This window comes from Ranitomeya variabilis, chromosome 3 (genome assembly GCF_051348905.1).
Source record: "Ranitomeya variabilis isolate aRanVar5 chromosome 3, aRanVar5.hap1, whole genome shotgun sequence".
In the NCBI taxonomy this organism is placed as follows: Eukaryota; Metazoa; Chordata; class Amphibia; order Anura; family Dendrobatidae; genus Ranitomeya; species Ranitomeya variabilis.
Genome location: NC_135234.1, coordinates 776,757,294 through 776,829,382, shown reverse-complemented (window position 1 = coordinate 776,829,382; position 72,089 = coordinate 776,757,294). Strand labels below are relative to the sequence as shown.

General features: G+C 47.4%; 1 protein-coding gene across 3 annotated transcripts; it reads right to left on the bottom strand.

Moving 5' to 3' along the window:
• Positions 1 to 19,848: 19,848 nt before the first annotated feature.
• On the bottom strand, positions 19,849 to 49,487 carry LOC143817470 (ecto-ADP-ribosyltransferase 5-like). Of its 3 annotated transcripts, none has more exons than XM_077298905.1 (6): positions 48,879 to 49,487; positions 48,392 to 48,608; positions 48,079 to 48,152; positions 36,253 to 36,958; positions 21,359 to 21,391; positions 19,849 to 20,807 (listed from the first exon to the last, which is right to left on the bottom strand). In XM_077298905.1, exons 3-6 carry the CDS (start codon positions 48,136 to 48,138, stop codon positions 20,710 to 20,712), a joined length of 897 nt encoding a protein of 298 aa, XP_077155020.1. In that variant the 5' UTR covers positions 48,139 to 48,152; positions 48,392 to 48,608; positions 48,879 to 49,487; the 3' UTR covers positions 19,849 to 20,709. The 3 variants fall into 3 exon arrangements, with proteins under 3 accessions (XP_077155020.1, XP_077155021.1, XP_077155019.1); XM_077298906.1 differs by having other exon boundaries at positions 48,392 to 48,591; XM_077298904.1 differs by lacking the exon at positions 48,879 to 49,487 and having other exon boundaries at positions 48,392 to 48,830.
• Positions 49,488 to 72,089: the final 22,602 nt, after the last annotated feature.

The following is a 72,089-nucleotide window of genomic DNA, read 5'->3' as shown; positions in this document are numbered from 1 at the left end:
GTTAAATGTTCATTTTTATTTAAACATTCCAAAAATTCATGTGAAACACCTGAAGGGTTAATAAACTTCTTGAATGTGGTTTTGAGCACCTTGAGGGGTGCAGTTTTTAGAATGGTGTCACACTTGGGTATTTTCTATCATATAGACCCCTCAAAATGACTTCAAATGAGATGTGGTCCCTAAAAAAAAATGGTGTTGTAAAAATGAGAAATTTCTGGTCAAATTTTAACCCTTATAACTCCCTAACAAGAAAAAATTTTGGTTCCAAAATTGTGCTGATGTAAAGTAGACATGTGGGAAATGTTACTTATTAAGTATTTTGCGTGACATATGTCTGTGATTTAAAGGCATAAAAATTCAAAGTTGGAAAATTGCAAAATTTTCAAAATTTTCGCCAAATTTCCATTTTTTTCACAAATAAACGCAAGTTATATAGAATAAATTTTACCACTATCATGAAGTACAATATGTCACGAGAAAACAATGTCAGAATCGCCAAGATCCGTCAAAGCGTTCCAGAGTTATAGCCTCATAAAGGGACAGTGGTCAGAATTGTAAAAATTGGCCCGGTCATTAACGTGCAAACCACCCTCGGGGCTTAAGGGGTTAATATGAACAAGATTATATGCCCCCCGAAGGTCAATTTTAGTAAACCAACTAGCCCCCTTAATCCTGGCAAACAAATCGGAAAGCAAAGGTAAAGGGTATTGAAACTTGACCGTGATCTTATTCAAGAGGCGATAATCAATACGGGGTCTCAAGGAACCATCCTTCTTAGCAACAAAAAAAAAATCCCGCTGCCAACGGTGAAGAAGATGGCCGAATATGCCCTTTCTCCAAAGACTCCTTAACATAACTCCACATGGCGGAGCAAAAAACAGTTTACAGTTGTTTTTAAAACTCAAAAATTTGGACCTGTCCCCAAAAAACAAATCAGGAGTAGGAATCCTAGGCTCTAAAAGCGGAGTCTGAACAATATAATCAGAAATACCCTGTACCCTAGCAGCAAGCTGGTCTACACGAGAAACTAATCCCTGAACATCCATGCTAGCACAAGACTCCTCAGTCACCCAGAGGAAAAGAGGGAAGAAAAGACAAAGCAGGCTACAGAAAAAAATGGCTCTTTCTTCCCTTCTTCTGAGATGCATTTAACTCATTGCTGGCCAGTTGTACTGTTATGATCCGGTGACCTTGGAGCCGCATGAGAGACTTTCTCAGGAGTAGGTGGTACCTATACTGACCGCAAACCCTAAACTAACACCGCAACTAGAAGTAGCCGTGGGATGTACCTAACACGTCCTAGACACCTCGACACAGCCGGAGGACTAAATACCCCTATAGATGGAAGTGGGAATTCTATCTTGCCTCAGAGCAGAACCCCAAAGGATAGGCAGCCCCCCACAAATATTGACTGTGAGTATAAGAGGAAAGACACACGCAGGCAGAAAAACAGGATTTAGCAAAAGAGGCACTTCTAGCTAAATAGAAAAGGATAGGACAGAATTCTAAGCGGTCAGTATTAAAATCCTAAAAATATCCACAGCAGATAATACAAATATTCTACATCTAACTAAAGACATAGAAAGGATATCTGCATCTCCTGAGAATCCAGCATGACTGAAAAATCCAAACAAAGTCTAAGCTGGACAAAAACACAATGAATTGCACTGAATTGCAAAGCACACTGCATGTGTGCACAGAGACAAAAAAACAGACACTTATCTTAGCTGAATTGGCTGCAGGGCATGAGGAGCCAGAGAGAGATGCAATCCCTCCAAGAACAATGGACAACTGGCAAGGACTCATGGATCCTGCAAACCTAAATACCTAGTAGAGCTGCAATCAGCAGAAACACCTGCCCTGGATTACAACCCCAAGACAACTGCACTACCACCAACAACCACCGGAGGGAGCCCAAGAGCAGAATTCACAACACATAAGCTCAGATTGGTCTCCTCCACACCCTCTGAGCTTAGAAGTTTTCCGCCGTTGCATTTTTCTTAGACAGCAGAGGACAGATGTTAACAAAATGACCAGTTTTACCACAGTAAAAACAGGCTCCCTGCTTCCTGAGCTCAGGGGCTCGACGCTTCACATGTGACACCCCTGCGATTTGCATAGGCTCCGTGGGATCACCTGCAGCAACCACACGTAAACCTAAACCCTCTCCCATAGGCGGTGTCTCATGCTCCCCCTGACGCAAATGGCGATCAATGCGGACAACCAGACTCATAGCGGAATCTAGAGAAGTAGGAGTCTCGTATATCAGAAGGGCTTTTTTAACCCTTCCAGAAATCCCATGTATAAACTGACTCCACAATGCTGGATCATTCCATTGTGTATCGATCGCCCAGCGACGAAATTCAGAACAGTAATCATCTGCAACTCGCTCCCCCTGGCGAATAGTGCGTATCTTAGATTCTGCTAGAGCCATTCTGTCAGGTTCATCGTAGATTTTCCCAAGAGAGGAAAAAAAACTCTCCACAGAGTCAAATGCAGCAGAATCAGATGGCAAAGAAAAAGCCCATGCTTGGGGATCCCCACTTAACAATGACAACACCAGGCCCACACGCTGAGCCTCATTTCCCGAGGAGATCGGGCGCATATGAAAATATAGTTTGCAAGCTTCATGAAAAGAAACAAATTTACTGCGTTCCCCAGCAAATTTTTCAGGCAAAGGAAATTTAGGCTCAGCAACTCTTCCTGTCGCTCCAGCTTGCACATTAGATACTGCTAGTCCCTGTTGCTGTACTGCCCCCCTCAACTCAGTGACCTGTAGGGACAGCACCTCCAACTGGCGGGTTATGGAAGTCATGGGATCCATGACAAACACAAAAAAAAGAAACCCCTTTTTTTTTTTTGTTGTTGGGCCGATTATAATCTCACGGGGAGACTAGGTGGGCGAGAGCTAATAACCCGGGCCCCTGCAATTTCCCTCAGACTAGGGAAATCCTGACTGACCCTCTACCTGGAGTTTACACTGATGGTGTGCATGTCCAGGCCTCGACCCTCGCCCTGTCTCCTGTTTCAACCCTAGGCTGAAAACCTCCGCCCACCACCCAGTGAAGATGTAATTCACCAATACCCACAGTTATCACAGACAAGGATAAAGGAAAATATACACCATGCTGCAGACACTCAGGAATCTATATATATAATTGTCTAAGGGTTTTTCTGTCTGTCTGTCTGTCTGTCTGTCCCGTTTATTCATTCGCTGATTGGTCGAGGCCGCCTGGGCCTCGACCAATCAGCGACGGGCATAGCATGGCGACGATGATGTCATAATGGAAATCCCGTGTCTCTGATTGGTCGAGGCTGCCAGGCCTCGACCAATCAGCGACGGGCACAGTATCGACGTAGATGTCATAATGGTTGCCATGGCGACGATGATGTCAAAAAGGTTGCCTCGACCAATCAGCGACGGGCACAGTCGGAATCATCATTGTCCATATACTACGGGGACATGCATATTCTAGAATACCCGATGCGTTAGAATCGGGCCACAATCTAGTACACTATAAATGTGCAGGGCAAAATAAATACAAATATAGGAAGGTGTAAATAAAACAAAGGGAAATACACCACCAGCAATGATTCTCCAACAACCAGCTCTCCACTCCAGACCGAGATAACAACGCACAAGACAGAAGCTATGATCGGCGACGCCCAATGATCAGGAGAGCTATTTAAAGGCCATGGGCATGGCCCAGCCTCCAATCCGAGGATCAGGTAAATTAACCCCTGAACAGCTAGATAAAATCTAGCCGACGCCAATGAGCAAATAGTGGTCAAAAGCGGAATTACCGCTGTCTGTCGAACGACCTAGTCTGAACAGCGTCCGACCTGACACATGGATCATCTACGTGCGGTTCTCCAGAGGTTACGGAAGAACTCGCTCTTTGCGAAACCTGAAAAATGCACATTTTTTGGTCCAATAATTGTCCTTTCTGGGGTTCATTCTGTCTGACAAGAGGTTTCATATGGACCCTGGGAAGGTATGAGCCATTGTGGATTGGGTGCAACTCAGAGACTTATAGGGTCTTCAATGTTTTCTGGCGTTTGCAAATTATTATAGAAATTTATTAACGGGTTTTCACAGATGGTCAAGCCCCTCACTGATCTGACTCGTAAAGGGGCTGATCTCAAAAACTGGTCAGCTCCGGCTGTGGAGGCGTTTGCTTTATTAAAGAAATGCTTTTATGTCTGCCCCTGTTTTGGTCCAGCCTGATCCGTCTGAACCGTTCATCGTTGAGCAGGAAGTGTCGAAGGTGAGGGTGGGGGCAGTGTTATCCCAAGGACCTGCCACTTTGACTAACCTGAGGCCCTGTGCCTTCTTCTTGAAAAAATTCTTTCCTGCTGAGAGAAATTACGATGTTGAGAATCGGGAGCTTTTAGCTATCCAGTTGGCCTTTGAAGAATGGAGGCACTTTTTGGAGGGGGCTGTTCATCAGATCACCGTGATTACTGACCATAAGAATCTGTTTTATATTGAGTCGGCCAAATGTTTAACTCCCAGACAGGCGAGGTGGTCGTTTTTTTTTTACGCTTTAATTTTTATATCACCTTTCGGCCTGGTTCCAAGAATGTCAAGGCGTATGCCTTATCGCGCAGCTTGGATCAGATATCATCTCCCGAACCTCCTTCCTCCATTCTTCAGTATGGGGTGGTCATGGCAGCAGTGTCCTCAGAATTGGAGCGGGAGATTTGTGAGGTTCAGTCTTTTGCTCCTCCATCTTTGCCTGATAACAAGCTCTTTGTCCCAGTTCAGTACCGGTTAAGAGTGCTCCAGGAGCTCCACAATTCTGCTCTTAGTGGGCATCCTGGAATCTCGGCTACTAGTAGAGCTATTGCTAGGCTGTTTTGGTGGTCATCTATGGCTTCTGATGTCGCCGTGTTCATGTCTTCCTGGATACTTGTGCCCGTGGTAAAAGCTCTCATAACCGGCTGGGGAATTGGTGCCATTGCCAATTCCGGATAGACCTTGGACTCATTTTCCCATGGACTTTATCACTGATCTCCCTCCTTTCAATGGCAAAATTGTGGTCTGGGTGGTGGTGGATAGATTCAGTAAACAGGCGCATTTTGTACCTTTGGCGGGGCTGCCTAATGCTGAAGCACTTTCTATATTCTGACTCATGGATATGTAGAACGCAGTGGTGCCTGGATAGACCTATTCTTTTGGGCGCTTCCGTATTGACCTGTACTCACGTTCATACCGATTTATCAGATAGCTTAACTCAGCCACGTTCTCATGTAAGAAGACTCCAGGAAAAGAGGATTGCTTTAACCGAAATTCTTGTATTATGATGAAAGTAGCAGGTAAAAAGGAATATTCAACAGAGGACATGTAATAGGATGCATACAGATATGGGGATGATGACAAAATGGAGAATAAGGGCGTGAACAAACATACATCACAGGACTACAGTGAGAGAGTTGGGACAAAATACAGGGAAAAGCAAACTTCTGCCTAGAAAGAAGGATAGAACACAAGCAATGCAAACAGTGAATGATTTCCCAAGTCGTGGGACATGACACTCCCCGTCTGAAATCCTTGGATTTCACGATGTCCGTAATTTTTCGAAGTCGTTCAAACCTGAAAAAACAAGAGGAAGAAAACATGCATGCAATAATAAACATAAAAGATTTTTAAGTCCAACTCGTTGTTGTTGACCCGTAGATCACACCGAAAGATAAGTTCAAGTATATAAAACCCATCTTCAGATTGAGGAAGCCGCAAACATGCAAACTCTTCCACCAACCCAGAATCCAATGGGAATGTTAAGGGTTCAATCCAATGGAAAATGTCAACATTCAATAAACTGGGGAATGAGGAGGAATGCTCCCCGCCGTGAACAACGTCCAGGAGCATGTTCAGTTCATGTGATGTCCTCCTTTCGTAGAAGCAGCACGAGTTCAGTGACCGGGCGGAAGAAGGTTCGGGTAGAGCCCCCTTTTGTCACCTTAACTTCTACCTTACGAGTCTTTCCGTCCTCACCGGGTAGGACCTTGGTGATAAGTCCCATTGGCCAGTCATTACGATGAGCCTCTTTGTCCTTTAAGAGAACAAGGTCTCCTTCTTGGAGATTGGGACTGGGCGTCTGCCATTTGTGACGGTTTTGAAGCAAGTGCAAATATTCGGTCTTCCAGCGATGCCAAAACACATTAGCCAGGTGTTGAACTTGTCTCCACTGACGTTTGTAAATGTCCTTGTTATCGAAATTCCCAGGTGGGACTGTAGCGGCTCCAATCTTCTGTGTAAGGAGTGTAGCTGGAGTAAGTATCGTTGGAGCATCGGGGTCGGATGATACTGGAACCAAAGGTCTAGCATTTATTATGGCTGACACTTCTGCGAGGAAGGTAACCAGAACTTCATGAGTAAGGGGAAGTTTATGGTCCAGCAACATGGAGTCGAGGATCCTTCGTGCAACACCAATCATGCGTTCCCAAGATCCACCCATGTGTGAAGAGTGTGGAGGGTTGAATACCCAAGTGCATCCATTGTCGGACAAGAAGTTGTCAAACTGCAGTTCCTTGCAGGCTCCTACAAAGTTTGTGCCGCAGTCGGACCGGAGTTGTTTGGCAGGTCCCCGGATGGAAAAGAATCTTCTTAGGGCATTGATGAAGCTGGAGGTATCCATGGATTCAATAACCTCGATGTGAACTGCACGGATACTGAGACAGGTGAATAGGACAGCCCATCGCTTACTGTTCGCGGCTCCTCCACGGGTTTTCCTGGTAACAACTGACCATGGCCCGAAGACGTCTACACCAACATATGAAAACGGTTGGTCCATGCTCAGTCGATCTGCTGGGAGGTTCGCCATTTGTTGTTGTTGGTGTTTTCCTCGTAACCTTCGGCACTTGACACATCTATGGAGAACTGAAGAGACGCACCTCTTCATTCCCATGATCCACAGACCAGCAGACCTGATGGCACCTTCAGTAAGATGTCTGCCTTGGTGCTGTACTCGTTCGTGATAGTGTCGAATCAACAGAGTAGTGACGTGATGTCGACCTGGAATGATGAAAGGGTTCTGCTCCTTATCGTATAGGTCTGATTTACTTAAACGTCCTCCCACTCTTAGAAACTTGAGATGATCGACTACTGGATTCAAGTCGAGTAGAGTGCTGTTTTTGGACACGCTGACTCCCTTGGTAATACTGCCAATCTCATGTGAATATTCTTCTTGTTGCACACACCTGATGATAACTTGTTCGGCATGGTCTATGTCGTCGGCAGTAAGACGACTCTTACACACGTGCCAACCATGGCACCCTGAGGGCTTGTCCTTTGTAAAACAGCGAGCAATGTGAATGAGACGAGCTACAGTTCGTACAACGGAGGACCAGCTTGAAAAGCGTTCAAAACGATGAGACTTCAAACCTTGCCTAGATGTCATTGAAGTATAGTGAGCAGAGATAGTTTGTCTTATCTCCTTGTCAGATTCTGGTTCCACCAGCTCATAAGCATTTTTGGTGTTGTTCGCACAGAAATCTTCGTACAGGAGACTGGGAGGCGTTAACCACATGTTGTCATCAAGCTTAGAAGCAGCTGCGAGTCTTGTACCTCGGTCGGCTGGGTTTAAATCGGTGGAGATGTGATGCCACTGCTCAGGGGTAGAAAAACTTCTGATGCGCTCTACTCTGTTGCTCACATATGTATAGAACTGCTTTGTTTGGTTGTGAATGTACCCGAGTACCACCCTGCTGTCGGTGTAGAAGGTAAAGGAATCAATTGTAATGTCCATTTCGTCTTGTACAACTTCAGCAATTTCTACTGCCAATACCGCAGCGCAAAGCTCGAGTCTGGGTACAGAGTGTGCAGGCTTTGGAGTTAATTTGGCTTTACCCAGGATGAAACCACAATGTGCCTTGTTAGCTCCTAAGGTCATCAGATAAGCTACTGCGGCTATGGCTTCTGTAGATGCGTCAGAGAAAATATGGACTTCTCTTCTGATTGCAGTCAAAGGTGATCTTGGAGAATAACAACGTGGGACTTGGAGTTGCTCTAAGAACTTCAGAGACTTCTTCCACGCCTCCCACCTTTGCTGTTTCTGAGTTGGGAGCGGGGTGTCCCAATCCGTGTTCTCGGCCGTAAGCTGTCTTAACAGTATCTTGCCTTGAATAGTGATGGGTGCTACAAACCCGAGAGGATCATAGATGCTATTTATGACAGATAGGACTCCTCGTTTGGTAAAGGGTTTGTCATAGGGTGACACTTGGAAAGTGAAGGTGTCCCGTTTGATATCCCACAGTAGACCAAGGCTGCGCTGTGTTGGAGGAACATCGGAACCCAAGTTGAGGTCCTTTAGGTTTGAGGCACGGTCCTCAGATGGAAACGCGTTCATTACCTCTTGACTGTTAGAGATAATCTTGTGGAGTCTGAGGTTTGATGTGGATAGCATTTCCTGTGTCCTGGAGAGTAGGTCAATTGCATCTTCGCTTGTGGGCAAGGACTTGAGCCCATCGTCCACGTAGAAGTTCTTCTCTACAAATTGCCGAGCATCGGAACCGTACTCTCTCTCACCTTCCTGGGCTGTCCGTCTCAGTCCATAGATCGCCACAGCAGGTGAGGGACTGTTGCCGAAGACATGGACCTTCATCCGGTAGTCTATGACCTGATTGTTGACGTTGTTGTCCTTGTGCCATAGGAACCTAAGATAGTTTCTGTTGTCTTCTTTCACAATGAAGCAATGAAACATCTGCTGAATGTCGGCCATTATGGCAACAGGTTCTTGTCTGAAGCGGATCAATACTCCAAGGAGGCTGTTGTTCAGGTTGGGCCCAGTTAGGAGCAGGTTATTGAGAGAGAGGCCTTCAAACTGAGCACTGGAGTCAAACACCACTCTGATCTGATTAGGCTTGCGAGGGTGATAGACACCAAAGGATGGAAGATACCAACATTCTTCTCCCTCCCTCAGTGGTGGCGCAGGTTCAGCATGATTTCTGTCAAAGATGTTCTGCATAAAGTCAATGAAATGCTTCTCCATCTCTGGTTTCCTCTTTAGGGTACGCTTTAAGGATGAGAACCTTGCAGTTGCTTGCTGCAGGTTGTTCGGCAACCTCACTCTTGGGAAACGAAAGGGTAAAGGAGCTACCCAACTGTTGGAGTCGTCTTGAACAAATTCTTTATCCATAACCTTTATAAATTCTTTATCTTCCCTTGTGGGTGCCAACTTGTTGTCATTACTTGTGGAATCGAACACTGATGACCTGAGGTTTTCTTCCCAGGACTGGAGTGTGTTCATGTTGTTGAAGGATTCCTGCCACTTGGTGTTGCTCACTTTCTCTTTCACCCAGTAGTGATGTGGGCATGGTTGGAAATGGGTGCTGCGACCATTTGACAAGATGTGTGTCTTGTAAGAGGAGATGTTGTTGGGTCTCTTCATCTTGTGTATGCAAACATTGCCTATGATTACCCAGCCTAGATCTAAGCGTTGGGCAAATGGTGCATCGTGTGGTCCATTAATTTGCTGACGCACCTTGTGCAGCCGGAGAATGTCTCTGCCAAGCAGAATCAGGATATCTGCACTGTTGTTGAGGGCTGGTATCTTGTTTGCTATCCCCTTGAGATGTTGGTGATGAAGAGCAGCCTCTGGCGTTGGGATCTCTTCTCGATTGGATGGAATCTGGTTGCACTCGACCAGTGTAGGTAACGGTATCTCGACGGTGTTCTCGAGAGATGTCGCTGTAAGACCACTGGCCCTTCTCCCATAAACCTCTGTAACACCACTGCAGGTACCTAAGGTGTAAGGGTAGGCATTTCCCTTTAAGTTAAACATATCAAAGAGTTCTGACCTTGCAAGTGATCGGTTGCTCTGATCATCCAGAAGGACGTACACCTTCACGGCTTTCTCTGGGTGACCATTGGGATATACGTTCACCAGGCAAATCTTCGCACAGGACTTGTCCCAGAGGTCTTCTCCGCAGACTTCTGTGCATGAAGAAGATATTGTGGTATGGCTTGCAGTTTGAGCTGCGTCCTCCCCGCCATGGCTCGTGGTGGGGGAAGGAGTAAGTGTAGAGTCAGGACGGAATGGGTGGAGTGCTTGTACGTGGTCCTCACTGTCACACTCCATGCACTTAATTGTAGTTTTACAGTCTTTAGCAAGGTGTTCAGTAGAAGCACAACATCTGTAGCATACCCCGAACTTCTTTAGAAGCTCCTTGCGTTCTAGGAGCGGTTTCTTCCTGAAGCCGATGCACTTTTTTAAGGGATGTGGCTTCTTGTGGATGGGACACTCACGATTTGGGTTCTCTATCTTTTCACTTTTGTTACTCTTGCCTGGGGCTGATGTTGGTATGGGAAGAATATCCGTCTTCTTCACTGACACTGGACCCCTGCGGTTTCTGTCGTTCGAGCGTGCGCTGACGTATTTAGAAGGAGGTGAAGCTGGGCCACTGGATTCTTGGTAGGAAAAGCTTGGGTCGTTCTTGCGTTCTGCCACATCTTTTATAAACTCACAGAAGTAGGAGAATGGAGGAAATGACACTTGATGGTCTTTCTTGTATTTTGACCCTAGTGTAGTCCACCTTTCTTGCACGTTGTACGGTAGCTTGGAGATAATGGGATTTACTCCACGAGCAGTGTCCAGATAGCTGAGGCCAGGTAGGTGGGTGTCTGCCTTGGCCAGATGGAGCTCTAACAGCAAGTCACTGAGCTCCAGGAACTTTGAACTGTCTTTGCTTGCTATCTTTGGAAAACTCTGTAGACGCTTGAACAGTGCATCCTCTATGGCTTCTGGACTGCCAAAGTTTTTCTCTAGTCTTTCCCATGCAGCCATGAGACCAGCCATTGGATTACTGATATGTACAGACCTGAGTCTCTTGACACGCTCTGTGGATTGTGGTCCTAGCCATCTGATTAGCAGGTCCAGCTCTTCGGCAGCAGTGATGCCGAGGTCACTAGTTACGGTTCTAAAGGCATTTTTCCAACCTCTGTAATTTTCAGGTTGGTCGTCAAACCTTGTGAGACCGGTTTTAGTAAGTTCGCGGCGAATCATGTACCTTGCGAAGTCAGACATGTCTGTTCTTTCTGACTTAGGATGCACGAATGTGGGCTGAGCGGTGTTGTACATAGGAGTGGAGACGTCTTGGCCTTGAAACGTGGGTAAGTATGGAGTGGCATATGCATTTAGTCCAGCAACCGGTTTGGTGGGTATAGTCTCTGCTACATGCGGAGCTGGCACTATGCGGTTGTCGAGAGTATAATGACCTGCCGGTATATTGGGTTGCGTGTAGATAATAGCCTGTGGAGTTTGATGAGATGCAGGGTCTTGGCGCATACCGGAATACGAAGGAAGTTCAAGTTCGGGAGCATTGTACTGACCTTGAGTGTAGGGTTCTGTAAGTGGATAGGCATCCTGGTGCCCTGGAGAAGCATGAACGCCATCAGGAGTGTTAGTGATGATCTGCGGTTCGCCATTTTGGCTTAGCACGTAGTCTCTTGTGCGTTCAATAGGGTCCTCTGCCTCCACTTCACACAAACTGATGCTGTCTCTTTGACTCCCACTGATAGCTCGCTCCAGGATCCTTAACTCCGCCATGGCTGTTGCGTGCTCACATTCCTTCTCCAGAGCTTCCTTGCGTGCTGCATCCGCATCCATGTCTGCTCTCCTTTGTGCTGCATCCATTTCTGCTCTCTTTTGTGCTGCATCCATTTCTGCTCTCTTTTGTGCTGTGGCTGCGTCCATATCTGCTCTCCTTTGCGCAAAGGCTGCTTGTATCTTAGACGTTTCTGCCTTAGCACGTGCCCTTATAAGCTGCTGGCTGAGAGTGGAATATTTTGATGAACTTGACCTAGATGAGCGTTTTGAGTGCTTAGACGATTTGGATGAGCGAGATGATGCATCTGGTGTCCGTGCAATTTCAGCCTCTATCTTTGTCTTAATGTCGCGTACGGTGTAGTCCCTTTCAGAATTAAGCTGCTGGAAACTTTGCAATTCGTTTAAAGTCTCTGGCAGATTCAGTTTCTTCAGGAGAATAATGTATTGGTCAGTCTTCTCCATATACCTTTGGTATGCTGTGCATAATTGTTCTAGGACTCCCTCTAGTGGTAACTCATGAGAAGCAGGCCTTGATACAGTGTCTATGTGACTCAGCACTTTCTCCCATAGTGAAGACACATCACGATATACAACACCTTTTTCAGTCTCTAAATTCTCCATGACTTTCCATGTAGGTTTAACTGTACGTTTTCCTCTTTCACTAGCTGGTGGATGGGGATCTAGGTCTCTTTCCTGTGTCTGTAAGTCTGGTAGGGACATTGTATACCTCGCTTCAGACATGATTTGTTTGCAGGCAGGAAGAGTGGATGATGAGGGTTATACTTCTCACTGTTTATCTGCAGTGTGTGCTTCTATGCACGCTGGGGTCTGGCTGGGAACTGGGTTACTGTGTATCTGGGAAATGTCCTTTTCCACTGAGGTTCAGCACAGACCTTGAGTTACTGTCTCTGAAGGCAGGTTATTCCTTTTTACTATTCTGACTCATGGATATGTAGAACGCAGTGGTGCCTGGATAGACCTATTCTTTTGGGCGCTTCCGTATTGACCTGTACTCACGTTCATACCGATTTATCAGATAGCTTAACTCAGCCACGTTCTCATGTAAGAAGACTCCAGGAAAAGAGGATTGCTTTAACCGAAATTCTTGTATTATGATGAAAGTAGCAGGTAAAAAGGAATATTCAACAGAGGACATGTAATAGGATGCATACAGATATGGGGATGATGACAAAATGGAGAATAAGGGCGTGAACAAACATACATCACAGGACTACAGTGAGAGAGTTGGGACAAAATACAGGGAAAAGCAAACTTCTGCCTAGAAAGAAGGATAGAACACAAGCAATGCAAACAGTGAATGATTTCCCAAGTCGTGGGACATGACATTCTAGGTTGTTTGTTAAGCATGTGGTGTGATTGCATGGTGTGTTTTTGAATATGGTTTCAGATGGGGGGTACAATTTGTGTCCAAATTTTGGAGGGCTTTTTGTAAAAGGTTAGGTATTACTTTGGCCTTCACCTTGGCCTATCATCCCAAAACCTTTGGTGAGATGGAGAGGACCAGTCTCTTGAATAAATTTTGCGGTGTCCAGCAGGACTTTTGGTGTTCTTTGTTGCCAGTGTTGGAGTTTGCCTTTAATAATCATATTAATCAGTCCACGGGCACCTCTCCGTTCTTTTGTAACTATGACTTTGACCCCCATTTTTGTGAGTTTTCCAGGATGGATTCGGGGTGTCCAGGGGCTTATTCGGCCATTCTGCGGCTGTGGGAGGTATGGAGCAAGGTCCAGAGGAACATTGGGGAAGCTTAAGGCAAACATAAACAGTTGGCGGATAAGCGACGATTTACAGGATACATATTCCTGCTGGGAGATAAAGTATGGTTGTCTACCAAGAACATTCGGCTGAAAGTTCCTTCCGCTAAGCTAGGTCCCAGGTTTATAGGTCCTTATGAGGTAATTGAAGTTGTCAATCCAGTTGCCTTTCGCTTATGTCTACCTCCGTCGCTTCGGATCCCCAATGTGTTCCATAAGTCTCTCCTGAAGCCATTTGTACCTTCCTCTGATGTCTCTCCATCCCCTCCGCCTCCAGTTTCTGTGGATGGGCAGATGGAGTATGAGGTGGAACGCATTGTGGATTCACACATGGTCTGCAGTTCGCTGCAGTATTTGGTCCATTGGAGGGTTACAGTCCTGAGGATCGATCCTGGGTCCCGGCGCGATCGGTTCATGCTGATCGATTGTTCGGGTGTTTCGTGTGCGGTATCCTGGGAAACCTGGGGGTCCGGTGGCTCCCCTTGAGATGAGGGTATTGTCATGATCCAGACTGGGTTTTGAGTCTTGTTTTCCCTTTTTCCCGGTCTGGTCATGTCAAGAGTTAACCTAGGTGCAGTCCTGCTTCCACTCTACTGCCATCTAGTGGCACCTAGCTGCAATGCAGCAGCTTGACAAGGAGGAGCAGCAGGTGGATATGGAGGGGGATATTGGGTTACACAAAGGCAGGGGATGAGGCTAATTGTGGGGACAATGATGATGTATTCTCAGTTGTTTGCAATTAGATCGTTAGCAAACTGTCTGCTTGCTTCAGGCAAGAAATTCTAGCCTGCACATGAAAAAAAATTAACAAAAATAAATCTGCTTCCAAAAAAAATGGCTATAAGAATCCAAATAGTCATTGCTTCTCAATTGGCCATATTGTCTGGACCATGGTGTTTCCTCATTGCACTTTCATTTTACAAAAAACAACAATGAACAATCTTCTTGCTGCTCTATATATAAACACTAGCACAGCACGCATTTTCTCTCAAGAAGAAATAATTTTTGGACAGGTTTCTAAACTAAAAATGCCAAAAGTACAGTGGGGTATTAAGCAGGCTGTTGGCTACAACCAGTTATCATCTATTTACCAGCCATTATATGCACAGTATTTATCACTTTATAGTCACGTTTTGTGGCGCTAGATGACATCTTTGCACTGGCCCTCACACTGTGCGTTTCTTCCTGCGGCCCCATCTCTCCAGGGGCCATCCTCATGACACGCCAGCTGCATCATTTGTGACTCCTGGCAATGCCGCTTCTGACCTTTCCTCCTGAGCTCTCCATGACTTCCACTTCTATTGCACCGTTTTCTGGTGCGTGTCTCCCATCTCCGGGCAGGTCTTTGCTTCAGATCAATCCCCCATCTGAGTTGGTATTTCAGTGGGCTGGGCAGAAATCTCCTTGCCTTTCCCGTCTTAATTCTTTTTGCTATGGCCTATGCTGCTTCCTCGGCCACTGCAGAGCTTCACCAGATACACATTTCCAGGCTACTCTCTGTGGTTTACAATGCTAGACCCTACTGCTGCTGGAAGGACTGCAGTTGGTGACCCAACTTTGCTACACATTCCCTTACCTACCCTATCCAAACTCTTTAGTGTGCAGCTTGTGCCACTGCCACCGCCACCCCCTAGCTATGCTAGACACATATTTTCTGTCTATGTTTTATAATTATAGACTGTATTGCTGAAACATCCCAAAATAGGGTTCATTTTTGCTTTTTCCCATTGAATCTGGCTAGCCTATTCCAGTTTGCTAAAAAAAAAGATAATTTTTGAATGGCTTGATAAAAACACCTTTGTAATTGCTTAATCACTTTGTAAATTGCAAACCAGTTGCAAATATTTATAAAAAAGAGTTAATTTTTTCACTCCTTCTTAGGAAACTATTACTTCTTCACGTTCAAAACAGTACACCAGATTTGCCTCCCTTAATGAAAGGATAATTTTTGGACAGCTTGGGAAAAAGCCATCATTTATTCAATTAGCAAAGAATAAGCTCTTGATACTCCCCAAACAAGGATCATCTTTAAAATCTCCACACTTATTTCCATTTATTCTACTTGTGTATATTTTTGGAGCAGTTATATAATGAAAGTGTCCAACCAAGTCTGATACCTCACGGTGTAATTAAAAAAAGCTGCGGTTTACCTCTGGTTACCATCCTTTATCCTTTAATCAGATAGATTGAGGTCACCTACCATTAATAAGGCTATGTTTTCACTACAGAACTCATAACACATTCAGCATTCCCTGGAGATGTCAGAGCATTATACAAGTATTATCCTTGCAATTAGAGGCCTTTATTTGAATTCATGGACAATTTATTCACGATAAATCAACAATTAATAATAATAAATAGAATAAGGCATTCAGAAGCTTGAGAACCTCAGAAAAGGGAGACTTTCAGGAGTAGGAGAGATCCAAGAACAGGAGACATTCGGGTGTAGGAGAGATCCAAGAACAGGAGGCATTCAGGTGTAGGAGAGATCCAAGAATAGGAAAAATTCAGGTGTAGGAGAGATCTAAGAACAGAAGACATTCAGGAATAGGAGAGATCCAAGAACAGGAGACATTCAGGAGTAGGAGAGCTCCAAGAACAGGAGACATTCAGGAGTAGGAGAAATCCAAGAACAGGAGACATTCAGGAGTAGGAGAGCTCCAAGAGCAGGAGACATTCAGGAGTAGGAGAGCTCCAAGAACAGGAGACATTCAGGAGTAGGAGAGCTCCAAGAACAGGAGACATTCAGGAGTAGGAGAGCTCCAAGAACAGGAGACATTCAGGAGTAGGAGAGATCCAAGAACAGGAGACATTCAGGTGTAGGAGAGATCCAAGAACAGGAGACATTCAGGAGTAGGAGAGATACAAGAACAGGAGGCATTCAGGAGTAGGAGAGATCCAAGAACAGTAGACATTCAGGTGTAGGAGAGATCCAAGAACAGGAGACATTCAGGAGTAGGAGAGATACAAGAACAGGAGGCATTCAGGAGTAGGAGAGATCCAAGAACAGGAGAAATTCAGACGTAGGAGAGATCCAAGAACAGGAGACATTCAGGTGTAGGAGAGATCCAAGAACAGGAGACATTCAGGAGTAGGAGAGATCCAAGAACAGGAGACATTCAGGTGTAGGAGAGATCCAAGAACAGGAGACATTCAGGAGTAGGAGAGATCCAAGAACAGGAGACATTCAGGACTAGGAGAGATCCAAGAACAGTATACATTCAGGAGTAGGAGAGATCCAAGAATAGGAGACATTCAGAAGTAGGAGAGATCCAAGAACAGGAGACATTCCGGAGTAGGAGAGATCCACGAACAGTAGACATTCAGGAGTAGGAGAGATCCAAATACAGGAGACATTCAGGAGTAGGAGAGATCCAAGAACAGGAGACATTCAGGAGTAGGAGAGATACAAGAACAGTATACATTCAGGAGTAGGAGAGATCCAAGAATAGGAGACATTCAGGAATTCAGGAGTAGGAGAGATCCAAGAACAGGAGACATTCAGGAGTAGGAGAGATCCAAGAACAGTATACATTCAGGAGTAGGAGAGATCCAAGAATAGGAGACATTCAGGAGTAGGAGAGATCCAAGAACAGGAGACATTTAGGAGTAGGAGAGATCCAAGAACAGTATACATTCAGGAGTAGGAGAGATCCAAGAACAGGAGAAATTCCGATGTAGGCGAGATCCAAGAACAGGAGACATTCCGGAATAGGAGAGATTCAAGAACAGGAGACATTCAGGAGTAGGAGAGATCCAAGAACAGGAGACATTCAGAAGTAGGAGAGATCCAAGAACAGGAGACATTCGGGTGTAGGAGAGATCCAAGAACAGTAGACATTCAGGAGTAGGAGAGATCCAAGAACAGGAGACATTCAGGAGTAGGAGAGATCCAAGAACAGTATACATTCAGGAGTAGGAGAGATCCAAGAACAGGAGACATTCGGGTGTAGGAGAGATCCAAGAACAGGAGGCATTCAGGTGTAGGAGAGATCCAAGAATAGGAAAAATTCAGGTGTAGGAGAGATCTAAGAACAGAAGACATTCAGGAATAGGAGAGATCCAAGAACAGGAGACATTCAGGAGTAGGAGAGCTCCAAGAACAGGAGACATTCAGGAGTAGGAGAGATCCAAGAACAGGAGACATTCAGGAGTAGGAGAGCTCCAAGAGCAGGAGACATTCAGGAGTAAGAGAGCTCCAAGAACAGGAGACATTCAAGAGTAGGAGAGATCCAAAAACAGGAGACATTCAGGAGTAGGAGAGATCCAAGAACAGGAGACATTCAGGAGTAGGAGAGCTCCAAGAGCAGGAGACATTCAGGAGTAAGAGAGCTCCAAGAGCAGGAGACATTCAGGAGTAGGAGAGCTCCAAGAACAGGAGACATTCAGGTGTAGGAAAGCTCCAAGAACAGGAGACATTCAGGAGTAGGAGAGATCCAAGAACAGGAGACATTCAGGTGTAGGAGAGATCCAAGAACAGGAGACATTCAGGAGTAGGAGAGATCCAAGAACAGTATACATTCAGGAGTAGGAGAGATCCAAGAATAGGAGACATTCAGAAGTAGGAGAGATCCAAGAACAGGAGACATTCCGGAGTAGGAGAGATCCACGAACAGTAGACATTCAGGAGTAGGAGAGATCCAAATACAGGAGACATTCAGGAGTAGGAGAGATCCAAGAACAGGAGACATTCAGGAGTAGGAGAGATACAAGAACAGTATACATTCAGGAGTAGGAGAGATCCAAGAATAGGAGACATTCAGGAATTCAGGAGTAGGAGAGATCCAAGAACAGGAGACATTCAGGAGTAGGAGAGATCCAAGAACAGTATACATTCAGGAGTAGGAGAGATCCAAGAATAGGAGACATTCAGGAGTAGGAGAGATCCAAGAACAGGAGACATTTAGGAGTAGGAGAGATCCAAGAACAGTATACATTCAGGAGTAGGAGAGATCCAAGAACAGGAGAAATTCCGATGTAGGCGAGATCCAAGAACAGGAGACATTCCGGAATAGGAGAGATTCAAGAACAGGAGACATTCAGGAGTGGGAGAGATCCAAGAACAGGAGACATTCAGAAGTAGGAGAGATCCAAGAACAGGAGACATTCGGGTGTAGGAGAGATCCAAGAACAGTAGACATTCAGGAGTAGGAGAGATCCAAGAACAGGAGACATTCAGGAGTAGGAGAGATCCAAGAACAGTATACATTCAGGAGTAGGAGAGATCCAAGAACAGGAGACATTCGGGTGTAGGAGAGATCCAAGAACAGGAGGCATTCAGGTGTAGGAGAGATCCAAGAATAGGAAAAATTCAGGTGTAGGAGAGATCTAAGAACAGAAGACATTCAGGAATAGGAGAGATCCAAGAACAGGAGACATTCAGGAGTAGGAGAGCTCCAAGAACAGGAGACATTCAGGAGTAGGAGAGATCCAAGAACAGGAGACATTCAGGAGTAGGAGAGCTCCAAGAGCAGGAGACATTCAGGAGTAAGAGAGCTCCAAGAACAGGAGACATTCAAGAGTAGGAGAGATCCAAAAACAGGAGACATTCAGGAGTAGGAGAGATCCAAGAACAGGAGACATTCAGGAGTAGGAGAGCTCCAAGAGCAGGAGACATTCAGGAGTAAGAGAGCTCCAAGAGCAGGAGACATTCAGGAGTAGGAGAGCTCCAAGAACAGGAGACATTCAGGTGTAGGAAAGCTCCAAGAACAGGAGACATTCAGGAGTAGGAGAGATCCAAGAACAGGAGACATTCAGGAGTAGGAGAGCTCCAAGAACAGGAGACATTCAGGAGTAGGAGAGATCCAAGAACAGGAGACATTCAGGTGTAGGAGAGATCCAAGAACAGGAGACATTCAGGAGTAGGAGAGATACAAGAACAGGAGGCATTCAGGAGTAGGAGAGATCCAAGAACAGTAGACATTCAGGAGTAGGAGAGATCCAAGAACAGGAGACATTCAGGAGTAGGAGAGATCCAAGAACAGGAGACATTTGAGTGTAGGAGAGATCCAAGAACAGGAGAAATTCAGACGTAGGAGAGATCCAAGAACAGGAGACATTCAGGTGTAGGAGAGATCCAAGAACAGGAGACATTCAGGAGTAGGAGAGATCCAAGAACAGGAGACATTCAGGTGTTGGAGAGATCCAAGAACAGGAGATATTCAGGAGTAGGAGAGATCCAAGAACAGGAGACATTCAGGACTAGGAGAGATCCAAGAACAGTATACATTCAGGAGTAGGAGAGATCCAAGAATAGGAGACATTCAGAAGTAGGAGAGATCCAAGAACAGGAGACATTCCGGATTAGGAGAGATCCACGAACAGTATACATTCAGGAGTAGGAGAGATCCAAGAACAGGAGACATTCAGGAGTAGGAGAGATACAAGAACAGTATACATTCAGGAGTAGGAGAGATCCAAGAATAGGAGACATTCAGGAATTCAGGAGTAGGAGAGATCCAAGAACAGGAGACATTCAGGAGTAGGAGAGATGCAAGAATAGGAGACATTCAGGAGTAGGAGAGATCCAAGAACAGGAGACATTTAGGAGTAGGAGAGATCCAAGAACAGTATACATTCAGGAGTAGGAGAGATCCAAGAACAGGAGAAATTCCGATGTAGGCGAGATCCAAGAACAGGAGACATTCCGGAATAGGAGAGATTCAAGAACAGGAGACATTCAGGAGTAGGAGAGATCCAAGAACAGGAGACATTCAGAAGTAGGAGAGATCCAAGAACAGGAGACATTCGGGTGTAGGAGAGATCCAAGAACAGTAGACATTCAGGAGTAGGAGAGATCCAAGAACAGGAGACATTCAGGAGTAGGAGAGATCCAAGAACAGTATACATTCAGGAGTAGGAGAGATCCAAGAACAGGAGACATTCAGGAGTAGGAGAGATCCAAGAACAGGAGACATTCAGGAGTAGGAGAGATCCAAGAACAGTATACATTCAGGAGTAGGAGAGATCCAAGAACAGGAGACATTCAGGAGTAGGAGAGATCCAAGAACAGGAGACATTCAAAACAGAAACAGGAGCAGAAGACATTGAAAGAGCAGAAAACATTTCAGAACCTTGAAAAATCGTGTAGCCTGAATACGTCAGGAGCAGAAGTAATCACAATAGAGACTTTCAGGAGCGAGAGACATCAAACATTATTTATTTAAAAAATATATATATGTGAAACTTTGATGCTGAACATTTACTTGGAGATGATGTTTTAGTTTTTGAAAAAAAACATTCTTAAAAATGCAGCAAAAATTCAAAATGACAATGACGGGTGAATGTGCCCACGTTGCAGGCCATCTTCTCAATGTGACCACTGATGACCATCACTTTTGATCTCTCATTTTCCTCCTAATGATTGAAGAATCAATATCGAAGCTTCAGCCAATAAGAAACCTTGTAACTGTAATGATTGCAATACTCATAGTGACCAGCAGGGGCACAATTGCTCTTTCAATGAACCGTACTGTGGGCGGACCTGGAGGCAAAGTAAGAAAGACAGAATTAAGAAATGTCAAAGTATCATTCTTGGACGGATTGTCGCTCGAGAGACAGTCTATGTCATGGGTAAATTGAGATTTTACACCTGTTTAACACCTTAATGAACATATTTTTGTTCACATCTTTCTCTATTTCTTATTGGAAGATACCAAACTTGTAGAGTATTTTTTACATTTTATTAATTGAAAAAAAAAGTTTGTAACAAAAATAAATTGGATTTGTGACATTTTTTTTTAAACCTGTAACTTTCTTATTTTTCTGTCGATAGAGCAGTATTTTACTATTTCAGGGTTGCATGACCGAGACATCCAGGGGGCGAAGATTATGTCTGGAGGGGCAGAAACGTGACCTATAAACTGATTGTGGTTGGACCAAAACTTGTCACCACCTTCCTACGAGTTCAATCATCAAGATATGGAGCGATTCAGATCTGGCTCCATACAGTCCCCTTCAGAAGAAGAGGAGGAAGGTGATTTACACGACCCAAAATCCCAGAAAACAACTTAATGAGATACAGAGGCCTCTTACCGGAGTTATAGACACACTGCGACCGCTTACTGGCTGCAAACACAAAAGAAAGAAAAGTAATGAAAAACATAATATAGATATAATATTACAGCAGCTGGAGATGTAATAGAGAACATCACATCAGCTGCACTGCGGGCGCTGACTGCTATACAGCCGACACCTGCCACTGCCCTGACTGCTATACAGCCGACACCTGCCACTGCCCTGACTGCTATACAGCCGACACCTGCCACTGCCCTGACTGCTATACAGCCGACACCTGCCACTGCCCTGACTGCTATACAGCCGACACCTGCCACTGCCCTGACTGCTATACAGCCGACACCTGCCACTGCCCTGACTGCTATACAGCCGACACCTGCCACTGCCCTGACTGCTATACAGCCGACACCTGCCACTGCCCTGACTGCTATACAGCCGACACCTGCCACTGCCCTGACTGCTATACAGCCGACACCTGCCACTGCCCTGACTGCTATACAGCCGACACCTGCCACTGCCCTGACTGCTATACAGCCGACACCTGCCACTGCCCTGACTGCTATACAGCCGACACCTGCCACTGCCCTGACTGCTATACAGCCGACACCTGCCACTGCCCTGACTGCTATACAGCCGACACCTGCCACTGCCCTGACTGCTATACAGCCGACACCTGCCACTGCCCTGACTGCTATACAGCCGACACCTGCCACTGCCCTGACTGCTATACAGCCGACACCTGCCACTGCCCTGACTGCTATACAGCCGACACCTGCCACTGCCCTGACTGCTATACAGCCGACACCAGCCACTGCCCTGACTGCTATACAGCCGACACCTGCCACTGCCCTGACTGCTATACAGCCGACACCTGCCACTGCCCTGACTGCTATACAGCCGACACCTGCCACTGCCCTGACTGCTATACAGCCGACACCTGCCACTGCCCTGACTGCTATACAGCCGACACCTGCCACTGCCCTGACTGCTATACAGCCGACACCTGCCACTGCCCTGACTGCTATACAGCCGACACCTGCCACTGCCCTGACTGCTATACAGCCGACACCTGCCACTGCCCTGACTGCTATACAGCCGACACCTGCCACTGCCCTGACTGCTATACAGCCGACACCTGCCACTGCCCTGACTGCTATACAGCCGACACCTGCCACTGCCCTGACTGCTATACAGCCGACACCTACCACTGCCCTGACTGCTATACAGCCGACACCTGCCACTGCCCTGACTGCTAACCCCCCAGACACCACCATCAGAACGGCCGGATGCATCTAGGCGGTTACACAGATAAGACGACCCTCTATTACCCATCAGCCTCTCTGTAACTGGATCTCAGGATACCAATGGCTCACCGAGAAATTAGCAATAGCAAAAAAAGGTGCACAACTGTCAAACAAATATACTCATAGAATGGGAGTGCTGTACCTAGTCTGTAAAATAATCATAATGAAGGGAAGAAGAAAAGACAAGACTAATGATGGTAAGCACATCCACAAGTAGAAATCAATAACCTGTATTTAACCCTGAACAATCAATTTAAAAACATTTCATATACAACACACAACCCAATAAACGTCACCCCCATATGTGCAAAATAGGACTGAAGGTCCCTATAAAAGGTCCAAATCTACATATGAAGCCTCACATTTAGGAAACCAAACCACAGCATATACAATATGCACCACAATAATCAGAAATAATATACAGTCAAAAAACCTTAAATTGGCTGAATGAAGTGTGCAGAAATATATATGAGCCATCACGGAACTGGGATTGAGAAGACATAGACTGTATCATAGGCAATACATGTCCCCAAGGGGTCTACAGAGAGTATATATATATATGTAATGAGAAGCCTGGAGTCCGACCAAACCTCCAAAACCTTCAGAGAAAAGGAGGAACCTCCCAGGATGCAGCCGAATACCGAGAATGAGGTCTTGCTGAGGAAAGGATCATGGCGGCTGTAAACAGCAAGGTGTAGTCACCAAATCCCGGCTCAGAAATGGGGCCATGGATGGAACAGCAGAAAGGTCCATTTTGTTTAACCCGTTAGTGACGGAGCCAAATTTTTAAAATCTGAGCAGTGTCACTTTATGTGGTAATAACTCTGGAACGCTTCATGAATTCCCAGTGAATTTGATATTGTTTTTTCATGACACATTATACTTTATGATAATCGTAAATTTGGGTCAATATGTTTTGTGTTTATTTATAAAAAATATCAGAAATTTGACAAAAATGTTAAAAAATTAGCAATTTTCAAACTTTGAATGATTATCCCTTTAATTCAGATGGTCCTACCACAGCCAACCATTAATAAATAACATGTCCCTCATGTCGGCTTTACAGCAGAACCATTTGTAAAATGTTCTTTTATTTTGTTAGCATTTTAGGAGGATTAAAAATGTAGCAGCAATATTTCATTTTTTTCAAGGATATTTACAAAATTTATTTTCTTAGGGACTTATCCATGTTTGAAGTGCCTTTAGGGGTCCCATATATTGAGAAACCCCCAAAAGTGAGACCATTTTAAAAACAGCACCCCTGGACATATTGAAAACTGCTGTCAGGTAGTTTATTAACCCTTCAGGTGCTTTTCAGGAATTAATGCAAAGTGGTATGACAGAAATGAAAATGTGTATTTTTACCACCTAAATGCCGCTAACTTCTGAACAGGTTACAACAGCCGCCAAACTGTAAGGCCGCTATTTGGCTGTGAATTGCCGGCAAACATCAGGACCACAAAATGATGATCTGAGGGCACCAATTAGGATAAAGAGGAAGCCCCCACACTCTGTTAACCATTTATAATGATGTAGTCACTATTGACAGCAGCATCTAAGGGGTTAAACAGACATGGACGGTGACAGCACTGATCGTGGCTGATGCAGCAAGTTGTCAGCTATAGTGGACAGCCGACAGCTGCCGGATTGTCACCTGTATGGGGAGGATATTCTCTTATATCTCAGGTCAGTTAAAAGGCATATTGGCGGCCATTAAGGGGATTGGCCGATACTTAGAGCTGATGCCCAGACTGCTGCAGTTACTACGGAGAGGCCAGGACTTACAACTTGCGGGACATCCTAACTAGCAGCCATTTTTTGAGCCCTACTATTACACTTAATAGGGGCATCACTCTCAGGGGCTCCTTCCCATGTGGGGATTGTAACGTTTGCCCTTTTATGTCTCCGATACGGGACACATTTCTGAATCCTACTAATCTTCAGAGCCATCCGCTCAAAGCCTATATTAATTGCAAGTATTATATGCCCATGTAATAAGGTATATGTGGGGCAGACATCTCAAGAGCTCAGGCGGAGGGCTCAAAACCATATATCTACGATGCATCTGGCGGCAACCGATAGGTAAGGACACTGACGCCTATCGCTGCCCATTATCTGGTGGTGACACATAAGAGTTCCCCTAGAACCTGACAATTGTTGGGTTACAAAAGGTGGCAGCCGGCACAAATTATTGCTACAAATAGGATCCCGGAGGATTTATGCATTCAATTCTGTGGCACCAATGGGACTCAACGAGGAACTTCTCTTTACTGTTTTTTTTGGGGTTAAATAACCTTTTTTTTCTCTTCTTTTTTTGTGTAGGATGAATTGGTTGTATTATACCAGTTGTCTATGGAGTTTGGAGCCGGATCGTGGATTTCTCCAGTTATCCATCCTTTTATGGATTGGAAGTTTCAGGACACGGGATTGGACTTTTGTATTGATCACGTGGTTTAGACGGATAAAGAAGCGATGGATGAAATATGCAGATTTTTATGACAACCGGCAACACCAGGACATGGACTTGATCTGCTGACTAAAATGGGACACTAGTGTCCTGTATCTGACTCTATACTTCCCCCCCCCCCCGCCTTCGATGTTTGATATTTATTAAAAGACATCTATTCCGGATTCCATTTTGGCGAATGGCAACGTTTGGCTATGCTTTCATAATGTGGTAGACAATATTAAGCTAAAAAAATTATATGTTTTTTATTTATTTATTTTTTTTAAAGTTGTGGGTTTTTTTTCTACAGTACTCATGCCCATTGATAGCATGGATTAGTAGTCTCCACACGTTAGTAGCTTTGTGTCTCACTTTATAATGTGTTTGATTAGATGTTGGAATGGCACTGTAGTAGATAATGTAATTTTATTCATTCTTTACATGCACATTTGTTCCATATTTGTCCTAATCTGTGTCTTTTTTGTGTGAGTTGTATAAAGAGCAGTTGATCTTTGAATACGTGCCCCTTTGCAGCTACTATGGTTGTGCAGGCGAAGAGCGTATATATTGGCCGATCTGACCGGCTTATTTCCCCTGCATTCACTGCCCCTGTGAGAGCGATACACGCAGGGTTCTCACTTCACCGCCCCCCTTTCTATCTGGACTCTTTCTCCTGTTCCATCCATGGCCCCATTTCTGAGCCGGGATTTGGTGACTATATCTGGTTGTTTAGAGCCACCATGATCCTTTCCTCAGCAAACACCTCATTCTAGGTATTCGGCTGCATCCTGGGAGGTTCCTCCTTTTCTCTGAAGGTTTTGGAGGTTAGGTCGGACTCCAGGCCTCTCATTACATATATATATATATACTCTCTGTAGACCCTTGTGGGACATGTATTGCCTATGATACAGTCTATGTCTTCTCAATCCCAGTTCCGTGATGGCTCATATATATTTCTGCACACTTCATTCAGCCGATTTAAGGTTTTTTTGACTGTATATTATTTGTGATTATTGTGGTGCATATTGTATATGCTGTGGTTTGGTTTCCTAAATTTGTGGCTTCATAAGTATATTTGGACCTTTTATAGGGACCTTCAGTCCGATTTTGCACATATGGGGGTGAGGTTTATTGGGTTGTGTTTTGTATTTTAAATGTTTTTAAATTGATTGTTCAGGGTTAAATACAGGTTATTCATTTCTACTTATGGATGTGCTTACCATCATTAGTCTAGTCTTTTCTTCTTCCCTTCATACTGAGAAACTAGGGTTAATTCACGTGTCTGTAATCATTGTAAGTATAATAGGCCTTGTTATATTACCTCCATATTGTAAACTGAGAAAACCATGAAAATAACATTACTACAGTATATCTTAATAATAACAATGCATGCAGGGAGCTCCCCCTAGTGGTGGCTGCAGACAGGATCTTATCATGTATCTCTGTATACAGGGAGCTCCCCCTAGTGGTGACTGCAGACAGAATCTTATCATATATCTCTGTATACAGGGAGCTCCCCCTAGTGGTGGCTGCAGACAGGATCTTATCATGTATCTCTGTATACAGGGAGCTCCCCCTAGTGGTGGCTGCAGACAGGATCTTATCATGTATCTCTGTATACAGGGAGCTCCCCCTAGTGGTGACTGCAGACAGGATCTTATCATGTATCTCTGTGTACAGGGAGCTCCCCCTAGTGGTGACTGCAGACAGGATCTTATCATGTATCTCTGTATACAGGGAGCTCCCCCTAGTGGTGACTGCAGACAGGATCTTATCATGTATCTCTGTATACAGGGAGCTCCCCCTAGTGGTGACTGCAGACAGATATTATCATGTATCTCTGTATACAGGGAGCTCCCCCTAGTGGTGACTGCAGACAGGATCTTATCATGTATCTCTGTATACAGGGAGCTCCCCCTAGTGGTGACTGCAGACAGGATCTTATCATGTATCTCTGTATACAGGGAGCTCCCCCTAGTGGTGGCTACAGACAGGATCTTATCATGTATCTCTGTATACAGGGAGCTCCCCCTAGTGGTGGCTGCAGACAGGATCTTATCACGTATCTCTGTATACAGGGAGCTCCCCCTAGTGGTGACTGCAGACAGGATCTTATTATGTATCTCTGTATACAGGGAGCTCCCCCTAGTGGTGGCTGCAAACAGTATCTTATCATGTATCTCTGTATACAGGGAGCTCCCCCTAGTGGTGGCTGCAGACAGGATCTTATCATGTATCTCTGTATACAGGGAGCTCCCCCTAGTGGTGACTGCAGACAGATATTATCATGTATCTCTGTATACAGGGAGCTCCCCCTAGTGGTGGCTGCAGACAGGATCTTATCATGTATCTCTGTATACAGGGAGCTCCCCCTAGTGGTGGCTGCAAACAGCATCTTATCATGTATCTCTGTATACAGGGAGCTCCCCCTAGTGGTGGCTGCAGGCAGAATCTTATCATGTATCTCTGTATACAGGGAGCTCCCCCTAGTGGTGACTGCAGACAGAATCTTATCATGTATCTCTGTATACAGAGAGCTCCCCCTAGTGGTGGCTGCAGACGGGATCTTATCATGTATCTGTATACAGGGAGCTCCCCCTAATGGTGGCTGCAGACAGGATCTTATCATGTATCTGTGTATACAGGGAGCTCCCCCTAGTGGTGGCTGCAGACAGGATCTTATCATGTATCTCTGTATACAGGGAGCTCCCCCTAGTGGTGACTGCAGACAGGATCTTATCATGTATCTCTGTATACAGGGAGCTCCCCCTAGTGGTGGCTGCAGACAGGATCTTATCATGTATCTGTGTATACAGGGAGCTCCCCCTAGTGGTGGCTGCAGACAGGATTTTATCATGTATCTCTGCATACAGGGAGCTCCCCCTAGTGGTGGCTGCAGACAGGATCTTATCATGTATCTCTGTATACAGGGAGCTCCCCCTAGTGGTGACTGCAGACAGGATCTTATCATGTATCTCTGTATACAGGGAGCTCCCCCTAGTGGTGACTGCAGACAGGATCTTATCATGTATCTCTGTATACAGGGAGCTCCCCCTAGTGGTGGCTGCAGACAGGATCTTATCATGTATCTGTGTATACAGGGAGCTCCCCCTAGTGGTGGCTGCAGACAGGATCTTATCATGTATCTCTGTATACAGGGAGCTCCCCCTAGTGGTGGCTGCAGACAGGATCTTATCATGTATCTCTGTATACAGGGAGCTCCCCCTAGTGGTGGCTGCAGACAGGATTTTATCATGTATCTCTGTATACAGGGAGCTCCCCCCTAGTGGTGACTGCAGACAGGATCTTATCATGTATCTCTGTATACAGGGAGCTCCCCCCTAGTGGTGACTGCAGACAGGATCTTATCATGTATCTCTGTATACAGGGAGCACCCCCTAGTGGTGGCTGCAGACAGGATCTTATCATGTACCTCTGTATACAGGGAGCTCCCCCTAGTGGTGACTGCAGACAGGATCTTACCATGTATCTCTGTATACAGGGAGCTCCCCCTAGTGGTGGCAGCAGACAGGATCTTATCATGTATCTCTGTATACAGGGAGCTCCCCCTAGTGGTGGCTGCAGACAGGATCTTATCATGTATCTCTGTACACAGGGAGCTCCCCCTATTGGTGGCTGCAGACAGGATCTTATCATGTATCTCTGTATGCAGGGAGCTCCCCCTAGTGGTGGCTGCAGACAGGATCTTATCATGTATCTCTGTATACAGGGAGCTCCCCCTAGTGGTGGCTGCAGACAGGATCTTATCATGTATCTCTGTATACAGGGAGCTCCCCCTAGTGGTGGCTGCAGACAGGATCTTATCATGTATCTCTGTATACAGGGAGCTCCCCCTAGTGGTGACTGCAGACAGGATCTTATCATGTATCTCTGTGTACAGGGAGCTCCCCCTAGTGGTGACTGCAGACAGGATCTTATCATGTATCTCTGTATACAGGGAGCTCCCCCTAGTGGTGACTGCAGACAGGATCTTATCATGTATCTCTGTATACAGGGAGCTCCCCCTAGTGGTGACTGCAGACAGATATTATCATGTATCTCTGTATACAGGGAGCTCCCCCTAGTGGTGACTGCAGACAGGATCTTATCATGTATCTCTGTATACAGGGAGCTCCCCCTAGTGGTGACTGCAGACAGGATCTTATCATGTATCTCTGTATACAGGGAGCTCCCCCTAGTGGTGGCTACAGACAGGATCTTATCATGTATCTCTGTATACAGGGAGCTCCCCCTAGTGGTGGCTGCAGACAGGATCTTATCACGTATCTCTGTATACAGGGAGCTCCCCCTAGTGGTGACTGCAGACAGGATCTTATTATGTATCTCTGTATACAGGGAGCTCCCCCTAGTGGTGGCTGCAAACAGTATCTTATCATGTATCTCTGTATACAGGGAGCTCCCCCTAGTGGTGGCTGCAGACAGGATCTTATCATGTATCTCTGTATACAGGGAGCTCCCCCTAGTGGTGACTGCAGACAGATATTATCATGTATCTCTGTATACAGGGAGCTCCCCCTAGTGGTGGCTGCAGACAGGATCTTATCATGTATCTCTGTATACAGGGAGCTCCCCCTAGTGGTGGCTGCAAACAGCATCTTATCATGTATCTCTGTATACAGGGAGCTCCCCCTAGTGGTGGCTGCAGGCAGAATCTTATCATGTATCTCTGTATACAGGGAGCTCCCCCTAGTGGTGACTGCAGACAGAATCTTATCATGTATCTCTGTATACAGAGAGCTCCCCCTAGTGGTGGCTGCAGACGGGATCTTATCATGTATCTGTATACAGGGAGCTCCCCCTAATGGTGGCTGCAGACAGGATCTTATCATGTATCTGTGTATACAGGGAGCTCCCCCTAGTGGTGGCTGCAGACAGGATCTTATCATGTATCTCTGTATACAGGGAGCTCCCCCTAGTGGTGACTGCAGACAGGATCTTATCATGTATCTCTGTATACAGGGAGCTCCCCCTAGTGGTGGCTGCAGACAGGATCTTATCATGTATCTGTGTATACAGGGAGCTCCCCCTAGTGGTGGCTGCAGACAGGATTTTATCATGTATCTCTGCATACAGGGAGCTCCCCCTAGTGGTGGCTGCAGACAGGATCTTATCATGTATCTCTGTATACAGGGAGCTCCCCCTAGTGGTGACTGCAGACAGGATCTTATCATGTATCTCTGTATACAGGGAGCTCCCCCTAGTGGTGACTGCAGACAGGATCTTATCATGTATCTCTGTATACAGGGAGCTCCCCCTAGTGGTGGCTGCAGACAGGATCTTATCATGTATCTGTGTATACAGGGAGCTCCCCCTAGTGGTGGCTGCAGACAGGATCTTATCATGTATCTCTGTATACAGGGAGCTCCCCCTAGTGGTGGCTGCAGACAGGATCTTATCATGTATCTCTGTATACAGGGAGCTCCCCCTAGTGGTGGCTGCAGACAGGATTTTATCATGTATCTCTGTATACAGGGAGCTCCCCCCTAGTGGTGACTGCAGACAGGATCTTATCATGTATCTCTGTATACAGGGAGCTCCCCCCTAGTGGTGACTGCAGACAGGATCTTATCATGTATCTCTGTATACAGGGAGCACCCCCTAGTGGTGGCTGCAGACAGGATCTTATCATGTACCTCTGTATACAGGGAGCTCCCCCTAGTGGTGACTGCAGACAGGATCTTACCATGTATCTCTGTATACAGGGAGCTCCCCCTAGTGGTGGCAGCAGACAGGATCTTATCATGTATCTCTGTATACAGGGAGCTCCCCCTAGTGGTGGCTGCAGACAGGATCTTATCATGTATCTCTGTACACAGGGAGCTCCCCCTATTGGTGGCTGCAGACAGGATCTTATCATGTATCTCTGTATACAGGGAGCTCCCCCTAGTGGTGACTGCAGACAGGATCTTATCATGTATCTCTGTATACAGGGAGCTCCCCCTAGTGGTGGCTGCAGACAGGATCTTATCATGTATCTCTGTATACAGGGAGCTCCCCCTAGTGGTGACTGCAGACAGGATCTTATCATGTATCTCTGTATACAGGGAACTCCCCCTATTGGTGGCTGCAGACAGGATCTTATCATGTATCTCTGTATACAGGGAGCTCCCCCTAGTGGTGGCTGCAGACAGGATCTTATCATGTATCTCTGTATACAGGGAGCTCCCCCTAGTGGTGGCTGCAGACAGGATCTTATCATGTATCTCTGTATACAGGGAGCTCCCCCTATTGGTGGCTGCAGACAGGATCTCATCATGTATCTCTGTATACAGGGAGCTCCCCCTAGTGTTGGCTGCGGACAGGATCTTATCATGTATCTCTGTATACAGGGAGCTCCCCCTAGTGGTGGCTGCGGACAGGATCTTATCATGTATCTCTGTATACAGGGAGCTCCCCCTAGTGGTGATTGCGGACAGGATCTTATCATGTATCTCTGTATACAGGGAGCTCCCCCTAGTGTTGGCTGCAGACAGGATCTTATCATGTATCTCTGTATACAGGGAGCTCCCCCTAGTGGTGGCTGCAGACAGGATCTTATCATGTATCTCTGTATACAGGGAGCTCCCCCCTAGTGGTGACTGCAGACAGGATCTTATCATGTATCTCTGTATACAGGGAGCACCCCCTAGTGGTGGCTGCAGACAGGATCTTATCATGTACCTCTGTATACAGGGAGCTCCCCCTAGTGGTGACTGCAGACAGGATCTTACCATGTATCTCTGTATACAGGGAGCTCCCCCTAGTGGTGGCAGCAGACAGGATCTTATCATGTATCTCTGTATACAGGGAGCTCCCCCTAGTGGTGGCTGCAGACAGGATCTTATCATGTATCTCTGTACACAGGGAGCTCCCCCTATTGGTGGCTGCAGACAGGATCTTATCATGTATCTCTGTATACAGGGAGCTCCCCCTAGTGGTGACTGCAGACAGGATCTTATCATGTATCTCTGTATACAGGGAGCTCCCCCTAGTGGTGGCTGCAGACAGGATCTTATCATGTATCTCTGTATACAGGGAGCTCCCCCTAGTGGTGACTGCAGACAGGATCTTATCATGTATCTCTGTATACAGGGAACTCCCCCTATTGGTGGCTGCAGACAGGATCTTATCATGTATCTCTGTATACAGGGAGCTCCCCCTAGTGGTGGCTGCAGACAGGATCTTATCATGTATCTCTGTATACAGGGAGCTCCCCCTAGTGGTGGCTGCAGACAGGATCTTATCATGTATCTCTGTATACAGGGAGCTCCCCCTATTGGTGGCTGCAGACAGGATCTTATCATGTATCTCTGTATACAGGGAGCTCCCCCTAGTGGTGGCTGCAGACAGGATCTTATCATGTATCTCTGTATACAGGGAGCTCCCCCTATTGGTGGCTGCAGACAGGATCTTATCATGTATCTCTGTATACAGGGAGCTCCCCCCTAGTGGTGGCTGCAGATAGGATCTTATCATGTACCTCTGTATACAGGGAGCTCCCCCTAGTGGTGACTGCAGACAGGATCTTACCATGTATCTCTGTATACAGGGAGCTTCCCCTAGTGGTGGCTGCAGACAGGATCTCATCATGTATCTCTGTATACAGGGAGCTCCCCCTAGTGTTGGCTGCGGACAGGATCTTATCATGTATCTCTGTATACAGGGAGCTCCCCCTAGTGGTGGCTGCGGACAGGATCTTATCATGTATCTCTGTATACAGGGAGCTCCCCCTATTGGTGATTGCGGACAGGATCTTATCATGTATCTCTGTATACAGGGAGCTCCCCCTAGTGTTGGCTGCAGACAGGATCTTATCATGTATCTCTGTATACAGGGAGCTCCCCCTAGTGGTGGCTGCAGACAGGATCTTATCATGTATCTCTGTATACAGGGAGCTCCCCCTAGTGGTGACTGCGGACAGGATCTTATCATGTATCTCTGTATACAGGGAGCTCCCCCTAGTGGTGGCTGCAGACAGGATCTTATCATGTATCTCTGTATACAGGGAGCTCCCCCTAGTGGTGTTAACAGACAGGATCTTATCATGTATCTCTGTATACAGGGAGCTCCCCCTAGTGGTGACTGCAGACAGGATCTTATCATGTATCTCTGTATACAAGGGGCTCCCCCTAGTGGTGGCTGCAGACAGGATCTTATCATGTATCTCTGTATACAGGGAGCTCCCCCTAGTGGTGGCTGCAGACAGGATCTTATCATGTATCTCTGTATACAGGGAGCTCCCCCTAGTGGTGGCTGCAGACAGGATCTTATCATGTACCTCTGTATACAGGGAGCTCCCCCTAGTGGTGACTGCAGGCAGGATCTTCTCATGTATCTCTGTATACAGGGAGCTCCCCTAGTGGTGACTGCAGACAGATATTATCATGTATCTCTGTATACAGGGAGCTCCCCCTAGTGGTGGCTGCAGACAGGATCTTATCATGTATCTCTGTATACAGGGAGCTCCCCCTAGTGGTGGCTGCAAACAGTATCTTATCATGTATCTCTGTATACAGGGAGCTCCCCCTAGTGGTGGCTGCAGACAGGATCTTATCATGTATCTCTGTATACAGGGAGCTCCCCCTAGTGGTGGCTGCAAACAGTATCTTATCATGTATCTCTGTATACAGGGAGCTCCCCCTAGTGGTGGCTGCAAACAGTATCTTATCATGTATCTCTGTATACAGGGAGCTCCCCCTAGTGGTGGCTGCAGGCAGAATCTTATCATGTATCTCTGTATACAGGGAGCTCCCCCTAGTGGTGACTGCAGACAGAATCTTATCATGTATCTCTGTATACAGAGAGCTCCCCCTAGTGGTGGCTGCAGACGGGATCTTATCATGTATCTGTATACAGGGAGCTCCCCCTAATGGTGGCTGCAGACAGGATTTTATCATGTATCTCTGCATACAGGGAGCTCCCCCTAGTGGTGACTGCAGACAGGATCTTATCATGTATCTCTGTATGCAGGGAGCTCCCCCTAGTGGTGGCTGCAGACAGGATCTTATCATGTATCTCTGTATACAGGGAGCTCCCCCTATTGGTGGCTGCAGACGGGATCTTATCATGTATCTCTGTATACAGGGAGCTCCCCCTAGTGGTGGCTGCAGACAGGATCTTATCATGTATCTCTGTATACAGGGAGCTCCCCCTAGTGGTGGCTGCAGACAGGATCTTATCATGTATCTCTGTATACAGGGAGCTCCCCCTAGTGGTGACGGCGGTCAGGATCTTATCATGTATCTCTGTATACAGGGAGCTCCCCCTAGTGGTGGCTGCAGACAGGATCTTATCATGTATCTCTGTATACAGGGAGCTCCCCCTAGTGGTGTTAACAGACAGGATCTTATCATGTATCTCTGTATACAGGGAGCTCCCCCTAGTGGTGACTGCAGACAGGATCTTATCATGTATCTCTGTATACAAGGGGCTCCCCCTAGTGGTGGCTGCAGACAGGATCTTATCATGTATCTCTGTATACAGGGAGCTCCCCCCAGTGGTGGCTGCAGACAGGATCTTATCATGCATCTCTGTATACAGGGAGCTCCCCCTAGTGGTGGCTGCAGACAGGATCTTATCATGTACCTCTGTATACAGGGAGCTCCCCCTAGTGGTGACTGCAGGCAGGATCTTCTCATGTACCTCTGTATACAGGGAGCTCCCCCTAGTGGTGGCTGCAGACAGGATCTTATCATGTATCGCTGTATACAGGGAGCTTCCCCTAGTGGTGGCTGCAGACAGGATCTTATCATGTATCTCTGTATACAGGGAGCTCCCCCTAGTGGTGGCTGCAGACAGGATCTTATCATGTATCTCTGTATACAGGGAGCTCCCCCTAGTGGTGACTGCAGACAGGATATTATCATGTATCTCTGTATACAGGGAGCTCCCCCTAGTGGTGACTGCAGACAGGATCTTATCATGTATGTCTGTAAACAGGGAGCTCCCCCTAGTGGTGGCTGCAGACAGGATCTTATCATGTATCTCTATATACAGGGAGCTCCCCCTAGTGGTGGCTGCAGACTGGATCTTATAATGTATCTCTGTATACAGGGAGCTCCCCCTAGTGGTGGCTGCAGACACGATCTTATCGTGTATCTCTGTATACAGGGAGCTCCCCCTAGTTGTGACTGCAGACTGGATCTTATCATGTGTCTCTGTATACAGGGAGCTCCCCCTAGTGGTGGCTGCAGACAGGATCTTATCCTGTATCTCTGTATACAGGGAGCTCCCCCTAGTGGTTGCTGCAGACAGGATCTTATCATGTATCTCTGTATACAGGGAGCTCCCCCTAGTGGTGGCTGCCGACAGGATCTTATCATGTATCTCTCTGTATACAGGGAGCTCCCCCTAGTGGTGACTGCAGACACGATCTTATCATGTATCTCTATATACAGGGAGCTCCCCCTAGTGGTGGCTGCAGACAGGATCTTATCATATATCTCTGTATACAGGGAGCTCCCCCTAGTGGTGGCTGCAGACAGGATCTTATCATGTATCTCTGTATACAGGGAGCTCCCCCTAGTGGTGACTGCAGACAGGATCTTATCATGTATCTCTGTGTACAGGGAGCTCCCCCTAGAGGTGGCTGCAGACAGGATCTTATCATGTATCTCTGTATACAGGGAGCTCCCCCTAGTGGTGGCTGCAGACAGGATCTTATCCTGTATCTCTGTATACAGGGAGCTCCCCCTAGTGGTTGCTGCAGACAGGATCTTATCATGTATCTCTGTATACAGGGAGCTCCCCCTAGTGGTGGCTGCAGACAGGATCTTATCATGTATCTCTCTGTATACAGGGAGCTCCCCCTAGTGGTGACTGCAGACAGGATCTTATCATGTATCTCTGTATACAGGGAGCTCCCCCTAGTGGTGGCTGCAGACAGGATCTTATCATGTATCTCTCTGTATACAGGGAGCTCCCCCTAGTGGTAGCCGCAGACAGGATCTTATCATGTATCTCTGCATACAGGGAGCTCCTCCTAGTGGTGGCTGCAGACAATGCACATTTTTGTCATGCATCTCTGCACAGACTTTTGATCTTAGTCAGTTTTCATGAGCCCCAGAATTAGACAGTAATAACTATGTGCCTAATCTCACTGCACTTCTGAAGAGCGCTCAATGTCACATTTGGGATCTTATTGCTAATTGTTGGTCTCTTACCTCCCAGGTAGGCACAGTTGTAGAAGCTGCACCTCCTATTGGTGGTCTGCAGGATGAGCTTGTTCCCCTCTCTAATGAACTTGGTGACATTAAACACTTCGTCCACCGGTATGAGCACCTCTTTCTGGGACGGATAGTGTGACAACTTCTCTATGTCTGCTCCAAAGCATGTTGAAATGTTAAAGAACGATGTGTTGCCAAATTGCTGTGCCTGCGCAATGTCAGAGGAGGTGGAAGAAAACTGGCTCAGTCTGATTGTGGCCACAGGGTTCGATGGCGGCTCAAACTGAACCCTACTGGTCCCTCTGTATGTAGACCTCGGATGTCCATCACATCGGTCTCGAAGCAAACTCAGAGCTCTGGTGAGATAGAAATGCCAGGAATGAAAGATGAAGGAGTCGGGATCTCTTCCATATTCCCGGACAGCGCTGTTCAGTTCTTTGTACAGGGGTATATCCATGTAGGTATATAATAAGACCGCTATCCCGTGCTCATCTGTAAAGGCAGCAGGGAGATCTCCTATCGTAGATTTTCTTTCCTTCCATACTGCAGATGAAATGTTCCAGGCTTTGTCCAGATCCGGTGTCTGCTCTCGCTCCTTCTTCAGTAATTCGGGGGCAACTGACTCCATTTTGTCCACACATCCAATGTATTGATCGTCAAATGAATCCTCGTACATGTCCAGCTGTACTCGGAGGCACAAGACCTGAGATAATGGGAGAAGGCAAAAAATAAAGAAAAAGGGGATTTATCAAATATGTCCTATAAATCAAAAAAATTAAACAATTGTGTGCCATTGCCAAACGACATATAAAAACTACCTAAGTGCTTCCATCATAAAGACGCAAGTACTGCAGAAGTCACAGTGTGCGCCAAGATGTCTTTATGTCTATATGAAAAGTAATCTGCATTACTGCCATATAGAATATTGTGACGACACAGCATTTCTTCTTAATTATTAAAGACGTAAATTGTGTAGTCACAAAATCTTAAACTGTTGTCTGAAGTATTGACTCTTCTTGTAAGACGAATATTTACATCCAATATTATCTCCTACAGTTTATTTTCTGTAATCTTTGCAAAACAGTAATGCATGGCCACTGAACAATGATGTTGGCTGATATGTTGATTACATACATTGACCATGCTTGACAGTTTGTTGGCATTCCCAAATGGAGAAAAAGCTATGCAAATAGATTACAGACTCATACAATGCAGGTTGACCTCATTCACATCTCTCTGACCTCTGGATGCTGGTTGAAGACCAGTTGTGAACTTTATAAAGAGACTTTTTCTTCTGGTCCAAGTGACTCTACAGATCAGCTTAGGGGACCACGGCCCCAGCTGGAAGACCACAGGACTGCTTCATTGACCATCATTGAAACCCCAGACACGTCTTAAAGAATCCAGGTTGGGACAATCGGGTCACCTGGCCACATACCTCACTGCTCTCGGATAGCTTCCTAAGGTCCTCGCTGTGGGGGCCCGCAAAAAGCGGGGAGCCACTGGTGGGGGCATTTGGTCCTGGAAGCAGCTGTATTCCTGGTGAGTCAGCGGAAGGTTGTGACTCTGTAATTTGCACCATCTTGGGTACTGTGCTGGGACTGTTCTGTATGCTATTGTGTGTTGGTGGTTCAATAATTTGTTGCCACACTGTTTTACCCTCACCCTGTGTTGTCTGAGAAGTGTTATGCCCACAGGAAGAGAGCACGAGTGTTCAGTGGTATGAGCCCTGGTCCATGCAGTCTTCCTAAGACCAGGCCACTGATCCTCATGTCTCCACAACTATAATTATATACTGCATTACTTTCCTATAGACGATACTTATATACTGCATTACTGCCATATAGACTGTACTGTCACATTTAGCTAAATGTGCGCTAAGCTGTCCTCTCAACGATAGTGACTCTCCTTCCTCTCAGCCGCAGTGACTCTCCTTTCTCTCTGCTGCATTGACACTCCTTTTTCTCGGCTGCAGTGACTCTCCTTCCTCTCGACCACAGTGACTCTCCTTTCGGCCGCAATGACTCTCCTACTTCTCAGCTGCAGTGACTCTCCTTTCTCTCGGCCACAATGACTCTCCTTCCTCTCGGCTGCAGTGACTCTCCTTCCTCTCGGCTGCAGTGACTCTCCTTTCTCTTAGCCACAATGACTCTCCTTCCTCTCGGCTGCAGTGACTCTCCTTCCTCTCGGCTGCAGTGACTCTCCTTTCTCTTGGCCACAGTGGCTCTCCTTTCTCTTGGCTGCAGTAACTCTCCATCTTCTCAGCTGCAGTGACTCTCTTTTCTCTTGGCCGCAGTGACTCATCTTTTTCCCGGCCGCAGTGACTCTCCTTCCTCTCGGCTGCAGTGACTCTCCTTTCTCTTGGCCGCAGTGACTCTCCTTTCTCTTGGCTGCAGTGACTCTCCTTTCTCTCGGCCACAATGACTCTCCTTCCTCTCGGATGCAGTGACTCTCCTTCCTCTTGGCTGCAGTGACTCTCCTTTCTCTTGGCCACAATAACTCTCCTTCCTCTTGGCTGCAGTGACTCTCCTTCCTCTCACCTGCAGTGACTCTCCTTTCTTTTGGCCACAGTGACTCACCTTTCTCTCAGCCGCAGTGACTCTCCTTCCTCTCGGCTGCAGTAACTCTCCTTTCTCTTGGCCACAATGACTCTCCTTCTCAGCTGCAGTGACTCTCCTTCCTCTCGGCTGCAGTGACTCCTTTCTCTTGGCCACAATGACTCTCCTTTGTCTCGGCAGCAGTGTCTCTCCTTCCTCTTGGCTGCAGTGACTATCCTTTATCTTGGCTGCAGTGACTCTCCTTTGTCTCGGCCGCAGTGACTCTCCTTCCTCTCAGCTGCAGTGACTCTCCTTTATCTTGGCCGCAGTTACTCTCCTTTGTCTCGGCCGCAGTGACTCTCCTTCCGCTCGGCTGCAGTGACTCTCCTTTCTCTTGGCTGCAGTGACTTTCCTTTGTCTCAGCCACAGTGACTCTCCTTCCTCTCGGCTGCAGTGACTCTCCTTTATCTTGGCCGCAGTGACTCTCCTTTGCCTCGGCTGCAGTGACTCTCCTTCCTCTTGGCTGCAGTGACTCTCCTTTCTCTTGGCCGCACTGACTTTCCTTTGTCTCGGCCGCAGTGACTCTCCTTCCTCTCGGACGCAATGACTCTCCTTCCTCTCAGCTGCAGTGACTCTCCTTCCTCTCAGCTGCAGTGACTCTCCTTTCTCTTGGCCACAGTGGCTCTCCTTTCACTTGGCTGCAGTAACTCTCCATCCTCTCAGCTGCAGTGACTCTCCTTTCTCTTGGCCGCAGTGAATCATTTTTTTCTCGGCCGCAGTGACTCTCCTTCCTCTCGGCTGCAGTGACTCTCCTTTCTCTTGGCCGCAGTGACTCTGCTTTCTCTCGTCTGCAGTGACTCTCCTTTCTCTCGGCCACAATGACTCTCCTTCCTCTCGGCTGCAGTGACTCTCCTTCCTCTCGGCTGCAGTGACTCTCCTTTCTCTTGGCCACAATGACTCTCCTTCCTCTTGGCTGCAGTGACGCTCCTTCCTCTCACCTGCAGTGATTCTCCTTTCTCTTGGCCACAGTGACTCACCTTTCACTCAGCCGCAGTGACTCTCCTTCCTCTCGGCTGCAGTGGCTCTCCTTTCTCTTGGCCACAATGACTCTCCTTCTCGGCTGCAGTGACTCTCCTTCCTCTCGGCTGCAGTGACTCCTTTCTCTTGGCCACAATGACTCTCCTTTGTCTCGGCAGCAGTGACTCTCCTTCCTCTCGGCTGCAGTGACTATCCTTTATCTTGGCCTCAGTGACTCTCCTTTGTCTCAGCCGCAGTGACTCTCCTTCCTCTCGGCTGCAGTGACTCTCCTTTCTCTTGGCTGCAGTGACTCTCCTTTGTCTCGGCCGCAGTGACTCTCCTTCCTCTCAGCTGCTGTGACTCTCCTTTGCCTCGGCCGCAGTGACTCTCCTTCCTCTCAGCTGCAGTGACTCTCCTTTCTCTTGGCCGCAGTGACTCTCCTTTGTCTCGGCCGCAGTGACTCTCCTTCCTCTCGGCCGCAGTGACTCTCCTTCCTCTTGGCCGCAGTGACTCTCCTTCCTCTCAGCTGAAGTGACTCTCCTTCCTCTCGGCTGCAGTAACTCTCCTTTCTCTTGGCCGCAGTAACTCTCCATCCTCTCGGCTGCAGTGACTCTCCTTCCTCTCGGCTGCAGTGACTCTCCTTTCTCTTGGCCGCAGTGACTCTCCTTTCTCTTGGCCGCAGTGACTCTCCATCCTCTTGGCTGCAGTAACTCTCCTTCCTCTTGGCTGCAGTGACTCTCCTTCCTCTCAGCTGCAGTGACTCTCCTATCTCTCGGCTGCAGTGACTCTCCTTTATCTTGGCTGCAGTGACTCTCCTTTCTCTCGGCCGCAGTGTCTCTCCTTTCTCTTGGCCGCAGTGACTCTCCATCCTCTCAGCTGAAGTGACTCTCCTTCCTCTCGGCTGCAGTAACTCTCCTTTCTCTTGGCCGCAGTAACTCTCCATCCTCTCGGCTGCAGTGACTCTCCTTCCTCTCGGCTGCAGTGACTCTCCTTTCTCTTGGCCGCAGTGACTCTCCTTTCTCTTGGCCGCAGTGACTCTCCATCCTCTTGGCTGCAGTAACTCTCCTTCCTCTTGGCTGCAGTGACTCTCCTTTCTCTTGGCCGCAGTGACTCTCCATCCTCTCGGCTGCAGTGTCTCTCCTTCCTCTCGGCTGCAGTGACTCTCCTTTCTCTTGGCCGCAGTGACTCTCCATCCTCTCGGCTGCAGTGACTCTCCTTCCTCTTGGCTGCAGTGATTCTCCTTTATGTTGGCCGCAGTGACTCTCCTTTCTCTCGGCCGCAGTGTCTCTCCTTCCTCTTGGCCGCAGTGACTCTCCATCCTCTCGGCTGAAGTGACTCTCCTTTCTCTCGGCTGTAGTAACTCTCCTTTCTCTTGGCCGCAGTGACTCTCCATCCTCTCGGCTGCAGTAACTCTCCTTCCTCTCGGCTGCAGTGACTCTCCTTTCTTTTGGCCGCAGTGACTCTCCTTTCTCTTGGCCGCAGTGACTCTCCATCCTCTTGGATGCAGTGACTCTCCTTCTTCTTGGCTGCAGTGACTCTTTTATCTTGGCCGCAGTGACTCTCCATCCTCTCGGCTGCAGTGACTCTCCTTCCTCTCGGCTGCAGTGACTCTCCTTTCTCTTGGTTGCAGTGACTCTCCTTTGTCTCGGCCGCAGTGACTCTCCTTCCTCTCGGCTGCAGTGACTCTCCTTCCTCTCGGCTGCAGTGACTCTCCTTCCTCTCGGCTGCAGTGACTCTCCTTTCTCTTGGCCGCAGTGACTCTCCATCCTCTCGGCTGCAGTAACTCTCCTTCCTCTCGGCTGCAGTGACTCTCCTTTCTTTTGGCCGCAGTGACTCTCCTTTCTCTCGGCCGCAGTGACTCTCCTTTGTCTCGGCCGCAGTGACTCTCCTTCCTCTCGGCTGCAGTGACTCTCCTTCCTCTCGGCTGCAGCGACTCTCCTTCCTCTCGGCTGCAGTGACTCTCCTTTCTCTTGGCCGCAGTGACTCTCCATCCTCTCGGCTGCAGTGACTCTCCTTCCTCTCGGCTGCAGTGACTCTCCTTTCTCTTGGTTGCAGTGACTCTCCTTTGTCTCGGCCGCAGTGACTCTCCTTCCTCTCGGCTGCAGTGACTCTCCTTCCTCTCGGCTGCAGTGACTCTCCTTCCTCTCGGCTGCAGTGACTCTCCTTTCTCTTGGCCGCAGTGACTCTCCATCCTCTCGGCTGCAGTGACTCTCCTTCCTCTCGGCTGCAGTGACTCTCTTTTATCTTGGCCGCAGTGACTCTCCTTTCTCTTGGCCGCAGTGACTCACCTTTCTTTTTCCTGATCACCTATATCTGTACGATTCTCACACACTGATTGCCACACATGGCCTGTTACAGCACATTATTTGCATCATCTCTCGCTCTCTTTCTGTCTCTCCTGGTCTCTATGACTGAGCTCTGATTATGAGTTTGGAGCGCCCCCACACCGCCGCAGGGCCGAGGGGTACCCGGAGCCGGGCCTCTGGGTCTCTGCTCTGGGGTTGTCACGGTGGCTAGACCCGGTCCGTGGCCCTGTCTGTCAGTGGGGGACGTCCGGTGCAATAAGTCGTGTTGTAACGGTGCAGTTGCGGGGTGCAAGTCGCGGTAAATAACGAGGACACCAGGTTGCAGTCTCTTTACCTCTTTACTGGAGATCTCTGAGTCCTCAGTCCAGAATACGGTTCACCAGGCTGCGCAAGTCCGGCCGGTCCAATGGCACCTCCAGAGTTCACTTCACAGGTGGAAATCGGTGCCTTCCTTCTTAGCGCTATGTGTTGTAGTCCTTCCCTGCTGTGCTTACGGAAAGTACCCCACAACCGTTGTGTCTGTTTCTTAAGTTCCCTCACAACTCGATTAAATGATGTTCTTCTAATCTTCCGTCCTTTCCTGATGTTACAGTTAGAACGGCACCCGTTTGTCGGGTAGGCCTGGAGTTCTTCCGGGACCCTAGAGACGCCCCTCTCCCGCAATTGCCTCCCAAGACTTCATAGGTGATATGTGTTAGACAGCCCGCCTTAAACTGACTGTCCTGCTGCTGTTTAGAGTATTGCTTGAAGCTGAATGTTATAATTCTCCCTCGGCGTTCCGGCCACCGGTAGTGTGCCTCAGTAGGGTGTTGCTCCGGTCTTACAGCACGACCCCTACTGGAATTCTCCTATTGCTTGATCTCGTTTCTCACTCAGCACAATCTATCTCGCTTCTAGTCCTTTCTTGGGCCCCGCCGCTTCCCGGAGCTGGCGCGGACCCGTTACGTTCTTTCTAATGCCAAGCCTCTGTCAGGATCCCACCCCTGACAGAGACCCTACTGTCTCTTCCTCCATAACACCCTCTGCCACTAGGTGTTGCTTCGTCCAATCCAGTCAGCTTTCTGATCTAACTTCCTGCCTGACCCCCAGTTTACCCACTATGGTGGGGAGTGGCCTAATGAATAGCACCCTTAGCTCCCCCCGGAGGCCCGGCTGTGAAATGTATTGGTGTCTGTGATACCTGATCAGATGAGCTCCTTCAGTGCCATCGGACGCACCATGGCTCCCCATAGTGGCGGAGCCACAGTACTGCAACGACCAGGACACTGGGGCGCTGCACTTTCATATCCACGTTTCCTGCCCATCCGTGACCTCTGACCTACCGTCCTTACTGATTGGCTTTTCTATAGCGTGTGGCCATATGGGGACGCTCACTTGTCCATGCCCGCTGTCCTGTGTGGAGAGATTAAACCTGGTAGGCGGCACACCGCCAGCTCACGTCTATCTGACAGTGCGGCACGTCACTTCTAGATTATTCCTATGTCCACGCTTTATCTATAGATTATAGGCGGACCACAGCTCCACAGCACGGCTCATAGGAATTTCTGCTCCTCTTTGATAAGCACGATATGTCATATTATACTTTCTTATCTTCATGCAACTGTATATTTAATGCTAAATAGCTCTTGCCGTTTTCTATACTCTAGAAAGCAAAAGCCTTGCTGTGAGATTATGTGGATGAACAATGTATTGGTGCTCATAGACAAGAAAACGGAGGAAAAAAGTCCACTTCAACATATTTAGAACACAATATACAAAAGATTTATTAAGTAATCAATACAAATACAAATATGTAAAATACAAAAACATGGGTGTATTGTTAATACCGCCATATAGCAGAAGACACATAGGAGGAAATGCGGCAATGACCAAGTCAGGGGGGGAGTTCACATATACACCTTTTGGGTGGCAGCGTCAGCTCAGAAAGTAAAGAGAATGTATGACCAAATACAATCACTACGTCTAAATCACATGGCACAGGTAGCCCAAAGTACAAAGATCATATCTTCATAAGCACATATAGTTGCTGCTTACCCATTATGGATCAGGTGTGTTCTCCCCACCTCACTCGGTCCCCCCGGACGCGCGTTTCGCGTGGCTTTTTCAACAGGGTGACACCTGATCCATAATGGGTAAGCAGCAACTATATGTGCTTATGAAGATATGATCTTTGTACTTTGGGCTACCTGTGCCATGTGATTTAGACGTAGTGATTGTATTTGGTCATACATTCTCTTTACTTTCTGAGCTGACGCTGCCACCCAAAAGGTGTATATGTGAACTCCCCCCCTGACTTGGTCATTGCCGCATTTCCTCCTATGTGTCTTCTGCTATATGGCGGTATTAACAATACACCCATGTTTTTGTATTTTACATATTTGTATTTGTATTGATTACTTAATAAATCTTTTGTATATTGTGTTCTAAATATGTTGAAGTGGACTTTTTTCCTCCGTTTTCTTGTCTATGTATTGGTTTGGAGTAGTCCCAGAAGGGCACCCGAGGAGTGCCTAGAGAGAGTTGGTACTTACCACTCATATATACAGAGTATATTGGTGCTTCATGACTGTAATATTAAATGTATTGGTGCTCGCCTTCTCCATAGGTGCATCTATTCTGCATTCTTTGTGACCATTGTTACTGTTTATCTACATACTTTATTCATTTTCTGAGTGATGTCACCTCATTTAGTTTTTTTTGTTATCATTCTGTACTTACCGTAGTTACTGAAGAAGGCCACAAAGGCCGAAACGTTTAATCTCTCCTTTACCACAATAAAAGGAGATTCACCTTAGGTTGAGTGCCAGGTTGTATTGATTTATGTCACTGTGACACGGTGTGGGAACCCACCATGGCGCCCCTTTCGGTAGTGCACACGTTATTCCTTTTCACATACGCTGTCCTGTGACGTCATGATCCATCTATCTCTCACATGGTTGTATGGAGATGAGCGTTTTTCTCTTGCGCTGCTGGTGAAGTCCCTTGAATGGACTCGGCAGATGAGGGTGAATAAAAGGCCGCTGTTATTTTTGCGGTTTAATAGATCTATATATTTACCCAAGTTGTCTGACGCTTATCCCCACACACTTATCTTCTGGTGGGATGTCCGGGGTTTGCAGCAGTCGGCTCATGGGTAGACGTTGTTCCCATTACACAGCGAGCGCCTCTCCTCCATACCCCTGTATCCTCGGATAAAACCCTATTTGTTTTGCTTCCCAGTTTGTTCTCCTGATCATCTTTCACATGGCGGCAGCCATTTTATGAGATTTATGCAAAGCGAATTGAAAAGGGCTCAAATCTGGGTAATTCATGTAATTTCTAAATATGTGAAGCAGATTTCATACATTTAGGCTCATGCACATCTAGTGAACACTACAGAGATCTATACTGGGAGCAGTGGGGACAATGAGGATCTGTACTGGGAGCAGTGGGGACAATGAGGATCTGTACTGGGAGCAGTGGGGACAATGAGGATCTGTACTGGGAGCAGTGGGGACAATGAGGATCTGTACTGGGAGCAGTGGGGACAATGAGGATCTGTACTGGGAGCAGCAGGGAGCGCAAGGATCTGTACTGGGAGCAGTGGGGACAACGAGGATCTGTACTGGGAGCAGCAGGGAGCGCAAGGATCTGTACTGGGAGCAGTGGGGACAACGAGGATCTGTACTGGGAGCAGTGGGGACAACGAGGATCTGTACTGGGAGCAGTGGGGACAATGAGGATCTGTACTGGGAGCATTGGGGAAAGCAGGGATCTGTACCGGGAGCAGCAGGGAGCGCAGGGATCTGTCCTGGGAGCATTGGGGACCGCAGGGATCTGTACTGGGAGCAGCAGGGATAGCAGGAATCTGTCCTGGGAGCATTGGGGACCGCAGGGACCTGTCCTGGGAGCATTGGGGACCGCAGGGATCTGTACCGGGAGCATTGGGGACCGCAGGGATCTGTACCGGGAGCAGCAGGGAGCGCAGGGATCTGTACCGGTAGCATTGGGGACTGCAGGGACCTGTCCTGGGAGCATTGGGGACCGCAGGGATCTGTACCTGGAGAATTGGGGACCGCAGGGATCTGTACCGGGAGCAGCAGGAAGCGCAGGGATCTGTACCGGGAGCAGTGGGGAGCGCAGGGATCTGTACTGGGAGCAGCGGGGAGCGCAGAAATCTGTACCAGAAGTTGTGGGGATCTGTACCAGGAGCAGAGATCTGCTACAGGGAGCAGTGGGCACTGCAAGGATCTAGAACAGGAGCAGTACGGACCACAGGGATCTGTACCAGGAGGAATGAGGAGCGCAGGGATCTGTACTGGGAGCAGCGGGGAGCTCAGGGAACTGTACCAGGAGCAGTGGGGAGCACAGGGATCTGTACCGCGAGCAGTGGGGACTGCAAGGATCTAGAACTGGAGCAGTATGGTCTACAGTGATCTGTACTAGGAGCAATGGGGAGCGCAGGGATCTGTACTGGGAGCAGTGGGGAGTACAGGGATCTGTACTGGGAGCAGTGGGGACCACAGAGATCTGTATCAAAAGCAGTGGGGATATCAGGAATCTGTACCAGGCAGTGGGGATTGCAGGGATCTGTACCGGGAGCAGCGAGTAGTGCAGGGATCTGTACCGGGAGCATTGGGAACCACAGGGATCTGTACCGGGAGCAGTGGAGTCAATGAGGATCTGTACTGGGAGCAGTGGAGACCGCAGGGATCTATACCGGGAGCATTGGGGACTGCAGGGATCTGTACCGGGAGCAGCAGGGAGCGCAGAGATCTGTAGTGAGAGCAGTGGGGACCGCAAGGATCTCTACTAGGGGCAATGGGGAGCGCAGGGATCTGTACTGGGAGCATCGGGGACTGCAGGGATCTGTACTGGGAGCAGCGGGGAGCGCAGGGATCTGTACCAGGAACAATGGGGAGCGCAGAGATTTGTACTGGGAGCAGTGGGGAGCGCAGGGATCTGTACCAGGAACAATGGGGAGCGCAGGGATTTGTACTGAGAGCAGTGGGGAGCACAGGGTTCTGTACTGGGAGCAGCGGGGAGCACAGGGATCTGTACCAGGAACAATGGGGAGCACAGGGATTTGTACTGAGAGCAGTGGGGAGCACAGGGATCTGTACTGGGAGCAGCGGGGAGCACAGGGATCTGTACGAGGAACAATGGGGAGCGCAGAGATTTGTACTGGGAGCAGTGGGGAGTGCAGGGATCTGTACTGGGAGCAGCGGGGAGCGCAGGGATTTGTACTGAGAGCAGTGGGGAGCACAGGGTTCTGTACTGGGAGCAGCGGGGAGCACAGGGATCTGTACCAGGAACAATGGGGAGCACAGGGATTTGTACTGAGAGCAGTGGGGAGCACAGGGATCTGTACTGGGAGCAGCGGGGAGCACAGGGATCTGTACCAGGAACAATGGGGAGCACAGGGATTTGTACTGAGAGCAGTGGGGAGCACAGGGATCTGTACTGGGAGCAGCGGGGAGCACAGGGATCTGTACCAGGAACAATGGGGAGCACAGGGATTTGTACTGAGAGCAGTGGGGAGCACAGGAATCTGTACTGGGAGCAGCGGGGAGCACAGGGATCTGTACCAGGAACAATGGGGAGCGCAGAGATTTGTACTGGGAGCAGTGGGGAGCGCAGGGATCTGTATGGGGAGAGCAGCGCAGGGATCTGTATCGGGAGGAGTGCAAAGTTTTTTGTTGCTTCAGATTCTTTTTAAATGTCTTTATCGATCATTTTGTGGATGGAGTACTTTGTTGTTTTTTGCTGATGATATAAACTTTGCAGGAGATAAAGGAGAATCTGCCGGCAGTGTAACCAGTGTGCGAATCATCCGCCAAAATCACAGATGCAGATTTATGGTGTCACCTAGGACAATAATCTTTACTTCCATTCTGGGGGCGACGCCTGCACACATTATACTGGAAAGCTTCTTATTGATATTATTATCCTTATTATTACTATTATTATTATTACTATTGTACCTGCTGAATTATCAGGAAAGTCAAACTGAAGCAGAAAAAGAGCTGCCGAGGACACGACATTGCCGGGTGGGAACCTACAAGACATAATATCAGGAGACTGAAGAAATATCACAGAGGAAGGTGGAGAGCGATGGTGGGAAGGGGGCAGAGAATCCCATGTAGTAAGAATGGGAGTCAGACACTCGGGGTGGACATGAGGGGACAGAAATAGGAGACCACAGTGGGGCAGATAAGTGTCAGGGTTGTGGACGGTAAGAAACACAAGATGGAGGTCTGCAGAGACGGAGACTCCGCCGGTAGATTCTCGTCTTACCCCTGGACCAGGCGTCCGGTGCTCGATGTCTCCTCTTTCTTCTCCCCTTTGGTCACTGATTTTGTGCCGGTAACGATCAGTGAACTTCCCTCCTGCGGCTGATCACTATATTTAGCTTCACGTAACAGCTGGCGTCACAGTAACAACTTGTCAGTGTGGAGTTACATTGTGTCATCCGGGACTCGTCTACACGTAAAACTCTGCAAAATAACAGGAACTGAAACAAGTAAGAAAGATACAAAGTCTCAATCATAAGCAACAAGAAGAAATCCTCCCAGTCATGGCCGAGGCAGGAACGAGGGCACAGTGCGGGCCGGAGGGGACATCGAGGTCACCTTCCACATAAATAAGGCTTTGTGCCTCCGGGAGAAGAAATGTCCCCCCCAGACCAAGACACTTCATATTTTCATCTTTCTAAGATTTCTGGATTTCCAGGTCACGGCCACCGATAACCAGCAGGGAATCTGTGGGGGGCTCGTCCTCTTACCTCCTCCTGACCGTAGTGAATGTCCCTCCAGTGCAGTCTTGTCCTCTTGGCTCTCTGGTCATCTTGACTCCTCCTACTTGGCAGTAGGAGTAAAATATGGACATGCAGTCTTAAAGGGACAAAGAAATGTATTAAGGTCCTATGATTAAATTCAGACCTTGCTGGGGTCACTGACGTGCCCATCGCGGTTAGGAGCACTACACCATGAAATGTAGAGGGCAGCACGTCAGGGGCCTTCAGCAGAGGTAACAGTCCCTTATCGGGGCCCCTTACCACTGGGTATTTCGGACAGAGGGGATTTATCAATACTGGTGTTTCCTATTTTGTGCCATGAGCCTTAAGTGAGTTGAGCTAAATGTATTCGGGGGTGCACACATCATAATAAGTGAGGGGCTTCTCTTGAACGATAATCTGTGTCAGACAGGGGATATAAATTGTGTAAATATTTTTCATAAATTATAATAAATTTGTTGGATCCACTCATTTAGCAGAAAAAATATTAAAAATCTCCAATTATTGCATAAATTTGGCAGACACCATAATTATTATACAAGACAGCTGGCATAGAGGGAATGATAAATTCTCCCCACCTACTGACCAAGACACCCGGGCATCTCCTCCATTTCCTCATTGTTCGTCCACCTCAGACCGTCAATGTGCAAAATCTGATTATGCGCGGCCAGCGGAAACTAATAACCTTTGTTTTAGAGATACCGCCATGATCAGTACCATTGTCGCTGCGGTGAATAGATCATCCCTTGTCGTCAGTATGGTAATACAGTGTTCGGCCCTCTGTATCCACTTTTGGTGTTTTTACACATCAGTTTCAGGGACATAAGGAAAGATAATATGGATCGGCTTCACACAGGACCACGCAGGTCTGACACATGTTGCCTGGGAGCACAGCGGATATTTCTTTTCTGCCTTTTTAATTTTTGTGCTGTTGTGTTCAACCATTCTTTGTGCCGTTTACACTACTGGATGAATAAATCAATTCTTTTAAGAAGATGGGATTGTCGGCCATCGTTTGGAGTGTTGCTATTACTGCAGTATTTTGCCGTGCACCCGGACGGGTGAGATGATCGCTCCTTTTTCACTTATTATAAATGATGAAGCAAACACATGTGTAAGTGATACAAATGAATATAGTGTTCATTCAGAATCCGTGCACATCACTCCGAGCACAGACTTCACAGCACAGACTGGCAGCGGCTCTCCTGACTCGAGAGTCACAGCCTTGTAAAGATATATGGGAGCTCAATCATGTTTTAGAGACAGCAGAGAATGACGGCATTATTGCCGAGATGGAGAAAGATTACATTTTTGCAAAAAAAACCATTTATGAGCTTGTCCTGCCATCTGCCCAAGAGATAAGAATAGAATACCACTCATCTACTTATTATCTCTGCAACTTCTTCCCTGAATTGTCATCTTTAAGATTTTATAAGTATAGATCTCCATAAATATATGTTCAATTTAAAGTCTTATCTTAGAGATCCATTGAGTCTAATTAGCTTCCTTCAAAACATCTCATAGAACAATTAATATTTATTTGGACTCTAGACAGAGCTTTGTTCTATTCAATATTCCACATTAAAATGCAATTTCTTATTTGAAAGAATAACTGTACAGTGACCCGGAGCATGTGTTCATCCATTTACTTTACACACAATGGATTTTCCTTCCAGGGTTCGCTGTTTAGGCAACCTTGGGGAACCGCCATGGGGATGCGTTTTGCCCCTTATTTACAAATGTTATTTTGAAAACACATTTATCTACAATATTTACATTTGCTCCAGTCAACTTCAATTTTACAAGAGTTATATTAATGATTTAACCTTCAATGGGATAATTCTAATGATAATCTTGAGTCTTTATTCAATATTTGCTCAATGATATCTGATGAAGACTATCCTAAACTGTGGGTACAGCAAACACAAACTAAAAAGAGAAGAGTCACACAAAATCTGATCCCAAAGAACAAAAGACACACAGGAGAAAGTATTAATATAAATATGAATTTTATTACAACATTTGATCTAAATTACTTTTGCCTCCCCAGTAATGGCTGATAACAGAAAGTAATAGATTGTAGTCAACCCTGCCAGTAATGGCTGATAACAGGGAGTAATAGAATGTAGGTCTTTTTTATTATATATAGATACATCACATAACACAACTACAATACATTACAGGATGCAACACAACAGAAAACAAACATAAGAACAAAGCTTCAATCAGACCAGAAGACAACATAAAATCAGACACAAATCACATATACGTAAATAAACCAGAAATGGAAACAAAATGGAGGAAAGTTCTCGATCTACTAAACGAGGTATAAGAAAAAAAAATTAGAATAACATTAAAGAAAAAAATAATAAAGAAAATAAAACTAAAAGTGAAGAAACAAAATACCCATAACTACATTAATATCCCATCTAAAATAATAGAAAGTATAAAATCATGTAAGACCCCCGGCCCAGTTTCATTCATACTGTTATATACAAACCCAAGCTACATTCACACCGTCCTATATACAATATTATATACAATATAAACACTATAAACACATTACACTAAACCAAAATATTATAAAAGACACCGCAAACGCAACAAAACCCTACTGGTCCCACTGCCTCACCTTACAGTCACCCCCGTACATCACCACATTCACCCCACAACAAACCTAAATGAAAATGTACAAAATTAACACGTTTTTTATTTATTTATTAAAAAATAGATATATATTTATTTTTCTATTTATATATTTATTTTATTTTTGTTATTTTTTTAATTTTTCCTATATAAAAAAACCACACACCTATATTAACTTTCCCGCCACCCCTGATCCAGCTCTGGACACAAAAGTCAGGATTTTCTGAGCTAAGGTCAGGCCTCAAAAGTTGTTTTTTTCTCATTAATGTACACTCTGCACCTCATCTTGACTTAAAAAAAAACAGAAATGTAGTCAATTTTGCAAATTTATTAAGAAAGAAAAACTGAATCATCACGTGGCCATAAGTCTTCAGCCCCTTTGCTCAGTATTGAGTAGAAGCCCCTTTTGAGCTAGTACAGCCATGAATCTTCTTGGGAATGATACAACAAGTTTTTCCCCCCTGGATTTGGGGATCCTCGGCCATTCTTCCTTGCAGATCCTCTCCAGTTCCTCAGGTTGGATGGTGAACGTTGGTGGACGCCATTTTCAGGTCTCTCCAGAGATGCTCCATTGGGTTTAGGTCAGGGCTCTGGCTGGGCCGGTCAGGAATGGTCACAGAGTTGTTCTGAAGCCGCTCCTTTGTTATTTTAGCTGTGTGCTTAGGGTCATTGTCTTGTTGGAAGGTGAACCTTCGGCCAAGTCTGAGGTCCTTGTCAGGTCGCCGTCGGTCAAGCCATCACCGCTGCCGCCCCTGCTGCGCCCTCATACTTACCATTCCACGGCGTTCCGGCGCGCTCCTGTTCTCCCTCCAGCGCCGGCTCCTCTGCTAGCACCCCCGGCTCCTGCTTCCTGTCGGGCATGCGCGCATTAGGTTTCACTGCGCACGCGCACACTGTTTTCTATGATCAGCCACTCCTTCCGCTGTTCTCTATGCCCCTGGAGGACCTTGACCCGGAAGGTACGCTGCCGCTCTGCATATCAGGCTGCCTCTTCCTTTCGGCTGTGCCTGATTGTCATTTGTTTCCTAGCAAGTGTCTCTGGCTTCCACGCTTTTCAGCGTGCTCGGCATTCTCCCTGCGGCTTGTCTTCCGTTACTTGCTTTTGTTTCTTGTGCCTCACCATCGTTTGTTTCCTTGTTTTCTTTCAGCTCCAGTCCTCCTGTGTATCCGTTTCCTCGGTGCTCCTGTTCCTCCGCTAAGTCCTCCCGCCGTTGTCCTCTGCTCATCCGTAGTCCTGTGTCCTCATCTTGTCTACTGGTTTGTCTCTCATCGTCCGTCTGTTTTTCATCAGTCTCCCATATCCGTGTCTCGTCGTCTTTCATGTTTTTTTCCGTCGTCCCTGCCTAGCCCTCTTACCTTCCCTCCTTCTTCTAGTACCAACTGCCATGCAGTAGTCTCTCCTGGGCCTGCTCCAAACGCTCCCTGAATAGGGGGTGGTCTACCTGGTCCACTCGTCCTGGGGAGGTTCGCTGTCGCGGCCCAGTGGGTTCACCTTCTTTAGTTCTCCTAGTCCTAAACCGTAACAGTCCTGATCACTCTGGAAGAGGTTTTCATCCAGGATATCTCTGTACTTGGCTGTATTCATGTTTCCTCCAATGACAACCAGTCATCCTGTCCCTGCAGCTGAAAAACACCCCTAAAGCATTATACTGCCACCACCATGCTTCACTGTAGGGATTGTATTAGGCAGGTGATGAGCAGTGCCTGGTTTTCTCGATGCATACTGCTTAGAATTATCACCAAAAAGGTCTATCTTCGTCTGATCAGACCAGAGAATCTTATTTCTCATAGTCTGGGAGTCCTTCATGTGTTTTTTAGCAAACTGTATGCGGGCTTTCATATGTCTTAAACTGAGGAGAGGCTTCCGTCGGGCCACTCTGCCATAAAGGCCTGACTGGTGGAGGGCTGCAGTGATAGGTGACTTTGTGGAACTTTCTTTCATCTCCCTACTGCATCTCTAGAGCTCAGACACCGTGATATTGGGGTTCTTCTTCTCTCACCAAGGCTCTTCTCCCACGATTGCTCAGTTTGGCTGGACGGCCAGGTCTAAGAAGACTTCTGGTGGTCCCAAACTTCTTCCATTTAAGGATTATGGAGGCCACTGTGCTCTTACAAACCTTGAGTACTGCAGAAGCTCTGTTGTAACCTTGGCCAGATCTGTGCCTTGCCACAATTCTGTCTCTGAGCTCCTTGGCCGGTTCCTTTGACCTCATGATTCTCATTTGGTCTGACATGCACTGTGAGCTGTGAGGTCTTATATAGACAGGTGTGCGCCTTTCCAAATCAAGTCCTATCAGTTTAATTACACACAGCTGGACTCCAATGGAGGAGTAGAACCATCTCAAGGAGGATCACAAGGAAATGGACAGCATGTGACGTAAATATGAGTGTCTGAGCAAAGGGTCTGAAGACTTATGACCATGTGATATTTCAGTTTTTCTTTTTTAATAAATTTGCAAAAATTACTACATTTCTGTCTTTTCAGTCAAGATGGGGTGCAGAGTGGATATTAATGAGAAAAAATAAACTTTTTTGAATTTACCAAATGGCTGCAATGAAACAAAGAGTGAAAAATGTAAAGGGGACTGAATACTTTCTGTACCCACTGTACAAATACATAAAACCAACATCACAGAACACAACCTACATACTTACCACCCAAGGCTCAAGTTCCATGCCTGCTAACCTCCTATTTCAGGAGACAGAAATCCAAATAAAAAATCTAGGGTGTTAAGACATCAGCCCACCACCAGGATATAGGAGTACTAACGGAGTGTCGGCAGGGCCAAAAACGGGTGAACAAAGGAAGCTTTTGTATGTGATTTTAATGTTCTTTTTTCTTTGCATTATTAGTAACTTTTTGAAACATCAGGTGCCCAAGGCGTCCTTTGTTCACCCGTTTTTGGTCCTGCCGACACTCCTGTTTGATGTGCCATTTTACCCCGGGGGGATTTAAATTGTGTACTATGGACAAGATGTGTGACTCCCTTTGACCGTCATGATGAACAACAGCCTCCCCTTCTTTTGAAAGTATGGACATTTATCACAGTGTGGATCCATTGTACCAGGACATGATGTTTACTTTAAGTGTTTTCTTTTGTTATTGCAATTTTGAAGGTGTCATGCTGGTTTTTTTTTTTTTGTGTTGGGGTATAAAATATGGCAGGCTATAAAATGTACTCTTTAGTGGTGGCCGTGCGCGTCGCGTTGCGGTTCGCTGTGCCCTGGTGTGGATCGGCGTCTCTTGGCCCTGTGTGTGCGCTCCGGGTGCTTATCTGCTCCCCACGCGTGCGCACTTAGCATGACGCTGAGCTCCACGGCTAGGACCTGACGGACGCGATGCGCACGCGCCAAGAGTGCCGCTGTGATTCGTCAGCAAACACCACGTGACCGGGGTCATCGGGTTATTTTAAGGTCCTTGTTGGTACCAAATGATCATCCCCTTGAGGAAGCGGCACGGCGCTACCGCGAAACGCGCGTCGGGGTCCACTCTCTGGCTGTTCCCCCACCTCGCCCCCGTTATTGGTAAGCCCTGGACTTATACCTATCTCCTATTTATTTGTGATGGGATAGAGTTACATTTTGGGATGTCTGTGTGGGGTATTGGTATTTGGGACCAGGGCCAGGTCTATTGAGACCATTGCTGTATAGCATTTGACTAAATGTGATTATGGGGTTCTTTTTTGATGCTCTCCTTTGTGGGGGCACCATTTGAGTGTGGGGGGTGGGGCCTTCAGCATATCTTGGCATTTTTCGTGCATGTTACTATATAATGTTATTGAATTTCACGTATTATGGACTATTTATAAAATAAAATTTTGATATTTTGTTCATCGATGCTCCGTATTTTCTCCTTTTCAAAATATGATATTTTTGGAGTGGATTTAGTGAGTCTGAGGGTGGGTATTATTATTTGCCACACTCCCTATCTCACAATATGCATTTGGGGTTTTTGTTACCAAAGTAGATCTTAACAGATCAGGGGACTCCATTTATGTCTAAGGTGACCCGGGAGCAATGTAAGCTGCTCCAGATCAAACAGCTACGTACGTCGGTATACCACCCACAAACCGACGGGTTGGTGGAGAGATTTAACAAGACCCTTAAATCCATGCTAAAAAAGGTGGTCGCCAAGGACGGGAGTGATTGGGATATGTTACTGCCCTATCTAATGTTCGCTCTCTGTGAGGCATCGCAAGCGTCCACGGGATTCTCTCCATTTGAGATGTTGTATGGCAGGCACCCAAGGGGACTGCTGGACGTAGCCAAGGAGACATGGGAATAGGAGCCCATTCTGCATAAAAGTGTCATTGGGCATGTGGCAAGCATGCAGGATCAGATTGCGGCAGTACAGGGCATAGTAAAGGAGCATCTGATGGATGCCCAGGCAGCGAAGAGCTGCATGTATAATAAAAGCCACGGTCAGGACCTTTAAAAAATGGTACCTGGTGTAGGTACTAGTGCTCACCCCAAAGAGTAAGATCATGGCCAAGTGTCAAGTGCCATGAGATATGGGGGAAGGTGGGAGAAATAAATGATAGTTTACCAGCTCGGGAAAAGAAAACCCGAACAACTGTATCACGCCAACCTGTTGAAAGTGTGGAAGGACTGGGAATGTCTGGTCATGGAGAACCCTCTGTCACCAGCTAAGGCCAAAGCTGAGAGAGAGGTAAAAATAGGAGACACTCTCTCGAAACAGCAGCGTCGAGAGGTTCGGAAATTAGTCCAAGAGAATGCAGATGTATTCTCAGAATTACCTGGTCGTACCTCCGTCACCCAGCATGACATTGTCACTGAGCCTCATGTAAGGGTACGAATAAAACCATAGCAGGTGCCCAAGGCCCGGAGACAAGCAATCTCAAGTGAGGTAAGACAAATGCTCCAGCTGGGAGTAACTGAGGAATCCCGGAGTGACTGGGCTAGCACCACTGTGCTAATCCTGAACACGGATGGATCATTACGGTTCTGTAATGACTTCCGTAAATTGAATGAGGTGTTGAAGTTCTACCTTTACCCAATGCCCCGGATGGACGAGCTGATCGAGCACCTGGGTCAGGCCCAATACTTTAAATTACCACGCTCGATCTGACCAAGAGTTATTGGCAGATGCCTCTTACAGAGACGTCAAAGGGAAAGACCACCTTCATAACACCAGAGGGTCTTTACCACTATGTAGTCTTGCCCTTTGGACTACATGGAGCCCCTGCCACATTCCAGAGGTTGATGGACATAGTGTTGGAACCCCATCGAAAGTATGCGTCAGCATACTTAGATGACATCATCTTTATTGCTGACTGGCATACCCACTTGTCCCAGGTACAAGTGTAGCGCCCCCAGTGCCGCAGGGCCGAGGGGTACCCGGTACCGGGCCTCTGAGTCTCTGCTCTGGGGTTGTCACGGTGGCTAGACCCGGTCCGTGACCCTGCTGAGGGGCGTACAGTAATAGATGTGGATAGTGGTGGTGGTGCGGTGCAGTAAATAACGAGGACACCAGGTTGCAGTCTCTTTACCTCTTTACTGAAGGTCTCTGGGTCCTCAGTCCGGAATCCGGATAACCAGGCTGCGCAAGTCCGGCCGGTCCGATGGCACCTCCAGAGTTCCCTTTGCACGTGGAAATCTGTGCCTTCCTGCTAGCGCTATGTGTTGTGGTCCTCCCCTGCTGTGCTTACGGAAAGTCCCCACAACTGTTGTGTCTGTTTCTCGTGTTCCCTCACAACTCGATTAGATGATGTTCTGCTAATCCGTCCCTCCCGGTGTTATGGTTGGGACGCACCCGTATGACGGGTAGGCTCGGAGCTCTTCCGGGACCCTAGAGTCGCCCCTCTCCACAGGTTGCCCCCTATGTCTTCTTAGGTGATTTAGGTGAGACAGCCCGCCTGTGACTGACTGTCCTGCCGTTGGTTTGAAGTATTGCCTGAAGCTATATATAGAAATACTTCCTCGGCGTTCCGGCCGCCGGTTGTGCGCCTCAGTAGGATGTTGCCTCGGTCTTACAGCACGACTCCTACTGGTATTCTCCTTCTTGCTTTGATCTCGTTTCTCACTCAGCACAATATATCTCGCTTCTGATCCTTTCTTAGGGCACCGCCGCTATGCTGAGCAGGCACGGTCCCGTGACGTTCTCTCTCGTTGCCAGGCCTCTGTCAGGGTCCCAAACCTGACAGGGACCCTACCGAATCTTCCCCCACAACACCCTCTGCCACAAGGTGTTGCCTGGTTCCAACCCAGTCAGCTTTCTCCCTAACTTCCTGCCTGACCCCCAGTTTTACCAGTATGTGAGGAGTGGCCTAATGAATAGTACCCTTAGCTCCCCCTGGAGGCCCGACTGTGAAATGTATTGGTGTCTGTGATACCTGGTCAGATGAACTCCTTCAGTGCCATCAGACGTACCATAGCCCCCCTTAGCGGCGGAGCCATAGTACTGCAACGACCAGGACTCTGGGGCGCTGCACAAGCAGTAGTTGATTCGCTCAGAGCCGTGGCCTTGACGGCAAATCCCAAGAAATCTGCGATAGGGCTCGAGGAAGCCTGGTACTAGGGGTACGTGATTGGCCATGGAGTTATCAAACCCCAAATAAATAAAAATCCAGTTCATTCAGAACTGTCCCCTACCTGTTACCACCAAACAGGTGAGAGCCTTTCTCGGAATCGTTGGGTATTACCAGAGGTTTATACTTACTTTTTCGGGGAGCACAACACCCCTTACTGACCTTCTCAAAGGAAAGTGTCATGGTTGTGGACAGGGTTCCCTTTCCTGTCCTCTCAGGGTTAAATTTACATGGCCTCCTTTTGGTTTGGGAACGGCTGTATTTACCCGCCTCCATTTGGGGATCCTTGTCAGTGATACATTTGTTCTTGACTGTGTGTCTGACCCCTGGTGTGCTTGCATACTGTTTCGTCCATTTGCCTTTTAGTGTATGACCCGGTCTGTTTTCTCATCTGTGCATTTGCCTTGTGACTCTGTCCTTGTAATCCATTTCTGGCTCGGACTCTTGGCTTGGTACTCTTTCTTCCTGTCTGCTTGCCCTGTTTGTACTGCATTTCTATCTCCAGCTATCTGACCTCTTGCTATGTCCTGACCACTATTTACGTCTCACCCTTTTGTACTACGCTGACCTCCTGGCTTGACTTCGGCACTTTCTAACTACTCTTCGGCATCTCCAACCACCACGTCCACTCAGCGTCTGGCTCCACCTCCGGTCACTCCCCTAGTGGTCACATGTTTCAGGTCCTGAACGCCGGCAGGTAAGCTTGCCACACCTCTCAGCACACACTCTCAGTCCGCTTGGAACACATGCGCAGACTCCTGCTGTAAGTCTGCAGCAGGGTTCCTGATAGAAAGAAATTGGTCATGGTACGGTGAAACCCCCAGGCGGAGGAAGCGTACCAAACCATGAAGGTGGCACTGTAATGACGGCCTGTCCTCTTTAGCCCCAACTTTCAGAAACGTTTCATTGTGCAGACAGATGCATCTAACATAGGCCTAGGAGCGGTCCTGTCGCAGGAGGTGAAAGCAGAGGAGCATATGGTCATCTACCCAAGAAAAATTATAGCGCAATGGAGAGGGAGTGCCTGACCATTAAGTGGGCCTTGAAATCCCTACGCTATTATTTTTCGGTAGACCGTTTCGCTTGGTAAGTAACAGATCATTCGTCCTTGAGGAATGCCAAGGAGAGGAATGCTTGGGTTACCCGATGGTTCCTCTCTTTGCAAAATTTCAATTTTACCATGGAACATTGGGCGGGGAAGTCACAGGGAAATGCTGATGCCCTGCCACAGGCCCCCTGTATGGTGACAAATGTTCAACCCCACAAGTTTGAACAGAAGGGGTATGTGAGGCAGTGACCGATGTTATATGCGAGGGTCGCTATGTGTCCCCCAAGATGTGTACAAACGCATAATGAGGCCGCGGGAGTGCATTATAGTCACAGGCATTGCTGTGATTGCAATGCAGAATAAAAGTGAGTGATGGTCTTGGGCAAGCTATTTGTCCAAGGCAGGTTTAGGAAAACCTGCCATGGGCTTTTATTTTTGAAACGGACTAAAGGAAGGTAGCGGGGTGTTAAATAGTAATTAATTGAATTATTCTTAATCTCAATTCGGTACTGAGCACATTGCTTCTTGCTGACATTACAAAGGGCTATTTCTGTGTGTGTAGCTCAGAGTATAGCTCAACACCATATACAGGGAACACGTGGTCTGTAGAAAACATATATAAACGTCTCTTAGGAGGGTGTGGGGCTTTTGTCACGTGGGGACTGTCACCTCCTGCCTTCACCGTCATTCTCCATGGATATCAGACAAGTCACACAAGGAAGGATCAGTAACAGCTGGTAGCCATGATGACCTTCAGATTTCACACAGACGGATTTACCATTCAAAACTTTGGGAAAGATGAGTATCAAGTGCTGATATCTAAAAAAAGAGAAAAGACAAGGCGCCCCCAATGTGTCACACTGTTTAAAAAACACACATACAGTCCTTTGTAGGGAATGTGCTCACCTATTGGTGTTGTGAACCAGGGTCACAACTCCCAAGACGGCATAATCGTAGCAGCAGGTCTCCACAAGAATCCAAAGGGATGCTGGAGGTAATAGTCTTAGGCGAAACTGAAGACCGCGCACACGAGGTAGATTTAAGGTGGTTTATTGAAGCCTACGCGTTTCAAGAAGTGAGCAAGATAGCTCTTGAAACGCGTAGGCTTCAATAAACCACCTTAAATCTACCTCGTGTGCGCGGTCTTCAGTTTCGCCTAAGACTATTACAAGTGCTGATATCTACACATGGACAATCTGTTCGTAACTTTTTCATCTATTTTATGTTTTGCTGCAATGTGGTTTTTCTGTGGACAATTCAATAAACCACTACCTTTTTATAAGAATGCAGCGCCCCAGAGTCCTGGTCGTTGCAGTAGCATGGTTCAGCCACTAAGGGGGGCCATGCTGCGTTCGATGGCACGGAAGGAGTTCTCTGAGCAGGTATCACAGTCACCAATACATTTCACAGCTGGGCCTCCGGGGGGAGCTAAGGGTGCTATTCATTAGGCCACTCCCCACCATAGTGGGTAAACTGGGGGTCAGGCAGGAAGTTAGAGAGAACGCTGACGGGATTGAACGGAGCAACACCTGGTGGCAGAGGGTGTTGTGAAGGGAGAGACTGTAGGGTCTCTGCCAGGGGTGGGATCCTGGCAGAGGCTTGGCATGGAAAGAACGTAAAGGGACCGTGCCTGCTCAGCATAGCGGCGGTGCCCAAGGAAGGACTAAGAAGCGAGATAGATTGTGCTGAGTGAGAAACGAAATCAAGCGAAAGGAGATACCAGTGAGGGTTGTGCTGAAAGAGGCAGCACCTTACTGAGGCGCACTACCGGTGGCCGGAACGCCGAGGAGGTAAAGAGTTTCAAGCCATACCTCAGACCTACGGCAGGGCAGTTAGCTTGAGGCGGACTGTCTCACGCATCACCCAGGAAGGCAAAGGGGGGTACCAACAGGAGAGGGGCGCAGATAGAGTCCCGGAAGATCTCCGAGCCTCCCCGTCATACGGGTGCGTTCCTACCATAGTATCTGGAGGGACGAGGAAGATCATTGCGAATTAAGTTGTTGTGAGGGAACACGAGAAACAGACACAACAGTTGTGGGGTACTTTCCGTAAGCACAGCAGGGAAGGACTGCAACACATAGCGCTAGAAGGAAGGCACCGATTTCCACCTGCAAGGAGAGCTCTGGAAGTGCCATTGGACCGGCCGGACTTGCGCAGCCTGGTGAGCCGTATTCCGGACTGAGGACCCAGAGAGCTTCAGTAAAGAGGTAAAGAGACTGCAACCTGGTGTCCTCGTTATTTACCGCGACCTGCACCCCACAACTGCACCGCTACAACATCACTTATTGCACCGGACGTCCCCCACTGACAGACAGGGCCACGGACCGGGTCTAGCCACCGTGACAACCCCAGGACTGAGACCTAGAGGCCCGGCTCCGGGTACCCCTCGGCCCTGCGGCGGTGTGGGGGCGCTCCAAGAATATCATGACATTTTTTCTTTTAAGAGTAATGCACCTGGTAAATAGTCTTGATTAAATAAATGTGCAAAATAAGCATATTTAACACGGGGCGGTCCTTTTCCTTTCCCAGGCGGGGTTTTAATTGTGGCCTATGGCCACAGATTCTTTGTAGGTCTTTATTAAATAAAAATACTTCACATGACACAACTACGATACATTACAAAATAAAGCACAACAGAACAAAACATAAGAACAAAACTCCAATCAGACGAGAAAAAACGACACAAATCACAAAGAAATAAACCAGAAATGGAAACAAAATGGAGAACGTTCATGACCTACAAATCAGGGACAGGAAACAAAAATTCAAATAAAATAAAGAAAAAACAAACTAAAAGGCAAAAAAAAAACAAAATAACAGTAACTACATGAATACCCCAGTAAAATAATAAATAGTATAGAATCATGTAAGACCCCCGGCCCAGCTTCATTCATACTACTATATACAACACCCAACTAAGGCACCCCGAAGGAGAAACCCCTCCAGAGATGGGCCGCCCTCCGGGCACCCAGTCTTTCGCACTCCAGAGAACGTACCTTCACCAGGGCACCTAGGATGCTGCCACAAACTTCATCTACACAGAGGATTTTACTCTGCGTCGAAACTAAAACTCGTGCGTTCCAGGTGAAGTACCTGACCACTGCGCTGACTAAGAATAAAGTGGCTCGGTCCCTTCTCCCGAGGTCTCTGAACGCTCCATAGGCCCACTCGGCATAGGACAGAGTGGCCAGCCGCGGCCAACCAATGGAAGCGCCCACCCTGTTGTACACCTCTGTATTAAAGGGACAATGAAGCAGGAAGTGCTCCATGCTTTCCAGCATGGTAGCACAAGCCTCACGGGGACAATTCCTGACCATGGAGCTCCTGTGCTTCAAATTGTCCCTGACATATAACTTACCTTGGAAGCAGCGCCATGTCAAGTCCCAATACTTCTTGGGGATCCTGCTAGAATTTAACAAACTTAACCCAACCTCTAGATCCCGACTCGGGCAGTCCTTGAGGACCAATGGATTCTGAAAATGCGAAAGAAAGACCCGCATGTCGAGGAGTTTCCTCGGGAGGGACCTCACTTCCCACATTTCCAGACCCCACCAGCGCATCATTTTCAGAACCGGGGTAACATAAGCCGGGAGATGCCCGTGCGGTGTGTGAAGATCCTTCAATCTTCCCCCTGAAAACATCCCTTGCAGGAGAATACCCACAGAGGAACCCTCTCTTTCCAGAGGTTTGCCACATTAACTTTCAAAAAGGTGTTCACTAGGAACACCACGGGGTTCACCATATTCAACCCCCTAGTCTCCTCGTGCGATAAGTGACCTCCCGTTTGACTAGGTTCAGTCTATTCCCCCATAACATCTGGAAGAACAGACTATAGACCCGTGTCCAGAAAGGCTCTGGCAAGACACAGACGCTGCCCAGGTAGGTTAGCAAGGGGAGCAGGAAAGCTTTGCACAGGTCAACCCATTCCCTCAGGATCAAAGACCAACCCTTCCATTGGTCCACTTTTTGGGCAACACCTTTGATTCTGCCTTCCCAGTATTTCGTGGGGTAATCACCCTGGTCAAATTCGATGCCTAGGACTTTGGCATGTTCTTGGGGTTTGGGGAGGGTGTCCGGAAGATCAAACGTGGGATCCCCGCCAGAGACTCTCACACTTGTCCTGGCTGACCTTGGACCTGGATGCCTCCGAGTAGCTCTCCACTTCTGACATCACCACCATCGCCTCCTCTTGTGAAGAAACAAAGATGGTGATGTCGTCCGCATAGGCCACTACCCTCAAGATAGCCTCCGGCGCCACCAAGCCCATCCTCACCCCTGCCAACGGTCCACAATCGACCCTTCTGAGGAAGGGATCGATCGCAAACGCATAAAGCAAAGGGCTAAGAGGGCAGCCCTGGCGGACACAAGATCCTACCCCGAAAGGTTGTCCAATCCACCCGTTTACCAGAAGGAAAGTCTCAGCCCCTGCGTATGTAGCGCCCCCTGTTGTGAAATTGGATTCTGGGCTCCCCCGGTGGCCACTTGTGGAATTGTACTTGTGTGCATCATCCCCTCTGTTCACCTGCTCCTATCAGGATGTGGGAGTCGCTATATAACCTTGCTCCTCTGTCAGTTTCTTGCCGGTCAACAATGTAATCAGAAGCCTTCTGTGCATGTTCCTGCTACTAGACAACTCCTAGCTAAGTTGGACTTTTGTCCTTGTGTGTTTTTGCATTTTGTTCCTGTTCACAGCTGCTGTTTCGTTACTGTGTCTGGAAAGCTCTTGTGAGCGGAAATTGCCACTCTGGTGTTATGAGTTAATGCTAGAGTCTTAAAGTAATTTCTGGATGGTGTTTTGATAGGGTTTTCTGCTGACCATGAAAGTGCCCTTTCTGTCTTCATGCTATCTAGTAAGCGGACCTCGATTTTGCTAAACCTATTTTCATACTACGTTTGTCATTTCATCTAAAATCACCGCCAATATATGTGGGGGCCTCTGTCTGCCTTTTGGGAAAATTTCTCTAGAGGTGAGCCAGGACTGTCTTTTCCTCTGCTAGGATTAGGTAGTTCTCCGGCTGGCACTGGGCATCTAGGGATACAAAACGTAGGCATGCTACCCGGCCACTTCTAGTTGTGCGGCAGGTTTAGTTCATGGTCAGTATAGTTTCCATCTTCCAAGAGCTAGTTCTCATATATGCTGGGCTATGTTCTCTCGCCATTGAGAATCATGACAGTTTGACCGGCCCAAAAAAGGGTTAAATTACTGGCTGAGAAAGGAGAGAAAAAAGAAGTCTGCTACAATTTTTTTTTTTTTTTTTTTCCCTCTAGTTCTGAGTGTGCTCTTAATTGAATCATTTGCTAGTCTGCCTATACTGCAGCCTTCCTCTCTTTCTCTCCTTCTAATCCTTGAATGGCTCTGTGTTCACCTGTTTCAAATGGATCTTCAGAGTGTAGCTACAGGTTTGAATAATCTCGCCACAAAGGTACAAAATTTGCAAGATTTTGTTGTTCATGCACCTATGTCTGAGCCTAGAATTCCTTTGCCTGAATTCTTCTCGGGGAATAGATCTCACTTTCAAAATTTTAAAAATAATTGCAAATTGTTTTTGTCCCTGAAGTCTCGCTCTGCCGGAGACCCTGCACAGCAGGTCAGGATTGTAATTTCCTTGCTCCGGGGCGACCCTCAGGACTGGGCTTTTGCATTGGCACCAGGGGATCCTGCGTTGCTCAATGTGGATGCGTTTTTTCTGGCCTTGGGGTTGCTTTATGAGGAACCTCATTTAGAGCTTCAGGCGGAAAAGGCCTTGATGTCCTTGTCTCAGGGGCAAGATGAAGCTGAAATATACTGCCAAAAATTCCGCAAATGGTCTGTGCTTACTCAGTGGAATGAGTGCGCCCTGGCGGCGATTTTCAGAGAAGGTCTCTCTGATGCCATTAAGGATGTTATGGTGGGGTTCCCTGTGCCTGCGAGTCTGAATGAGTCCATGACGATGGCTATTCAGATCGATAGGCGTCTGCGGGAGCGCAAACCTGTGCACCATTTGGCGGTGTCTACTGAGAAAACGCCAGAAAATATGCAATGTGATAGAATTCTGTCCAGAAGCGAGCGGCAGAATTTTAGACGAAAAAATGGGTTGTACTTCTATTGTGGTGATTCTACTCATGTTATATCAGCATGCTTTAAGCGTACTAAGAAGCCTGACAAGTCTGTTTCAATTAGCACTTTACAGTCTAAGTTTATTCTATCTGTGACCCTGATTTGTTCTTTGTCATCTATTACCGCGGATGCCTATGTCGACTCTGGCGCTGCTTTGAGTCTTATGGATTGGTCCTTTGCCAAACGCTGTGGGTATGATTTGGAGCCATTGGAGGCTCCGATACCTCTGAAAGGGATTGACTCCACCCCATTGGCTAGTAATAAACCACAATACTGGACACAAGTGACTATGCGTGTTAATCCGGATCACCAGGAGATTATTCGCTTTCTTGTGCTGTATAACCTACATGATGTTTTGGTGCTGGGATTGCCATGGCTGCAATCTCATAACCCAGTCCTCGACTGGAGAGCTATGTCTGTGTTAAGCTGGGGATGTAAAGGAACTCATGGGGACGTACCTTTGGTTTCCATTTCATCATCTATTCCCTCTGAGATTCCTGAATTCTTGTCTGACTTTCGTGACGTTTTTGAAGAACCCAAGGTTGGTTCACTACCTCCGCACCGGGAGTGCGATTGTGCCATAGACTTGATCCCGGGTAGTAAATACCCTAAGGGTCGTTTATTTAATCTGTCTGTGCCTGAACACGCGGCTATGCAAGAATATATAAAGGAGTCCTTGGAAAAGGGACATATTCGTCCTTCGTCATCTCCCTTAGGAGCCGGTTTTTTCTTTGTGTCTAAGAAAGACGGCTCTTTGAGGCCGTGTATTGATTATCGACTTTTGAATAAAATCACGGTTAAATATCAATATCCGTTACCACTGCTTACTGATTTGTTTGCTCGTATAAAGGGGGCCAAGTGGTTCTCTAAGATTGATCTCCGTGGGGCGTATAATTTGGTGCGAATCAAGCAGGGGGATGAGTGGAAAACCGCATTTAATACGCCCGAGGGCCACTTTGAGTATTTAGTGATGCCTTTTGGTCTTTCTAATGCTCCGTCAGTTTTCCAGTCCTTTATGCATGACATTTTCCGCGATTATTTGGATAAATTTATGATTGTGTATCTGGATGATATTCTGATTTTTTCGGATGACTGGGACTCTCATGTCCAGCAGGTCAGGAGGGTTTTTCAGGTTTTGCGGTCTAATTCCTTGTGTGTGAAGGGTTCTAAGTGTGTTTTTGGGGTTCAAAAGATTTCCTTCTTGGGATACATTTTTTCCCCCTCTTCCATCGAGATGGATCCTGTCAAGGTTCAGGCTATTGGTGATTGGACGCAACCCTCTTCTCTTAAGAGTCTTCAGAAATTTTTGGGCTTTGCTAACTTTTATCGTCGATTTATTGCTGGTTTTTCTGATGTTGTAAAACCATTGACTGATTTGACTAAGAAGGGTGCTGATGTTGCTGATTGGTCCCCTGATGCTGTGGAGGCCTTTCGGGAGCTCAAGCGCCGCTTTTCTTCCGCCCCAGTGTTGCGTCAGCCTGATGTTGCTCTTCCTTTTCAGGTTGAGGTCGACGCTTCTGAAATCGGAGCTGGGGCGGTGTTGTCGCAGAGAAGTTCCGACTGCTCCGTGATGAGACCTTGTGCCTTTTTTTCCCGTAAATTTTCGCCCGCCGAGCGGAATTATGATATTGGGAATCGGGAGCTTTTGGCCATGAAGTGGGCTTTTGAGGAGTGGCGTCACTGGCTTGAGGGGGCCAGACATCAGGTGGTGGTATTGACTGACCACAAAAATTTAATTTACCTTGAGTCTGCCAGGCGCCTGAATCCTAGACAGGCGCGCTGGTCGTTGTTTTTCTCTCGGTTTAATTTTGTGGTGTCTTACCTACCGGGTTCTAAGAATGTTAAGGCGGATGCCCTTTCTAGGAGTTTTGAGCCTGACTCCCCTGGTAATTCTGAGCCCACAGGTATCCTTAAAGATGGAGTGATATTGTCTGCCGTTTCTCCAGACCTGCGGCGGGCCTTGCAGGAGTTTCAGGCGGATAGACCTGATCGTTGCCCACCTGGTAGACTGTTTGTTCCTGATGATTGGACCAGTAGAGTCATCTCTGAGGTTCATTCTTCTGCGTTGGCAGGTCATCCTGGAATCTTTGGTACCAGGGATTTGGTGGCAAGGTCCTTCTGGTGGCCTTCCCTGTCACGAGATGTGCGAGGCTTTGTGCAGTCTTGTGACGTTTGTGCTCGGGCCAAGCCTTGTTGTTCTCGGGCTAGTGGATTGTTGTTACCCTTGCCTATCCCGAAGAGGCCTTGGACGCACATCTCGATGGATTTTATTTCGGATCTGCCTGTTTCTCAGAAGATGTCTGTCATCTGGGTGGTGTGTGACCGTTTCTCTAAGATGGTCCATCTGGTTCCCTTACCTAAGTTGCCTTCTTCTTCCGAGTTGGTTCCTCTGTTTTTTCAAAATGTTGTTCGTTTGCATGGTATTCCGGAGAATATCGTTTCTGACAGAGGGACCCAATTCGTGTCTAGATTTTGGCGGGCATTCTGTGCTAGGATGGGCATAGATTTGTCTTTTTCGTCTGCTTTCCATCCTCAGACTAATGGCCAGACCGAGCGGACTAATCAGACCTTGGAGACATATTTGAGGTGTTTTGTGTCTGCGGATCAGGATGATTGGGTTGCTTTTTTGCCTTTGGCGGAGTTCGCCCTCAATAATCGGGCCAGCTCTGCCACCTTGGTGTCCCCGTTTTTCTGTAATTCGGGGTTTCATCCTCGATTTTCCTCCGGTCAAGTGGAATCTTCGGATTGTCCTGGAGTGGATGCTGTGGTGGAGAGGTTGCATCAGATTTGGGGGCAGGTGGTGGACAATTTGAAGTTGTCCCAGGAGAAGACTCAGCTTTTTGCCAACCGCCGTCGTCGTGTTGGTCCTCGGCTATGTGTTGGGGACTTGGTGTGGTTGTCTTCTCGTTTTGTCCCTATGAGGGTTTCTTCTCCTAAGTTTAAGCCTCGGTTCATCGGCCCGTACAAGATATTGGAGATTCTTAACCCTGTGTCCTTCCGTTTGGACCTCCCTGCATCCTTTTCGATTCATAATGTTTTTCATCGGTCATTGTTGCGCAGGTATGAGGTACCGGCTGTGCCTTCCGTTGAGCCTCCTGCTCCGGTGTTGGTTGAGGGTGAGTTGGAGTACGTTGTGGAAAAGATCTTGGACTCTCGTGTTTCCAGACGGAAACTCCAGTATCTGGTCAAATGGAAGGGATACGGTCAGGAGGATAATTCTTGGGTCACTGCCTCTGATGTTCATGCCTCCGATCTTGTCCGTGCCTTTCATAGGGCTCATCCTGATCGCCCTGGTGGTTCTGGTGAGGGTTCGGTGCCCCCTCCTTGAGGGGGGGGTACTGTTGTGAAATTGGATTCTGGGCTCCCCCGGTGGCCACTTGTGGAATTGTACTTGTGTGCATCATCCCCTCTGTTCACCTGCTCCTATCAGGATGTGGGAGTCGCTATATAACCTTGCTCCTCTGTCAGTTTCTTGCCGGTCAACAATGTAATCAGAAGCCTTCTGTGCATGTTCCTGCTACTAGACAACTCCTAGCTAAGTTGGACTTTTGTCCTTGTGTGTTTTTGCATTTTGTTCCTGTTCACAGCTGCTGTTTCGTTACTGTGTCTGGAAAGCTCTTGTGAGCGGAAATTGCCACTCTGGTGTTATGAGTTAATGCTAGAGTCTTAAAGTAATTTCTGGATGGTGTTTTGATAGGGTTTTCTGCTGACCATGAAAGTGCCCTTTCTGTCTTCATGCTATCTAGTAAGCGGACCTCGATTTTGCTAAACCTATTTTCATACTACGTTTGTCATTTCATCTAAAATCACCGCCAATATATGTGGGGGCCTCTGTCTGCCTTTTGGGAAAATTTCTCTAGAGGTGAGCCAGGACTGTCTTTTCCTCTGCTAGGATTAGGTAGTTCTCCGGCTGGCGCTGGGCATCTAGGGATAAAAAACGTAGGCATGCTACCCGGCCACTTCTAGTTGTGCGGCAGGTTTAGTTCATGGTCAGTATAGTTTCCATCTTCCAAGAGCTAGTTCTCATATATGCTGGGCTATGTTCTCTCGCCATTGAGAATCATGACAGCCCCCACTGCCGCAGGGCCGAGGGGTACCCGGTACCGGGCCTCTGAGTCTCTGCTTCTGGGGTTGTCACGGCGGCTAGGCCCCGGTCCGTGACCCTGCCGTGGGGCGCACAGTGAATGATAGGTGTGGATGTTGGTGGTGCAGTCGTGGGGTGCAGGTCGCGGTAAATAACGAGGACACCAGGTTGCAGTCTCTTTACCTCTTTACTGGAGATCTCTGAGTCCTCAGTCCAGAGTACGGCTCACCAGGCTGCGCAAGTCCGGCCAGTCCAATGGCACCTCCAGAGTCCTCTTCACAGGTGGAAATCGGTGCCTTCCTTCTTAGCGCTATGTGTTGTGGTCCTTCCCTGCTATGCTTACGGAAAGTCCCCACAACTGTTGTGTCTGTTTCTTAAGTTCCCTCACAACTCGATTAAATGATGTTCTTCTAATCGTCCGTCCCTTCCTGATGTTACAGTTAGAACGGCACCCGTTTGTCGGGTAGGCCTGGAGTTCTTCCGGGACCCTAGAGACGCCCCTCTCCCGCAATTGCCTCCCAAGACTTCATAGGTGATATGTGTTAGACAGCCCGCCTTAAACTGACTGTCCGGCCGCTGTTTAGAGTATTGCTTGAAGCTGAATGTTATAATACTCCCTCGGCGTTCCGGCCACCGGTAGTGCGCCTCAGTAGGGTGTTGCTTCGGTCTTACAGCACAACCCCTACTGGAATTCTCCTATCGCTTGATCTCGTTTCTCACTCAGCACAATCTATCTCGCTTCTAGTCCTTTCTTGGGCCCCGCCGCTTCCCGGAGCTGGCGCGGACCCGTTACGTTCTTTCCAATGCCAAGCCTCTGTCAGGATCCCACCCCTGACAGAGACCCTACTGTCTCTTCCTCCACAACACCCTCTGCCACTGAGTGTTGCTTCGTCCAATCCAGTCAGCTTTCTGATCTAACTTCCTGCCTGACCCCCAGTTTACCCACTATGGTGGGGAGTGGCCTAATGAATAGAACCCTTAGCTCCCCCCGGAGGCCCGGCTGTGAAATGTATTGGTGTCTGTGATACCTGATCAGATGAACTCCTTCAGTGCCATCGGACGCACCATGGCTCCCCATAGTGGCGGAGCCACAGTACTGCAACGACCAGGACTCTGGGGCGCTGCACTCCCCCCTGGTTAAACACAGTACTCCGGGACTGGGAAGAAAACAACAATACAAGTTAGCAAAAAGACATGCAATTTTTGTTGAGTGTAATAACAATAAGCATATTTAAACAGGCTTCCCTTTATGGGAGGTAAGGACACTTGAACGTTACAAACATGGTTAACATTATAAATTACAGGCTATAAATAACTCCTGTTACCCAACCGGGTATTCTACTAAGTGCAAACATTATTGAACAATAATTTAACTTTGCCTTTAAGGATATACACTCTTAGTCCATTAAAGACCTTCCTATAATCACATTATAAGGTATTTCAACTTTTTCATTCTCCTTCTTTAAATCTGCAGGACCGCCTGTCCTATCGGCACCAGACCTACTGCCTCTCCTTCCAGTTACAGGACCGCCCCGTTCAGCCAGGGCCTACTGCCTTTTCAACTACTATACACAGTATAGAACATAACATTTCTTTCAGTTTGAGAACACCGAGCCGGCTCTACTTGGCTCCTATAAGGACTCACCCACTAACCCTTACGGGTTCACTTTCTGTCCTTAGTAGCACATTACTAACTTTCGATGGGGATCGCAGGGTTTACCTTCTATCCCCCCCCCCCTTTTCTTATCAACATTATCAACTATCTTCTTTTCCCAACATTTAACTTTTCTCATTACTTCCTTTCACTTTTTCTTTCAGAGAGCATTATCAGCATTACAATTAACTAATGACATACATATAACTTTTACAGGCAAACATTATCATCTTTTTCTTCCATCGACATTATTGCTACCAGTCTTAAAGCAATATCACCATTTACGTGCAACAAATGAACATCCCCTTTAAGAGGGGACCAAATCTCTGTGAGGTAGCACATCTTCTCAAGCTACCAGTCCATACTCATCAAAGGTTCCAGTGCGGTATCTTCACAAAGAGTCTTTGTTTAAGTAAAACCAGTAGGGAGCGCCTTTAATAAGGTGCAAACTATATACAACGAAGTTCTGATCATGCACTGTTCATGATTTCTGCAGTTTTTGAATAACATAGAAAAAAAATAGAAAACTAACCAAAGACAATAGGGATCCCGGGTAAACAAAGGGATCCCTTTAAGAGTTAGCCCTTTACGGGTATAGCAACAAAGTAGTGGAACAGTAACTATTTACAAATTCAGGGTATCGAGGTTTATTCTTCCAAGTCTGGGGGCGGTCTTTGTCCCCCAGCCAACGTGGCACCCGTACTGGTAGTTGGTCTCTCAGATGCCATCAGATCAGCCGGTGCCTGGATTTGAAGGCTAATCCTGCTTGCGAGTTCGGTAGCCGCTACAAGACGTACCGTGGTGATGGGAACGAGGTCCGGCAAATCGGGATCAGTCATGATCGGGACAACAGGGGGCGCTCTCTCAGGCTCACACCATCGAACGTTCCGGGCACACCATCCTTGTGCACTCCGATGGCGGGTGTAAGTCACCTGATCCCCTCTTTGTAACGGGTCACCATTTCGACTGCAGCAGGGGGTCTTCACATTATAGCTAGTGACAAAGACATCAGTTGGTAGCCCCGGTTCCTGTATGGAGCCCCATCCCCTCTTCGGGTGGTAGGCCAGTACAGTTCCCCGCTTTACCACGTCTTTCCTGCCGGGAGCAGACTTCCTACGTTGC

Coding starts and splice junctions, on each gene's coding strand:
- LOC143817470 (XM_077298905.1), bottom strand. CDS start 48,138: ATGTCGTGTCCTCGGCAGCTCTTTTTCTGCTTCAGTTTGACTTTCCTG. Junction 36,959..48,078: donor CTTTCCTGATAATTCAGCAG/GTACAATAGTAA, acceptor CCATTATCTCAG/GTCTTGTGCCTCCGAGTACA. Junction 21,392..36,252: donor CAACTGTGCCTACCTGGGAG/GTAAGAGACCAA, acceptor TTGTGTTTGCAG/CCAGTAAGCGGTCGCAGTGT.